The sequence below is a fragment of the Cyprinodon tularosa genome, unplaced genomic scaffold (genome assembly GCF_016077235.1).
Source record: "Cyprinodon tularosa strain WSP-4 unplaced genomic scaffold, ASM1607723v1 ctg455, whole genome shotgun sequence".
In the NCBI taxonomy this organism is placed as follows: Eukaryota; Metazoa; Chordata; class Actinopteri; order Cyprinodontiformes; family Cyprinodontidae; genus Cyprinodon; species Cyprinodon tularosa.
Window position 1 is genome coordinate 726,154 of NW_024039180.1, and position 72,089 is coordinate 798,242.

At 42.4% G+C, this 72,089-nt stretch overlaps 1 protein-coding gene across 3 annotated transcripts; it reads left to right on the forward strand.

The window, feature by feature from the left end:
* Positions 1-16,073: 16,073 nt before the first annotated feature.
* On the forward strand, positions 16,074-56,126 carry pmepa1 (prostate transmembrane protein, androgen induced 1). Of its 3 annotated transcripts, none has more exons than XM_038300757.1 (5): positions 16,074-16,332; positions 48,870-49,024; positions 50,826-50,876; positions 50,944-51,266; positions 53,274-56,126. In XM_038300757.1, exons 1-5 carry the CDS (start codon positions 16,236-16,238, stop codon positions 53,563-53,565), a joined length of 918 nt encoding a protein of 305 aa, XP_038156685.1. In that variant the 5' UTR covers positions 16,074-16,235; the 3' UTR covers positions 53,566-56,126. The 3 variants fall into 3 exon arrangements, with proteins under 3 accessions (XP_038156685.1, XP_038156686.1, XP_038156688.1); XM_038300758.1 differs by having other exon boundaries at positions 50,947-51,266; positions 53,274-56,125; XM_038300760.1 differs by lacking the exon at positions 16,074-16,332 and adding an exon at positions 45,177-45,240.
* Positions 56,127-72,089: the final 15,963 nt, after the last annotated feature.

Here is a 72,089-nt window from a genome sequence, read left to right on the forward strand (position 1 = left end):
AATCCAGTCTGGATTCAAAAGTCAACAAAGGTTCTCAGAGATACTAGGCTTAGGTGCTAACCAACTGGATCAACACTGTGGCGTTGAGGCAAGGTCTGAAGACAGCTTAAATACTGTGGATCCTCTGATGATGGAATGAGCCTCAGCTGTGCAGGAGGCTCGGCTCAGGAGGATCCACGGCGGACTCTGCTGGAAGAAGGTGGTACTTCTCCAGCTCCCAACAAAAGCCTTATTTGTTATTTTTCTGGCCTGTCAACTAGTGTTTACGATTTCATTTCCTTCCCCCTTCTGCTCTGACTGTGCATTTGGCCTTCCTGTGCTGCTGCTACTCAGCCCAATTACAACTGATTCCTCTCAACTGTTTGCCAGCCTTCTTAAGCAGAGCCTCTGACTAGTTGACAGTGCAAGACTGCCTGAAAGCCTTGGTTAGTAAGCATCAAGCATTTTTCTCTGTCTGTTTACCTGATCCTGACCTATTTCTGGCTCCTCATTTTTGAGCCTGCCTAGCCCCTGTTGGAACTTTTTTTTTGTGCCGCCTGGATCCCTGACCTGTTTCTGATTCTGTTTTGGATTCTCTGAATATCTGATCAACTGGCTCTGACCCTGGACCTCCTTTGATGACCGGGCTCCATGTCCTGTGCGGGTTGGACCCGTCCAAATGGTCCCAAGTCTGTCATGGGTTGAACACTCAATTAATTCTCTTCCCTCAAGTACCACTTGCCTCTCAGCATTCTATGTTGTTTATGGTTTCCAGCAGCCAGTGTTCTCGATCCAGGAGAGGGAAGTGATGGTCCCTTCAGCCCACGCTGCTGCCTTGAGGTGCCAACGGATCTGGAGGAGAGTTAGACAGACCTTAATCAGGAAGTTAGAGGTACAGTCCAGAACAGCTAACCGTCGTCGTGTCCTGGCCCCTGTCTATCAAGTTGGTCAAAGAGTCTAGCTGTCCAGCAAGGACCCACTCCAAATGGAATGTTGAAAGTTGCCCCCCACCCCCCTTTGTTGGCCCCTTTCCTATTTATAAGGTGGTGAACCCAGTGGCCCTCCAGTTACAGATGCCACACTCCATGAAGATCCATCCCACCTTCCATGTGTCCCAGGTCAAGCCCTATGATGGCTCCTGCTGCTCAGTCCAATTACCACAGATTCCTCTCACCTGTTTGCCAGCCTTCTTAAGCAGGCCTCTGACTAGTTGACAGTGCCAGATTGCCTGAAAGCCTTGTTTAGTAAGCATCCAGAATTTTTCTCTGTCTGTTTACCTGATTCTGCCTGTTTCTGCCTCCTCATTTTGGAGCCTGCTTAGCCCCTGTTGGATTTGTTTTTTGTGCCGCCTGGATCCCTGACCTGTTTCTGTGCCCTGGCTTTGTCCCTGGGTTCTGTTTCGGATTCTCTGAATATCTGATCAACTGGCTCTGACCCTGGACCTCCTTTGACCAAGCCTCAGTGAGAAATAACTGTCAAGGAACCAAAGTTTTCAGGAACCAAGACACCCCGCCTGGATATTAAAGAAGGTTAGTTGCTTAGCAGTTTGAACTTTTAATCATCCGTCTCAGCCACTAACCTGTTCACTCCCTTCCAGAGGCTCTGGTTCTCCTGATCCTGAATTACCTGCAGAGTTTATTCAATAAATCTTTTAAAGTTATTACCTGTTGTGTTCTGGTTGTATCTGGATCCTTAGTCTGAATCATAACAATATTGGGTTTTGGGGGCCGGTAGATGAGGAACATTTTCAAGGAGAGGGGAGGTTCAGACTTAAATGTTAGGCATTCAAATGAAGACAGTGCAGGAAGGGGGAGGGGGTCAGTACCAAGTCCTGTCGGTGTATGACAGCTAGGCCACCACCACGCCCAGTGCTCCTGGCTCTCTCCAGGTAGCTGTAACCGGGGGGGGGGGGGATGGGGGACTTCATTAAGGGCTGACTGGACCCATGACTGGAGCCATGTTTCTGTGAGACACATGAAGTCTAATCCTTTGTCCGTGATGTCATGTAGGAAGGATCCTTTTTTTATAAGGGATTCTGTATTAAAAAGTTAGATTTTAAGTGTTGATGAATCTCTTTCGAGGCAGTAGTACACTGAAATCCAACACGTTTTCCAGTCAGCTTGCTGTGGCAAGACATTGCATTGTTTCCTATGCAGCTCGGCTGAGCATGCTGAGATCTCACAATATTTCCCGTATCCTTAGCGCTGAGAGCGACACTTCTCTGATGACGCGGGAGACGTTCGACCGCCGTCCATATAGATGGAATGTTAGTTGTGGGCTGGCCAGGTTTGATGGTAAACAAACTTTCAAAGGGGACTTCTGTGGATGTAACGTGGACGGCAATGAAGTCCAAGTTCTTTGATGGCTGTAATGCACGTAGGAATGCAGCGGTTGTTGAGAGCCAGCAGCTGTGGGATAAAGTACGTGAGCATCATGCCTGTTGCCGAAAGTGTTAGCCGAGAGATAGCCTTAGCCTATCAACAATCCGTTGAGGTTGGAGGTTGATATCATTTGGTGAGTAAAGCCACCGGTTTTGTATCAAGCCGTAACTCAAAATATCAGATTGTAAAACTCTGTAAAACGGTAAAACTCAAAACAACAATGTTTAAAATAATGTTGGAGAAGCGTCTAACAATGAATGCCAGCTTCCTCTCCAAGCAGACTCCCAGATGAGAACGTGACATATCCATTTGTCTGTTGCTGTTTTTCTTTTCTTTTTTAAGCTCAATAGAGAAATCTGAAGAATCATGAAAATGAAAGAAATGGTAAAAAAAAATCATGTTTTTCTTGTAATTGACTGTAATTTGCCAAGTGCTATTTTTAAGTGGCAGTGACTAATTATCATAATTGTCATGTAGATTTTTAAGCAGAAAAACTAAGAAGAAATGTTACAGTTTAGTTAATATAGCTACCTTATAAGTAATTGCTTCAAAATATGTTTTTTTCTCCAAAATATGTTCTTGCCAATTCCTGTATGTTTGCATTTCTGTTAAATTTTAGATAGCCGCATTTGCATTTTATCTTTATACAATGAAGATTGGTAAAATTAACTCTGTTTCAGTTATTCTTTCGCTTTTGGCCACAGCAACCGTGTGTCACAAAGCATTAAACTTGCATTTAACCCATAGAAACCACAGCTAGGACCTGTAACTCATAGGTAGGCTGACGGGGAGCCAGGACCAGCTTCTCATCCTGGAGCAGAGTTCTGGCTGATAGGGAGAAGCTGAGACTTGCAGGAACAGCGATTGAAGAGCAGTCAGGAAACGACAAATGGGACATCAGACTTTACCAGGAGAATCTACACATTGTTCAGGGAAGCGGAGAACCAGGACCACTTGGAGAGTGTTAGCCATCTGCCGTCTGCCTCAGGGAAGCTGCTCCTTCTTGACGCCTGCAGTTGTCTCAGTTAACAAGCACCAATGGGTCGAGGATTAGGAGCACTGGAGCCACACAAATCTACAGAACCTAACACTTCTTTACTGAGTTTGAATTTGGTGGCTGCGTCCTCCAGATGCAAGATTCTTTGGCTGATTATGTCATGGCGCAGCTCTGAGGCCCCTAAAGATACCTCTAACGATCCTAGTGTACTGCTTCTCCTGTGTTTCTTATCAATCAGCAAAGTGAAAAATTTAATAATAACTACTGCATTGTTTTGTCACCCGATAAGTCCAAATAAAGGACCCATTACCAAGCCCTGGATCCTGGATTGTTTTTCTCCCAAACACTGTGGCTCCTGCTTCCTTTCTTAAACTTTAATCATATTCCGGCATCAGAACAGGCTGCAATAAATAGTCGCTTCGCCCCTGGGAGAGCAAGTACTCAACCCAATGATTCAGCTACTCCCGTCTTCAAAGAGAGGGTGTGATAAAGCAAAGGATGCACCAAGGATGACCACACCTGGCTGACACCTGGTGACTCAGCCCTCTGAATTGACTCACATCCAGCTCAATCATCCTTCTCAGCTTGCTGCAGAGGCCCAGGCCTTCGACCTACAACACAGAGGAAGAGCTCTGCCATTGGACATGGAGCACCTCCTTCCTGATGTTCAAACTGCTTTTAATATCAGAAGAAAATAAAACCAGAGTAAATACAGTTCAAAATAATTAGTCAATCAACTAACTGTTTGATTTTTTTGAGGAAAATACCTAAAAAAAAAAAAAAAAAAATGCCACTGGGTTTGTTCAGACAACCAGAAGTGAAATTCCCATGCAGGCCATCATTGATCTAAATGTTTTTACTATTTACAATAAGCACTACCCTTAACATAGGCAACCAAAACATTTGGATGAGTCGTTAAGTGGTCTGCCAGGTTCCCGCACTGTTCTATAAACAAATTATACTTCTGTTTCTCACTTTACTTGTTCTGAAAATGAATACCATTTTCTTAAAATAAGTGTATTTACATTAAATTGAATAGGAAAATAAGATGATCTGCCAATGCAATTAACATTTTTACCATTTAAAAAAGATACTTAGATACCATGCATTTGAAGTTGAAGCAAAAAGTTACACTTACCTTCTCAATTTAAGAAAAAGTTTACTTATTAAAAAAAAAAAAACTAGATTAACATTTTTTGCAGTGTAAGATCTCTTTCTTCAAAAGTCTGTTAGTTAATGACTTGATTTGTGATAATCCCATTGATTTAGGTTGCCTTACAGAAACTTGGCTGCAGCAATAGGATTGCTGTATGTGAATATAAATGAGCCCCCCCCCAAAGTTATTAAAATTTTCATATACCTAGATATTTTGGGGGAGGAGGAGGAGTAGCAACAATCTTTCAGTCTGACTTACTGGTTACTCCAAAGGCAGATAATACTTACAGCTCTTTTGAAAATGTAACCCTTAGTTTCCTCTACCAAAATTGCAATACAACAAAAATCTCCTTTTTGTAACTTTGTATTGCCCACTAGGTCCTTACTCTGATTTTTTAGATGAGTTTTCAGAGTTCCTTTCTTATTTGGTATTAAATACTGACAGGGTAATCATAGTGGGAGATTTTAACATCCATGCTGACATTGAAAGTTATAGCTTAAGAGCAGCCTTCAATGCTATCTTAGATGCTATTGGCTTTGTTCAAAATGTGAATAGTCCCACACATTCTCATGCTCATGCTTTCGACCTTGTGCTGAAATATGGCATAGAATGTGAAGAAAAAATTGTATTTCCTCACAGCCCTGTCCTCTGACCATTTTTAATAACCTTTAAAATTACTTTAACAGAGATGTCCTCCACAGAAAGAAGGCTTCACTTTAGCAGATCATTATCAGATAGTGCAGTTATATATTTTAAAAAGGCTTTGCTTTAGAGAACTGTACAATTTGAAGCAACAAGGAAATTGGAGGGAAAATGGCGTTCTACATGCCTACAGGAATCCTACCTAGTCTGGAAAAATGTATAAATGTATAAAATGACCATTTGTAAAGCAAGAGCAGCAGGGGAATAACAATAATCGTAGGTTTATTTTTAATATAGTTGCCAAACTCCCCAGAGCCATAGCTCTGTTGAACCGTCCATCCCCCCTGCTCTTAGCAGTAATGATTTTATGGGATGCTTTTTACAAAAGATTGATTTTATAAAAAATAAGATCATTGGCGCCTCTTTAAATATGATTGATTTATCTCTTAAAGGTGAGGCAGCATATGAGGTAACTATAGAATCTGAACCAGGTTTGAACTGTTTTAATCAACTTGAGCTTTCAGAGTCAGCAAAACTATTGTCTTCATCTAAGCCTTCAACTTGTATGTTAAGGAAGCATTACCTCTGATTTCCACCTCTATTTTACATATGATGAATCTATCCCTATTACAGGGATTTGTACCTCAGGCTTTTAAGGTAGCTGTGATTAAAGCTTTACTTAGGAAAACAATCTCTTGTTCCAGATTACTTGGTCAATTATAGAGATAAATGTATCTTTCTGATCTAAAATTCTTGAGAAAGTAGTTGCCAAACAAGTGTGTGATCACTTACACCATAGAGAACAATAGAGGGGTTTAAATCTGAGTCATGGCCTCAGATAATGGAGTTGTATCTGTAATTGTCCTGTTGGATCTCAGTGCTGCATTTGATCCAGTTGATCATAAAATTCTTTTAGAAAGATTTGAATATTTTGTTGGAATTAAAGGAACAGCACTAGACTGGTTTAAATCGTTAATGATAAATCTCCATCATGTCCAGGGTTACCTGTGGAGTACCACAGGGATCAGTGCTAGGACCAATTATCTTTACAATATATATATATTATCCCAATTGGTAGAATTATTAGACAACATGGGATTAATTTACACTCTAATACCAATGATACTCATCATATCTTCCCATGAATCCAGATGGAACTAACCCATTACATAGACTGCAGGCATGTCTTGAAGACATAAAAACCTGGGTGATTCTTAACTTTCTGCTTCTGCGTGCAAACAAAACAGAATTTACAGTCTTTGGACCAGAGTCTCTGAAAAATAAGCTTATTATTCAATCACCTAATCTGGATGGGATTGAATTGATCTCAGATAATGAAGTAAAAAATCTTGGTGTTATATGTTGGAGATTGACCTGTTTTTCAGTGTAGTCCTGTTTCTCTGACCGTGACTGGCTGGATGTGCTCTCTTCATCCTCTGACATGGGAGCTGGCTTTTAGCTCGTCTGCTTGTCTGTGGGTTTCCTGGACGGGGCCGCCTGTGGAGCTGGTTGACAGTTGCCTTTTGTATCTTACATTAGGCAATACTGCGCAGTTGCCTAGGGCCCCAAGTTCCTGGTGGCCCATACAACTCTCAACTATTCCTGATTTGTGCAGATTAATTATGTTGATGATAACAATACCTTCACTAAAATGGCAGTGTCCACCATATTGGATCAGCCAATTTGCTGAGCATGTTCAGAAAGGTCCAAACAGACAGCAGTAAACCATTTCAGAACAAACGATACGAACCAAGTTAGTGCTTTTGTGGCTAAATTTAGCGACTTTTCAGACCCCTCTAGCACTTTTATTTTTAAAAAAAGGGCCTAGTGCCAAATCTAACAACTTTTTCCTGCTAGTGGAGACTTTTTGGACAACATCTAAAGGCAGGGAACTCTGCTCTCCAGAGCAAGTAGATTGGTAACCCCGCCTCCTGCTCTCCTCTATCTTGTCTGCTGTCATGATTCATGCAGCTATTATTTCATCCAAATGAAAAATGGAGAACAGAGAAGCAGATCATGGCTTGTCTGCAGTGAAAAGAAGGACTGGGTTATTTACTTTTGCCGTCGCCTTTTTAGAAACAAAGGAAGGAGCAATCAGCTAAGTGAGCTTAGTGCTTGAAAAAAATCTTTCATTCCTTTAGAGACAGCATGAAAAGTCAGCTGAGTACAAAACATAGAGAGGAAAACAACAAGAAAAGGGACAAGAAGAGAGGGACACAATGTAGAATAAACAATTAACAAATGTATGTGTATAATAAATATACATATATACTAAATGTATGTGTATTCTATTAAAATTTCTGTGTCTGTATAATGGGTCTGTTTTATGTGTTGTCTTCTTAATTCAGAGGGCCCCCTGCCTGTCTTTGCCTAGGGCCCCAAATGTCTTAAATCCGCCCCTGTTCCCAACATGTTACCTGAATATGTAGCGATCTGCATCATTTTCCCTAAAAGCTTCTCATAGTTTTTAATTGGAAAACAATAAGAGGTGAGCTGGAGCAGGCTGATCATTCTGCATTCTGAAAATGAGTATTGTTGAGAACTTGTTGCGTCATCATCCATCTCCACCCTGCTTAACCTAGCTCAGAGAGGCTTTATTTCTTAAACAGGTTTTTAAAAGCTCTACTGCAGATCAATAGTGAACAAGAAAAGTCATGAAGGTGGTTTAGATGTTCTTCACTTGGCAATTAGAAATGACCAAATCAGAGGCTGTGGTATTCATAGATGTTTGAGGGAAACTCCTGCCCACATATAAGTCCCAAGTTATCTTGTCTTAAAGTCAAAACTCTGACAAAATGATGTCCGTCAATTATGCTGATGTCCAGCAGAGGGCGGCAGAGGCCCCCTTTGCTGCCAGGTTGATTGGTTGACCTGCCTTCAATGTTGAGTTTATTTAGTTTTATATATGTGCAATTATTTCATTTTAATGTGGAAGTCAGGCTGACCGGCTATATCTCCTCAGTGCAAAGACAAACCTGTATTTATTATTTTTTAGTTTTCAATAATCTTGGTGAATAATCATCAATCAGACAGATGTTTCTTTTATCAGTGATATTACTTCAGAACTGCTACAGTCTGTTACATGGTGTAATATCTAGTTGCATGAGTCACTTCCCTGATAGTATTTTCAACCAACTGTAACACTGAAAAAACTTTTTAAAAAATCAAACATGAAACAGGACAGTGAACTTATGACTGAATAAAAACTACAAAGAATCATGAGTGTGTTTCTTAGTCTGCCTTTTAGAGCTTAGTTTACGGAGGAAAAATTTTTTTCCAGACGATCCCATGATGTCTCTGAGCCGTTATTTCTCCTTCCTCAGCTTCATGTGATCATGCAGGAGTCAGAAGCCAGTGGACACGTGTTGCTGCCCGTGGACCTGAGTCTGCTGCAGAAACTCTTAGTTCCTGTGTTAGTCGTCTTCTTAATGAAGCCGAATTTTTTTATTCTCTCTATGCAGAATTTTTGTGTGGTTTCCACCCTCCTCTGTCTGATCATGGAGCCTAATATGTTGTTTTTCCTAAGGTATAGATTATGTGGTTGACTTTTAGGAGAAAGAAGAGGAAATGCCAGACTAAAGCATTTATCACAAACCCATCAAACAAGAATGCATTTCCAAACATAGATCCTGCAGGACCTTCAGACTGATAAACAGGTTATGGCTAACCAGCGATCAACCAAACAGAAAAGAGGGCGGTACTGATAGACACGCCGACCATTAGTGATAAGTATATAAACACAAGGATCATGAGTAGAAAAACACCCAAATAAATAGAGCTTCTGGAGGAAGTCGAGGTCTAAGTGTTGCCATGGGTCATAAAAGCATGGAGAGTAACTTCAGCAGATTCCAAGGGAAAACCCTTCAGAAAGCTCACTAACCAGTAGATGTTAGGGGTAAAGGGGCGAACCCCCCCTCCGCCTTCATTCTGTACAACAGAGATTCAGCGAAGTGTTGGAAGCATTGCTGAAGGTTTATAGGCTGAACGTACGGCAGGTTCTATCTGATGGCTGACCAGGCCATCGCAGCACTAGGTGGCTGCAGAGGATGTCCTGCCATCAGATGTGCTGCAACATGCAAGTCAGTGGTACCCAAAACAAGGCTGGACAACCGCAGGATTCTATCCGTCTAAATGCCACTTCAAAAACATTTCTAGAATTTCTTTCTTTCATCTGAGGAATATTGCAAAAATGAGAAATCTCCTGTCCAGGGGTGATGCTGAGAAACTAGTCCATGCATTTGTTAATTCAAGGCTGGACTATTGTAATTCTTTACTATCAGGAAGTCCACAAACTGTAGTTAAGAGCCTTCAGCTGATCCAAAATGCTGCAGCCAGAGTTCTGATGAAAATGAAAAAGAGAGATCATATCTCTCCTATCCTGGCTTCTCTTCATTGGCTTCCTGTTAAATCCAGAATAGAATTTAAAATCCTCCTTCTCACATATAAAGCCTTAAATGGCCAAGCTCCATCTGATATCAGAGATCTGATTGTTCCTTATGTTCCTAACAGAGCACTTCGCTCTCAATCTGCAGGTTTACTAGTGGTTCCTAGAATTTCTAAAAGTAGAATGGGAGGCAGATCTTTTAGTTCTCAGGCTCCTCTCCTGTGGAACCAACTACCAGTTTTAGTCTGAGAGGCAGACACCCTGTCTACTTTTAAGGCTAGGCTTAAAACTTTCCTTTTTGATAACGCTTAAAGTTAAAAACAGTGATGTGTGCTTAGTCGCTGGGTAAGTAGAGAGGTAGGTGGAGGTAGAGTATTAACAGCCTGATCAGGTGTTTCTCCTTGGCTCTACCTTTGCCACTTTTCGGCGCTACCTTTCTTATACCTCATCTAAAATACTTAGGTTATGCTGAGCTATTATCTGCATTTGTGCTGCTATAGGCTTAGATTGATGGAGGACATAATGACCCCTTAATCATCATTTCATCTCTATTTTTGCATTCTGCAATATTTTTTACTTCAATCTCTAATCTACTGTTGGCTGTGACTCCATCCTGGAGAGAACTATTAGCTGTGCTGCTGCCATCAACACCTTTGTTTCTAGATGTTGGAGCTTGGCCTGTTTTTCCGTGTAGTCCTGTTTCTCTGACTGTGACTAACTGGACGTTCAAAATTTCCTCCTCTGACAAGGGAGCTGACTCTGAACTCGTCATCCTGGCTGTGTGTTTCCTGGACAGGGCTGTAGCGCTGATTGACAGTTACATTTTGTATCTGTTTTTTTGTCCGCTTCTGTCTCCTTGAACCCCAGTCAGCTCACACTGAGCCTGGCTCTGGATCTGAGTGAGTTTTTTTTCCTGTTCAAAGGGATTTTTCCTCTCCGCTGTCGCTACAAGCATGCTTGGTGTGAAGAATTTTTTTTGTGTGTCTATGAGTTGATGCAATCAGCTGGTTTTTCTTACATAGAACCAATGAACCAATCTGACTGGATGATGTGGTTAAATTGTTGTTAACCAATTAGTTGTTCTAAAATCAGTGGTTTGGTTGGTTTCTGACCAATATCTGGTTGATCAAAGGTGTTTTAACAAACTAAAAGTGTGGGGGGGGGGGACCCAATCACAGGGAACCAATGAGGTGTTGGAGAAAGTCAGGCCCGGATTCAAACCCTGGACATTGTTGCTCTCTAAGCTAACAGGTCCTACTCTGTGGTGCCACTTAGACAAATCTCATAATTAAGATAATATTGAGATGTGCTTATTTTGATAAAGAGCTGATTGCTTGTTTTTTTTGTTTGTTTTTTTTTTTTTTACACATGGCTAAAAGAGAGGCTTACCTTTAGCTGCACCTTGCAACACTGGGCTGGGAGATTATGAGCAGGGGCGGGTCTAGACAGGGGCCCTGTACTGAAAACAAACACTGCAAAAATTGGAATAAAAGTCAATTTTTCTTGAAATGAGAGTATTTTCCATTGATCTGAGCAGGTAAGGAAGACCATTGACTGATGGAATTAAATGATCTGTGTTTAAAGGAATAGTACACCCAAAACATGATTAGCCTTCATTTTCTACTCACCCCCATGCTGAACAACACTCTGGAGTACTTTTTTGATATCTCAAATGCATCTGGAGATCTGGGAGGCTTCTTGCTGTCTGCTGACATTCAAATAATGGAGGTCTATGGCGCCCGAGGCAGAAAGGTCCATAAAAGTCCACAAAAAACGTGTCAATATTCCTCCATACTGCTCGTCCAATGTATTCCAAGTGTCCTGAGTGGGTAGCGTCCAGAATTTACTCGAAACAAAGTCATTTAGAATGTTTTTAGAGCATAAACAGTAGTGTATAGGATTTCCTGAAAGCGCGCACCTGCGTGTTCACGACGCTACGGAAGCTGGCAGACCAAACCAGATGAAAGTGCGCATTCAGCGTCTGCTCTGCCGATAATGCAAGCGTAGAAGAAGAAATGTGCTGTTTACCTGTGCAAAGAAAGAAACAACGAAAGAAAAATGTCTGAGGACTTCAGTGTTGAGGAAGAGCATGAGTTCTTTGCCGAGCTGAATGCGCACTTTCATCTGGTTTGGTCTGCCGGTTTCCGTAGACTCGTGAACGCGCTTTCAGGAAATCCTATACACTACTGTTTATGCTCTAAAAACATTCTAAATGACTTCGTTTCGAGTAAATTCTGGACGCTACCCACTCAGGACACTTGGAATACATTGGACGAGCAGTATGGAGGAATATTGACACGTTTTTTTGTGGACTTTTATGGACCTTTCTGCCTCGGGCGCCATAGACCTCCATTATTTGAATGTCAGCAGACAGCAAGAAGCCTCCCAGATCTCCAGATGCATTTGAGATATCAAAAAAGTACTCCAGAGTGTTGCTCAGCATGGGGGTGAGTAGAAAATGAAGGCTAATCATGTTTTGGGTGTACTATTCCTTTAAGACAAGGGGGAAAAAAAACAAGCTCCAAGCACATCATCAAGTGAATTATCTTATAGTTAGGGGAAAATCCTAATCTCATTAGCAGGTTATCTACTTGCTCCAATTAAGAAAAACAAACAGTGGTTTGAAAGCCTTTTTTAGACTTTTAGATGATTTTTGCAGCATATTTCTAGAAGGCCGTAACTCATCCCGTGGTCCAATTTCCTGTTATGCATTTATAATTTACTTTAACAAGATTTCACAAATTACTGTCAGCTTTAGGCTTCATCTGTATTAGAAGCTAGAATCACAGTTTTCATCAAAGATGGAGGGCCAATAGGGGGCGCTGATACCAGAGGGGGAAATCTGTCCTAGATTTCTTACATATTGAGTTATATAGATATCAGTTTAACTTACTAACGCTTGCCTCTACGCGACATGACATATATATCAGCTGCATTTAGAGTCGGCTGGTATTTGTTCAGCAGTGAATTCCTGCAGACAGACTCCTAGGGGCGCTGCACAGATCACTGCAGCAGTGCAGCTCAGTAGATTTTCAATGCATTTAAAGCCAAACCATTCTGCAGAACGTCACGGCCTACCGCATCAGAAATCATCCCTTGTAGAGAAAAAAGCAACTAAAAAAGATTTGTGTGATTAATCAGAGGGATGACGGTGGACTTAAATAAATCTACCGCTCAGAAGGAGGACGGAGCACAAGGAAATCCTGGAAAGTAGTTTGAATTTTATATAAGCTTTTATTCACACAGCAAAATCATAAGAGACTCAGAAAGACCTGAAACAAACATTAACAGGAGGAACATCAAAACAATAATAACCAAAAAACAATAAGACTTGTGAAATAAAAAAGTTAAAACAGTCACTACTAAAACACATGGAACTGATTATCCGGCCTTGAAGGAGGATTTCTCCTGTCATTAATAGAGTAGAATTATTTATAAAATGTAGATCCAACGAAAAGGCTTAAATCCAGAGTTGGGTATAAACATCTGTCCTGGTGTGGATTACCATGAAGAAGCTGACGGACGTTCAACTGCCTCCTGCTTTGCTGCTTCGTCTCAACCGCTTTCAAAACATTGTAGGTTTTATTTACTTATTTATTTATTTATTTATTTATTTATTTATTTTAACCAAAGTTCCCCTATACCATGGGAGAGTTTTTCATTTCATTCTTGTTCCCAGATTAATTTTTATTATTTCTGTTATGGCTGCTGATCAAAGGATAACTATAATAATATAATCACAACATAAAGCTAAACCTTTTGAAATGATTTAGGCCCCGTCCACACGAAGTCAAACCCTGGCCTAAACGCACAAATTTTTCACCAAACCAGCCTCTCATCCACACGAAGTCGGCGTTTCGGGGGTCTGTAAACGATCTTTTTTTTAATTCAGCCTTCAGAGTGGGAAGATTTTGAAACGCCGTTTTCGCGTTTCCATCTTTAAGCTTTAACCGCATTTTTTTTTTTACACGCATGCGTCATAGCGTCGCCTCTAAACACGCATGTGCGACACAGTATCACAACAACAATGGCGCCGTACTGTGTTGAATGGTTGCTGCTCATGCTACTCACCCTGCTGTCGGGCTTCCAACAGAATCTTCTTCTTCTGGAATATCTCCAGGAAGAACAGAGCAATATCGACCACATAGTTCAGCACCTGAACTTGACTGAACCACGAAAATGGACCCGCAGGGCAACCATGTATAAATATTAGTGCGCATGCCCAACATTTCGTCGCCTATTTTTGCTTTGGCACCACAGCGCCACTTACAGGCCTGGCATACATTTTGCAGCGTTTTCATGCATTCGTGTGGACGATCACATTTATTTTACGTCTCCGTCTTTACGACAAACGTTCTGGAAAATATTAGCGTTTCGTGTTCGTTTTGACTTCGTGTGGACGGGGCCTTAGTATATTTTTTGGTATGTGACATCTCCAGAGGAGCTGTACTTCAGGTAGACTGGTCCCCACAACCCAACCAGAAGTTCCCAGTTTAGGAGCTGGTTTTTCATCATGTTGGAACCTCAGAAACATAAACAGAGCCGCTCTTCCTTCGCTAAGAGCAGGAGGGGATTTACCATTAGGCAATACTAGGCAGTTCCCTAGGGCCCCAAGTTCCTGGGACCCCATAAAGCTCTGTTTACGTGTATAGTTAATACAACTATTCCTTATTTGTGCACATTAATTATGTTTTTGATAAAAATCCTTTCGCTAAAAGAACATCAGAACACGTATAATATTAAGTGTCTTAAGTGTTTTTTTTTTCAAAAAAGTGCCTATTGCTGACTTTTTCTGCTACTTGAGACTTTGGCGACAATATATGAAAAATGAAGAACAGATAAGCAGATCATGGCTTGTCTACAGTGAAAAGAAGGACTGGGTTATTTACTTTGGCCTTTTTGGAAACACAGGAAGGAGCAATCAGCTAAGTGAGCTTAGTGCTTGGAAAGAAACTTTCATTCCTTTAGAGACAGCATGAAAAGTCAGCTGAGTACAAAACATAGAGAGGAAAACAAGAAGAAAAGGGACAAGAAGAGAGGGACACAACCTAGAACAGATAATGGATGTCTATTCTATTAACATTTCTCTATCTGAATAATGGGGCTGTCTTCTCAATTCAGAGGGCCCCCTGTCTGTGTTTGCCTATGGCCCGGAATGTCCTAAATCCACCCCTGGATGTTTGATGATAATGGAGACCATTGATCAGATCTTTTATTTGAAAATTAGCCCCAGCAGGAATATTTTCCCCTGGTTTAATGGTTCTATCAGGAGGCCACCTTTGCTTTGTGACTTTCTAAGCAAACTAACCAATGCACTGTTAACCTGTTTATGTGCTGGAACTGGATGTCTCTGCTCCCCCTGATAGGCTGGGTGTGCTGCAGCACCCCCTAGTGGCGACAGGGAGATTTTTAAAAAATTTATTAAAAATACTTCGCACAATTTATATATTTGAGCTAAATACTTTGACTTTTTTATTTTACTATAACATGTATTTGTATTTTCATTTATTCATTTTGAGGCCTAATCATCAAAAGTTCAACCTAGTGATATTGTGTTCTTTGTGTAATGGATGTGGAGAACTGTCCAATGATGTTTTAATAGTATAATAATATAACTATTTCCTTGTGGTTTGCGTAAAAGGATTTTGGAGCTAATAGAGTCACATGTGACATAAAGACACAGTGACTCAGGTTCATGCCAGCTGACCAAATCTATGTTGTTATAAATTATGTTATTGTGAAGTTTGATTAATAGCGCATTCATTCACTTGAGAACTGATGACGTCTGTGTGTTACAGGCACTGGTTGCGTGCACTGAAGTATACATGACAATAAGAAAGCAAAAAGAAGCAGATATCAATTTATTATTTATTCTTATTAACTTTATTTTAAATTAACCCCAGTGGGCCTCAGCAGATGGCCACTCACACTGAGCCTGGTTCTGCTGGAGGTTTCTTCCTGTTCAAAGGGAGTTTTTCCTCTCCACTGTCGCTGCAAGCATGCTTAGTGTGAGGGATTGCTGAAGAGTCAATCAGCTGGTTTTCCTTTGATAGAAAACTTTGAATCAGTCTGACTGGATGATCTGGTGAACTGGAAAGTGCTTTGAGATGACGTGTTGTGAATTGGCGCTATAGAAATAAACTCAACTAAATTGAATTATGTACGCCTAAAGGCTCATAGGTCTTTTTTCCAGAAAAAATTATATATATATATATATATATATATATATATATATATATATATATATATATATATATATATATATATATATATATATTAAGACAACCTTAATACTTTCAATCAGGTTTTGTTGTTGCTGTTTTTGTTTTTAACTATTTCTCCTCTTGTTTTGTTTTTTATTCATCAGTGGATGGTTTGCTCAGAAGATCAGTTTTCTGTTTTTGGGAACATTTGACTTTTCCTTCTTTTATTTTCTGATGCACCAAGAATAAGAGTGAGAGGCAGACAGTAGGAGGAGGAAGAGGAGGAGGAAGAGGAGGAGGAGGGACAGAGATCCCAATGGGGAGGGGGTCGGTACTTCAGTCGCTCACAGGAGCAAACGGAGGCGGACAGAAGAAGTAAAGTCAGGTAGAGGAGAACACCTGCCGGGACAGAGAAGCACAGAGGAAGAGGAGGAAGGAGAGGCTGACTGAGGCTGTCCTCTCCTTCTTCATGTCTGCTGCTGGAAGCTCTTAGATGTTGAACTTGATGGGTGTTTCTAACGCCTCCAACCCCAATGTCTCCTGCAGCTGCAACTGCCAGCCCTACCCGTCCATCCAGAACATGGAGATCAGTGAGTAAAGCTAACCCATTCATTCCCACAGGGGCTCCGCTCACTTTATCAGCCACTTCCTGACAACTTTCAGCTGTTCTCAGCAGGAAGCAGCTGGTCCACAAGAACCGGACCGAGAACAGAACCGTTCATGTCATTTTCTCTTTTGGTTTTTCTGCTTTCAAACTGGACATGTCGCTTCGAGGAGACTGGAAGGCAGAAGGAGAGGAGGGCTTTTCCCTTGGGGGGGGGGGGGGGGGGGGGGGGGGGGGGGGGGGGGGGGGGGGGGGGGGGGGGGGCGGGGGAGGCTTCGTCATTCCGCTGAAGCCAGACTGCTGTCTAGCCGTCTGGCTGCGCGTGCGCGCTGGTAACACGCGTTTGGCTGTCCGGGAAATCCGCGCGCGCGCGCGTGTTTTTTGTGTGTTTCTAACATTATGGGGACCAGCGCCTTCCAGTGGTCTCCATGGCTACAAGTCCTGGGATAGGGTTTGGGATGGGGTCCATGCTGTTTTGAGCCTCCTCTGCTGGCTCTGGGTCCGGCTCTGGGTTCGGATCTGGTTCGTCTGGGTCTGTTGTGATGAACCGGTCTGACTGAGGTCACCAACAGTTCATTTCATTTCAGACACATTTCAGATGTTTCTCTGAATAATGATGTCATCATCTATTTGGGCCGGAATGAAAAACATAATTTTTTCTCTTTAAGTATTTTTTGTTTGTTTGTTTGTTTGTAAATACAGATGATGGATCTCAAAAAAAAAAAAAAAAAAATCATTTAATTGTTTTCTGCAGCTTCCAAAGCTCAAAACACAGACTTTAACAATAGAAAGTCCCAAAAAGTGATGATGAGGAGCTTTGCAGGGGCGGAGCTAGATGGGGGGCCAGGCCACCCAGCCGATCATTGGCCACCCCTGTGGCCACTCCTACCATTTTTTCCTCCTCTAATGGAGATGGTGGCCGCAATAATACTCTCAAGTGGAATGTTCTTACTTATTTGATATTTAAAGTTTTCATATATTAAGTAGAGATGTCCCGATCCAGGTTTTTGAACTTCCGATCCGATACCGATATTGTTTTTGGACTTCCGATACGATACCGATACTGGCCGATACCATCCTATCCGAGCATTTATTTAAGTTTCAGTTAAAGTATTTAGCCTTAGTTGTAAGACTCATGTTGAAAAGGGTTTTAGTACTCTTGATAACATCTAGCCAGCTGAATTAGGTGAAATTGAATAAAACACAATGATTGGTAACAACAAACTTACCTGTTTTTTAGAGATAAACACAAACTGGACAAAATTATGAATAGCAATCTGAAATTGCACAGAGAACAGTAAAACCGTAAACAGTTAAAGGTGCAAGTATTACTGTAAGTTTTAATAAAAATGCAAAACAGACAAGAGTGGAACATAGTCTATTAACTTAGAATCAGGACTCTACTGTTGAAAAAAGACACTGCTTAAAAAAAATCAGTGCAAATAATAGTGACCTATTACACAAAAATGCCTTATACTCCCCAATCTCCTCCACTAATAATCCCACACGGCTGACATTTTCCCCGCTATCTTCCAATTCACCTGTTTTAATGGTTAGGCCGGGAGACAGACCCAAAAAGACCTGTGGGTGCGTTGAAGGTGTTCTGGACCGGATTCGGGGAACACTGGCGCAAAATAGTGGAATGGATCGTTTCAATCGGCGAAACTGGAAAATACGGACCGTTTTTTTTTTTTTTAAACTGGATCGGCAGTCTGGATCGGCATTTTTACATGCCTTGCCGATACGCATTTTTTTGCCAATATCGGCTTCCGATCCGATACGTGGATCGGATCGGGACAAGCCTAATATTAAGAGTTACTTGACAACAAAACAATGTGGTTATTTATGCACATCAATATGTTGACATAAAAAGATACAGAATTCTTCAGAGCAACAGAACTATGACGTGGATGACTGAGAACCTTCACCAGCAACTGAAGGACTTGGGCTACGTTCAAACTGCAGGCCTTTATACTCAGTTCCGATTTTTTTGTGAAATCCATTTCTTTTGGTTGTTCACATTTGTGAATATACGCGACTTGTATGTGATCTCCTGCGTGAACATGTTCATACAACTCACATGCGCATTGACATCACAGGCAAGCGTGCTCGGTGTTTTTGGAAGAAAACATGGATCGCATCTTGCGATGTTTCCCAACCTCAGACAGTGCATTAGTTCAATTCAATTCACTTTATTTCTATAGCGCCAATTCACAACACGTCATCTCATGGCACTTTCCAGTTCACCAGATCATCCAGTCAGATTGATTCAAAGTTTTCTATCTAAGGGAAACCAGTTGATTGCATCGACTCATTGACTCTTCAGCAATCCCTCATTAACGACACATTAACGACACAATCTTTCCAAGATGGTGGAAAATAAAGGCTGCTCTCTGCATCATCGTCCATCACAGTGGTTGTTTTTCTTGCCACATCTGCGTAGCAAGACCCAGAATAGTTACCTTTGTTCAGTATTAATGGCGTACAGGTCAAATGAATGCAGCCTGGCCGTTCAGACACAGGTTGCATTTGAAAAGACCAAATACGTATCGGACTGTATAGCCAAGCGGCATGGGTCGCTTTGGAAAAAAAAATCAGATCTGTGTTTTTCAGACAGTCATAAAAAGATCAGATTCGGGTTGAAGATGTACGTGAAAAGCTAGATTCACTTCATGCCGCTGTGTGAACGTTAACCTGACAACAGCCAGATGCATGTCTCACTCCGCCTAGCTCCACTCACATACATCTGGGAACCCGCCATAGGAATTGCCTTTACTGAAGGCTGGGCCTCATCAAAACTCCTTGCATATGATTGGATAAGCCACTTGTCTGTCATCTTTATCGACGTGCTATTTCAACCACTCACACCGAAGCTAACCCGTGACGCTGTGAGAGGAGGAGCCATTGGGTAGATCAAGCTCTTGCCAAATCCGGTCGGGAGAAGGGCGAAAACCTCGTTTCCACCAACAAAAGCCTTCAAAGCCGTTCTCTGATGTTCTTTTAATGAAACAATATCAGATAGATTGGACAACACAGAAGAAATAGCAGCATCAATGCTAACGCTTGCTTCCTCGATGCGAGCCGCCATTGTTGTTGGAATCTCACGCTCGCTTCTCCACTCCAGGACACACCCGCCCTGCGTCCTGATTGGCCAGACCATAAAGTTGGTTGGGGAAATCACTTTCAATGAGCGGGTTCCCAGATGTATGTGAGTGGAGCTGGGCGGAGCGAGACATGCATCTGGCTGTTGTCAGGTTATGTGAACGTAGCGTCCCAGTCAAAAGCCAGCCGAATGGCAGCCAACTTCCAGCCACTGGAGCCACCAGCTAAGGACACATCAAGAAAAGTGTGGACATTTTGAATGGCTTCTACTGTAGATGTTTGCGAATGCTAACCAAGACGAGAGTGCAGCTCAACAAGCAGCTCCTTATCTTTAAAGGAATAGTACACCCAAAACATGATTAGCCTTCATTTTCTACTCACCCCCATGCTGAACAACACTCTGGAGTACTTTTTTGATATCTCAAATGCATCTGGAGATCTGCGACGCTTCTTGCTTTCTGCTGACATTCAAATAATGGAGGTCTATGGCGCCCGAGGCAGAAAGGTCCATAAAAGTCCACAAGAAACGTGTCAATATTCCTCCATACTGCTCGTCCAATGTATTCCAAGTGTCCTGAGTGGGTAGCGTCCAGAATTTACTCGAAACGAAGTCATTTAGAATGTTTTTAGAGCCTAAACAGTAGTGTATAGGATTTCCTAAAAGCGCGTTCACGAGTCTACGGAAACCGCGGCAGACCAAACCAGATGAAAGTGCGCATTCAGCTCAGCAAAGAACTCATGCTCTTCCTCAACACTGAAGTCCTCAGACATTTTTCTTTCGTTGTTTCTTTCTTTGCACAGGTAAACAGCACATTTCTTCTTCTACGCTTGCATTATCAGCAGAGCAGACGCTGAATGCGCACTTTCATCTGGTTTGGTCTGCCGGCTTCCGTAGCGTCGTGAACGCGCATGTGCGCGCTTTTAGGAAATCCTATACACTACTGTTTAGGCTCTAAAAACATTCTAAATGACTTCGTTGAGATGACATGATGTGAATTGGAGCTATAGAAATAAACTGAATTGAATTGATGTTGATGCAGGAGCTGCTTCCGCTGCTGCTGCTTTCATTCCTGAACTCTGGAGGTGTCTGCTTTAAGCTGTAGATGATCATGCTTTCAGATTTGGATGTCATTTGAATTGTTTTTAAGGACACATTGGGTTTCATGTTCATCCCAGATGTCGAACCGACTCACGTCAAACCTTCTAGGTTTCCACCTCTTGTAAAACGGCATCGTTTTCAATCTGCTCTCACTGCCTGGACATGTAGCAGCAGGGCGAGATAAGAATGCAGATAGAGACAAACACACAATTCCTCTGTCTGAAAAAAGACGTGATGTTTAGTCTGGAGGACAGAAGGAGGGAAGAGATAAAGCAGAGCAGGCTGAGAGAAGCATGAGGGAGGAACAGACAGAACCAACATTCTGCTGAGCTGAACATGGTGTAGGAGTCGGCAGACCTTTATTTTAAAACCAGATTAGTTTTAATCCGCTGCCGATTAAATTCCTGTCACACTCCAGTGGAGTGTGACAGGAAAGATGAAACAGACTAATCCACATTTTACTCCTGAGAGGTGATGATCAAAGCAGAAACATGATAGAAGCTGGCGGAGTTTTCTGAACATCTAAAATCTCCCATCTGAGAACAGACATGTGATCCGATTCCAAGCCTCACTTCCTCCGGCCTACCAAAGGGAAACGTCTGGGAGCTGACTGAGCAGCCATTTTTCAGGGCCACTGTGGTTCTACTGGTTCTACAAACAGTCTTAAGCCGGGCTTACACTGTGCAATTTCTTAACCTGACTCCGCCAGATGGATTTGCTCTGCATATCCATCTGGAAACCTTCCGTTGAAGTAATTTTGGGAAGGGGCGAAGATACTGGTTAGCTGATTGGCCTATGTTGGTGATAGACGGGCCAAATAAACCAATCAGATCAACGAAGCATATGACGTACTAACAGAGCGACGACGAAAACACAACCACAAGCCAGGCTACTCTTGCCGAAACCAGTCGGGAGCAGAGCAAAAACATATTTTCCTCTGAGAAAAGCCTCCAGAGCAGTGTTTTGCTCTTCTTTCAGTGAAGAAATACTCTGTAATTCAGATAAAACTTGCTCGATAGCCACGCTAACGCTAGTTTCATCGGCTGAAGCCGCCATGTTCTTTAGACTGAACTGTCGCGCTTCTCGTTGCGTCACACCTCAACCCGCCTCAAAGCCAACGCTGATTGGACGTTCGTTTGGTGAACGGCTCCAAATTTTCTTTAACGGAGAGTCTCCAGACTGATCTGCGATTGAAACCTTGAAAGCTCGCGAGATCAGGATGGTCTCACCAGGCTAGAGATTTCTTGCCCTTTTCAAGCCGATTCTCCAGTCGTGTGAGAATTTTACGATCGGGCCGAGTTTCAGCCTCATTGTGCGTCCTGTAGTATGCAGGGGGTATCGAGGGGTGATTTGCGTCTCAGGCAGTGGCGGCCGGCCCATAGGGGGCGCTGGGGCACCGCCCTCCCTGATAAGAAGAGAGAAACGTAAAATATATTTTTAGAAATTAACTCATAAATGTCAGTTTTTCTCTCTAGACTGTGTACCTATAAGCAAAACAAATTATATAAACTACATTTCCCTATCTACTGTCATTAATTTGTGGATTTCCACAGACAGACTCCTACCGTCTCTGTTCTTGGGGCGCTGATCAGACTGACCCACATTTGCAGAGAATCTGTCAATCATGTACTATTGCTAGGTGAATTTAATGGCCAATCAGCGTCTCGGAACTTTATGGTATTGGGGCGCTGAAAATACTGCGCTTTAACAGGCTTCTGAACCCAAGCGCAGGTGCAGACAGTTAGAGGGGAGATGGCGAATGTAACGACCGAGATGCAGCTTCCACCAAATTCGGTGAGATCCTTATTTATCTACCCGTTTGCCAGAAGAACATCCCTGTTGTAGGATATGAACATTTCATGTCATGGTTATTGTGACTGTGACGAATCCACCTCGTCGCTTAAAACAACCTCTCTAACTTTGCGCGCCACACACACATTCCTGTTATACTGTGTTTGTGAGGACCAATACACTCGCGCTGAGCCCAGTAGCTCCATGAACTTAAAACACACAAGCTGTTCCTGGTTACCTGCTGGCATATTGAGGGTGCACACTTAATATTTCAGTGGGGTTAGCCGTGTGTGTGTGTGTGTGGGGGGTGTGGGGGGTGCGGGTGTGTACGTGTTTATGCTACGGGGACTTGTCATCTTCAGTCTGGCTGCGTCTTTGCTGGGTTCAAACCCAGTTTGGTGTAATTGAATAAGTCAATGAATCTGTGTAAAAGAATTAAGTTGTAAAAATTATTTGTTTTTGTACATCAATTGTTTGTGGAGGTAATATATGGACAAAACTGATCAATGAGAAGAAATCAGAAATAAGAGAGCCTGAGGTGAGGGGCTTAAACTATTTAATGAGGGCTGTGGGAAGAAAAGCAGCAGCTTTTGTTTTCTGTTTCTTTGTTACATTGCTGGTAACTGGAGGGAGGCTGAGGCCCAGAGTATCTTGTACATGTTTAGTTTCTTTTGCACCCTGTTTTGAGTTTTTGAGCACAATAAATCACCAACACCGGTAACCCGACTGAGACTGGATTCTTGGAGGCCAAAGAACCCCGTCACAGTGACCCAAATCATCACTGTTACTGTTATTATATAGTAAATTAAATCATTACTGTTAAATTGTATGTATTGTCCAATTGTTTATTTGAATTCTTATTCCGGATTAGTTGGAGACATACACTAGGCTATATCAGCCCCACCAAAAATATTTTTCACCAGCCGCCACTGGTCTCAGGAATTATAAAGTCTGGAGAATATCAAACAGTTCAGTCGGCCATGGTAAGGTGTTTGTGGGCAAATTGTTCTGTTGAAGCAGAGCTAAGACCGATTCACCAGAAACTCGCGCACTGCACATGTGAAGACAAGGGAGTTCTTCTTTTTCACCTGGTTGACGAGTCCGACCGGCGCCATCTCTCGGCACTGAGTCTGATGTGTGGTTTCAGGATGTACTGTGAGAGCAGGTAGATCGCATCAGAGCGTCGGGCCGCACAGTGTGACATCATACATGGTGAGCTGTGAACTTTTAAACCCTGCGGTTTTGACGTACAGTTTGAGCTGTAGCTGCGTGCAACAATTTAAAAATATCGCACAGTGTACGCCCGGCTTTAACGTAACCAGAACAAGAGCCATGAACTTTATGAATTTCAAAATAAAAGCACATTCTATAGGAGATGATGTGGATCTATGTTTTCATTTTGCATCAGTGTAGCTAGATTGTTAATCTATAATTGAGGTAAAATTGATACATCGATGCATATGGAATATTTCTGATATTTCTGCATTAATGTGCGTATCGGCCGACGTTGGTCATTTTAAAGCAGTGGAAATCTGCTGATATGTGAATCTATTGTATCTATTGTTTTTGTTTGGAGAGGTCGTTGGTCATGTGACAGTGATGCTGCAAAGGATTGTGGGTGTTAAACTGAAGCAGAGAACACTATCAGCACTAAGGAAATCAGTAGATCTCAGTTATCTGTTTCTACCCATTAAAATATGGATCGTTCTTCAGGAGACGCTCTCTGGGATTAAAGTATCACAAAGGGAACAGCTGAGCAGGTTGCATGTTTTTTTTTTATTGAGAAGAATAACTTTATTATTTAAAGGAAAAAGTCCATCAAAGTCAGCAAGGAACAATCAATGGATCAGAATCTGTACCTCAATCTAATACGTTTGTTGCGATCTAAGGAATTAAGGGTTATTTTCGACGCCATTTTTGGGAGCGGCCATTTTTGCCCAAATATAGTAGCCCCTCCCTCCTGCCATCTTCCAGCAGTGATGTCACGGTACGGTAAGCCTAGCGCCATTCTCCCCGCTTTACAAGCTAAATCAATGGGAACTACTAGACACATCTGCAATCAACAACAATTATTGAAGATTTCCAGAGGACTTCACCATTGAAATTCACCAGAGCTATAGTGAAACTGACAATGCCCACGTGCATGGCAGCTGGATGCTGGAATACATTGGGTAAAAGTGGAAAAAAAAAAACAAGAGGGAGGATTTGCCATCGAACTTCTGGCCAGAGAAAAAAAAATGTAATATGTATCCAACATTTGGAAGAAGAATGTTTTCAAGATGACTTGGATAATAGCGATTAATTGTGACAAACACCAGATACAGCAGCTGTACCCAACCGTTTTTGCGCCACGGACCGGTTATATGTCAGATAATATTTTCACGGACCGCCCTTTAAATTGTGTGGGGGTAAATACGATCAAATGACATGATACGACTGGCATAAAATCAAAAACAAACAGCATATAAATAAAACTCACCATTATGTTGAATTAGTGGAAGCCCTGAGCTTGTTTCTCTGAAACAAGCCGGTCCCATCGAGGCGTAATCGGAGAAAATGACACACGAAGTGTGCTCCTGATGTCCAGTCTGCTCCGTAGCTTTGTTTTGGTCGCTTTAACCGCAGAACATCCCGCTTCACAAAGATAGGATGTTATGAGTCTTGACCTGAATTAACCTGTGTCAAGAGGCACAGATGCACCGACTGATGCAATTGGGAGAGAATACCCTAATGTTTTGTATTTTTCAAAATAAAACACCACTCAGACTCTGATCGTCGATAAATTTTATATATATATATATATATTATATACAGTATATAATATATATATTTTTTTTTTCTGTGCGGCCCAGTAAAAAAAGATCGACGGACCGGTACCGGTCTGCGGCCCGGTGGTTGGGGACCGCTGAGATACACTCAGGAATGACGGCAGCATTCCCAGAGTCCTCCTCATTCAGCCTCCTTCACTCACACAACAGCCGGCTGGAGATGAATGTGAGCCAATGAGAAACCAGATCCTGGAATTCAAAACCGATGCCACCAGTTTGATCGTTTTAATGGAAGTTACCGCAGACATATTTCAGTTATTATTATTATTGAAGGTGGAGCCTATGTTTCTGTGATTTATGGTCAGATGTCAGCCATAGTTATTTCTGTTTTGAGCATTTTCTGGACATAACGAATCCGGAGTGCTGTGGATCCAGGCCGCTCTGCAAGAAAAACACCAGGTGTTTTTTTTAAAAGTTGGACGGCAGATGAAGCGGTTTTATCGCACCTTGATTTCACAGCCCCGTAAACCTCCAGGCTGTCATTAGTCGTCTAACTCCCTCCTTCGCTCAGAACCACTCGGCTGTGAGACATCTGTTTCAGGCGGCACACATGGTGAGTCAAAGCACATGACCTCAGCATTACTCAGAGGCAAGCCATGTGTCTGAGCAGTGAAGTCATCGATGCTATCAGCTCTGAGGAATCATTTCCTACAAGGAGTTCTGTCTCCCTGTGCTTTTGTTTCTACATGTCTGAGGGTTCATCTGCAGGATTTAAAAAATTCAGACTGATTCTCCGTCCTTTAGCTAATGATAAATTGAACTTTATTGGTTAGCTCTCTGCATTTAAGCAATTCCCTTGGGAAGCTGTGGGCAGGTACTGTGGGGCGCATTCGGGGGTTAAGTGTCTTGCTCAGAGACCCACAGTGGCAGTCTGTGAGAGTGGGTTTCGAACTCACAACCTCAGGATTCCAAGTCCTATGCCCTAATCTCTAGACCGTTAATGAATTCAGAACCCAGGACCCAAACTGTGACGTGCTGGAGGCTCCTCACTGCAAGAAACTTTACAAAAAACTTCAGGCATCTAAAAATGTGTCTGTTTTTACTGACAAAAAGTGTTTTTAATGGATATATGATTATTTCTCTGAGAGCTGAACAATATCACGCTGATATGAAAAACATTCAATTCAATTCAGTTTATTTCTATAGCTCCAATTCACAACACATGCAATCTCAAGGCACTTCACAGTTAACCAGATCCTTGATCTGTCAAGTTGATTCAACCTTTTCTTTCTAAGGAAAACCAGCTGATTGCATCGACTCATTGACTCTTCAGCAATCCCTCACACTAAGCATGCTTGTAGTGACAGTGGAGAGGAAAGCCTTGCATGAAAAATACTGGCCAAAATCAGTGCAATGAGTGCAATTCAATACCTCGGCTCCAGACGTCCCGCCCCCTCCACAGACGCTCCGCTGCTCCTCTCCCTAATTGTAGCTGACCGCAGACAGGAGGCCGGCTTGTTTTGTTTTTATGACCGAAATTGCGGAAAACATCTTGTGAAGTTTGACCCGTTAGAAGAGCGAGGTGCGCGAGAACGCTCCTCCGTCGTCGGACTAAACTCGCCCCCACTTCCTCGCCGCCGCGGCCGTATCTAGACCCACAGCGTGTAGCTCAGACCACGCTTCCATACTGAGCATAAATCAAAAATGTCTACATCAATCTCACTGCAACACACTGCTGTAAGAGTATAACCAGGAAGTGAGGTAGGAGGGCAAAATGCGTTTAGCGCCACCGCAGCACGGGAGGGAGAATTACACCCAGGAGCAAATGTATAAAAATAGAGCGGAGGGAAAAAAAAACAAGAATCGATACTCTTGTGGACGTATCGATGCATCGGATCGTCGGCTGTTGGATCGATGCATCGATACAAAACGATTATTATTTACAACCCTAATTCTAACTTAGCTTAATGCTCCTTCCTGTGTTTCCAAAAAGGCCAAAGTAAATAACCCAGTCCTTCTTTTCGCTGCAGACAAGCCATGATCTGCTTATCTGTTCTCCATTTTTCATTTGGATGAAATAATAGCTGCATGAATCATGACAGCAGACAAGATAGAGGAGAGCAGGAGGCGGGGTTACCAATCTACTTGCTCTGGAGAGCAGAGTTCGCTGCTTTTAGATGTTGTCTCCAAAGTCTCCAGTAGCAGAAAAAAGTCTCTAGATTTGGCGCTAGGAGCTTTTTAGAAATCAAAGTTCTAGAGGGGTCTGAAAAGTGGCTAAATATAGCGACTAAAGCGCTAAGTTGGCAACACTGCTCTTAGCATCGTTTGTTTTCAAATGGTTTGCTGCTGTCTGTTTGGACCTTTCTAAACATGTGCAGCAAATGGACTGATTTGCAAACAACGTAATTTTAGGTTCAGCCTTTTTTGTCAGAAATGATACATCACACAGAACCTCCCCACCAGGTTTCTGAACATCTTGGTTTTATTTATGTGATACGTTTACGTTTCACTTGGCTTTAGTAAACAGGAAGTAGAGTGCGATCCTGATGTTGAGCAGCTGATCTGGAAGATTTTTTCCATTTAAAAAAAATAAATAATTCTATGCAATGAATATTAAAAAAAAGCCCAGTTGTTTCTCTCCCTTCATTGAAGGACGATGCATGAACTGAACACTTCCTGGATTCTCTGAGATGCAGGTTGTGGTGCATTGATTCCTTCATTTACTTTCTGCATTTTTCAGTTGTTCAGATTCATTCAGTTACTGTTTGGTGGACAGATTGATTGTGAAGGTCAGTGCAGCTTTCAGTCGTCGTAGAGCCTCAGTGTTTACTGTGTTTGTCATGACGGCCCCTCCCTCCACATCCTGTTGGAGCTGTAGTTCCAGATGACGGAGGCCATGCTTTGTAACGGCTATGCTGGCGATGTTGATTCAACTGGTGTGTAACTCCAGACCGACACAAAGCCAAACCTCCATGTTTCATTTCCTGGAAGTCAAAGGTATCGGTTTCTAGGATGACGTGTCGAGGGTTTTGTCGCCTTCTTAGTTTTTTTTGAAGTGCTTCGTTTTTGAAATCGTTGGGTTTGTTTGGATTTTATTGGAAAGCTTGTTTGTTTTTTTTTACTTACATCTTTGTCATTTCTGCTTTTGGAGCAGAAAGAGCTGCTGAACATCTGAGCTCGTAGATGATCAGGGAGGCTGAATCGCGTCCTCACCTGCTCAAGGCTCAGGGCCTTGTTCAGAGGCATGTCAGCAGCGGTGCTCTTCCTCGCTGGCCTCTACAGGGATGAAGGTCCCTGTAGGGCCTTCAGGAGGTTACTCATCGCTCCACGATCTTCCTCTCTTCCTCTCAGCTGTTCTTTGTTCCTCTATCTAGACACTCTCATGCATATATGTAGATGCATGCAGAGTGTGAATGGGGGGGGGTCAAGTTCATTGGCACTGGATGCCCCCCCATCTGATCTGCATATCAGACGGCTCTCAGCTGAGGCCGAGCCCACGGTGTCCCATTAATTAGTCTGAAATGAGAACAAGGCCTAAATGTCTGCGCCGCAGCGTAAATAAAGGCCGTCTGAGCAGCCAGCGGCTGGCTCTATAAATATGGCCGTCATGTGGCAACCTGGAAAAGATCAGCTCTTGTTTCAACTTGATTAGTCTGAGAAGAGCAGGAAAAAAAAGTGTCTGCTCCTCTAAATGTTGGTGGAATTACAGAGTCCCCGCTAATTAAGCTGGAACTCGCCGTAAGATCATCTGCTGCACAAATTGCTCTGGGTAATGTCTGATTATTTCTGTAGACCAAATGACAGCTTTTGTTATTTAGTCTGGGGAGGTGTTGTTTGCTGCTGAGTTTCCTCAGAGCAGGAGGTTCAGACAGCCTTGTAGGAAGTCATGCAGGGGCCGCCTGCTACTGTGGTGCGTTCACACATAGGTCAGCAGGTCGCCTCATCCTAAACCTTAGCTGTTGGGAGCTGAACCCATGTTTTAGACTGAAAAGTGTCTGATTGTTCAGTCAGAACGAGTCCTTCTCTGTGTTCTAGTCTCAATAGCTACGTTTACATGCGCAAAATTTCCCCGATCCGATCCAAACCTTGGTTGATCAGAAATTCAAAATCTCCGTTTACATGGACACTAAATGAAATGATCCGATCATGACGTGTGTATACATGTACCAAGCGTTGGATCAGATTAAATCTTTTAAGCATGCGCAGAACTTCCTGCCAAACTTGGCAGTTCTGTCTGCGTCTGGTTTTGGGAGGCCTGACAAACGATGCGCTCGGAGCGAGCGGAAAGAAAAACGGAGAGAGGAGGAAAAAAGCGCTTGGCAGCGAAATGTCAGAGAGAAAATGTAGAGAATGAGCGATTGAACCGGCGTGGGAGAGCGAGTGGGCTGTGGAGAGAGAAAAGAGGAAGAGAAGGAGGATAAATTCCTGCTTCCTGCAGCTTTAAATGAACTTGAGTGTATAAGTCGGCGTTCCTAGACTCCTCCCGCCATGTTGTTCACAGCGAGAGCGAGAGCGACCGGTGGTTTCCTGTTGTTGACAAGGCGGAAAAACGTCACGCTGACGTCGCACACATGCGCAGTGAAGATTATTTTACTCTTAAGATCCGAATGGGTGTTTACATGGACGCCAATCGGAATGGCGATCGACAAAAACCACCTCTCTCTTTCGGAATTAAATTTATTTCCGATCGGACCGAATCGGATTAGAATCTTCAGTCTGACATGTTTACATGAAACATTTTTGATCTGATCAGGCCTTCAATCCGATTAGTTGTGTCCATGTAAACGTAGCTATTGACTCCGTCAGAAACACATACAGTAGTAGCCTTTTAAAATTTCCCCACTTCCTTGATGGGTCCTTGGCTGGCCCCCGGCTGGCCCCCCGGCTGGCCCCCCGGCTCATCCTCGGCCCGTCCTCGGCTAACATCTAAATGATGTTTGTTTTCCAGCTGCTAAACTGTTTTCCTTGTGCTCTGACCTCCAGCATGGAGATGTTTCATGGTTTCATCACATTAAATTCCCACATTTTCCCAGAATTTCTCTTCTGCATGGATCTGCTGCTACCTGCAGCTCTCTATTAGCACCCCCTAAAGGGCTGGAGGGAGAAGGTTGGCATCTGACTGGTTAGTGTGATGTGAGCAAAAAGTGCTCACATTAATAACATGACAGAGACAATACAGATATGTTAGAAAACCAATTCAGATATCACTCATTGACTCTTCAGTAATCCCTCACCCAAAGCATGCTTGTAGTGACAGTGGAGAGGAAAAACTCCTTATTAACATGATGTAACCTCGAGCAGAGCCAGGCTCAGTCATCTGCTGATGCCGACTTGGGTTCAAGGAAAAACATAGAAAAAGAAGCAGAGATACAAAAAACTCATCAACCAGCTCCACAGGCGGCCCCGTCCAGGAAACGCACAGCCAGGCAGACGAGCTCAGATCCAGCTAGCATACCAGAGGATGAAGAGAGCACATCCAGTTAGTCACGGTCAGAGAAACAGGACTACACTGCAAAACAGGCCGATCTCCAACATCTATAAACAAAGGTGTTGATGGCAGCAGCACAGCTGATATTTCTCTCCAGGATGGAGTCACAGCCAAACAGGAACAGACCAGATGAAGCTACTATGAGAAAAAGCAGAGAGAGCAGAACGTTAGAGATTGAACTAACAGATTCTGCAGAGTGGGAGAATAGAGATAGAATGAAGCAGAATGATGAAAAAGGGGTCCCTATGTCCTCCAGCAGTCTAAGCCTATAGCAGCATAACTATAGAGATAGAATGAAGCAGAATGATGAAAAAGGGGTCCCTATGTCCTCCATCAGTCTAAGCCTATAGCAGCATAACTATAGAGATAGAATGAAGCAGAATGATGAAAAAGGGGGTCCCTATGTCCTCCAGCAGTCTAAGCCTATAGCAGCAGAACTATAGAGATAGAATGAAGCAGAATGATGAAAAAGGGGTCCCTATGTCCTCCATCAGTCTAAGCCTATAGCAGCATAACTATAGAGATAGAATGAAGCAGAATGATGAAAAAGGGGTCCCTATGTCCTCCATCAGTCTAAGCCTATAGCAGCATAACTATAGAGATAGAATGAAGCAGAATGATGAAAAAGGGGTCCCTATGTCCTCCAGCAGTCTAAGCCTATAGCAGCAGAACTATAGAGATAGAATGAAGCAGAATGATGAAAAAGGGGTCCCTATGTCCTCCATCAGTCTAAGCCTATAGCAGCAGCACTATAGAGATAGAATGTAGCAGAATGATGAAAAAGGGGTCCCTATGTCTTCCAGCAGTCTAAGCCTATAGCAGCAGAACTATAGAGATAGAATGAAGCAGAATGATGAAAAAGGGGTCCCTATGTCCTCCAGCAGTCTAAGCCTATAGCAGCATAACTAACATAACTACAGTAACTATAAGCTTTATCAAAAAAAATAAAAAAAAACATTTTTAGGCTAGCCTTTGTGGTTGATTAATATTCCAGTTCTATTTTCATCAGTGGATAAATCAACAAGCTGCCTTTACTTTTAAGAAAGAAATGTTTTGAAAGTGACTCCGATGCTGCAGATGTCATGTAGAGAAGGATGAAGGCAGACTGCTCTCATTGACATAATTCCCATTAGAAATTCAGATGAACACATGCAAATGCTTATTGTTTGGTGGAGGGTGCTGCTGCTGCTGCTGCTCTGCATATGCTGAAGTGAGACAGTCTGGGTGTCTGACAGGGCAAAGGTCGGAGGTCAGGTCAGCAGAAGGATGGGAGGAGGGGTGCCTGCAGCCTTTTATCACATTACTGGCTGTTAGATACCAACTGGATACAAATCACAGATAATAAAGGATTTCTGAGTTCAATCTACTGCAGAAAAGTTATCAGTGAGTCGGCTCAATGTTGAATCCCCTTCAGGGATTGATCCGTTCTGTTTTCCAATTGCTTAAATATTCCCCACTGTCTCCATGGCGATATTAGCTGCTGTGTATGTGAGGCCAGTCAGCTGGTTCTGACTGTGAGACCCCGTCTAGACAATGATCACTTCAGTCTGGGAAACACTCACGTCACAGACGCCCCTGACCGTGGGCTCGACCCCTGCTCACACACAGAGGTCTCTGTCTGCACCCCCCCACCCCCACCAGGAAACAGCTGGGACCACATCTCCTCCCTCCTCCTTTAAATTGCTGCTAATTATTGCTGCATATTCAAATATTCTCAACCTCAGACACAATGTCCAACCAGCAAACCAGGCTCCCTCCACCCCCTTCCCCACGGTGTGTCTAGACGGAGCGGGGGGGTGGGGGGACTCAGAAAGCACAAAGACAGAGACTGTGCTCTGCTCCAGAACATCCTCCATACAGGACCACCTAAAGGCCTCTGCTGGGAAATAAGACCGGAAGAGCTTTAGGGGTTGGAAGTCCTACAGAACATTGCTTGAACTTAAATTCCTCTGTTCTCCTCGGTTCATCAAAGAAGATGTTGGTTTATCAAGATTTCATTCTTCTCCTGCTCAGAAAGGCTTCAAACATCACAAAGCCCAGCAACATACTTCTATTCAGTTTATTTCTATAGCACCAATCTAAATCCTGTCATCTCAGGTCACTTTATAGAGCCAGATAAACCAGATCATCCAGTCAGATTTAAGGTTGAAAGTTCCTACAGTAGCAGCCATTCAAGGTGGCCCTTCCCAGTCAAAAGCCAGCCTAATGGCAGCAAAATCCCAGGAGAAGGTGCTTCTCTTTAGATCCTAATGTCCACAAATCATGACAGAATATTTTAGATTTTTAAAAAGGATTTGTAGGGGACCAGCCAAGGACCCATCAAGGAAAGTGGGGAAATATTGAATGGCTACTACTGTATGTAAGGGAAACCAGCTGGGTGCATCCAGGCATTGATGAGCAGGTAGAGGCTGCAGACGGTCTTCTGAATTGGACATTCATGGACTGCTGGGAAATTTGAACTTCAGCCTCATGATTTTTTCTTCCTCTCCATGGATCTGCTGTGACCTGCAGCTCTACTGTATGTTCCCACTGTATGCCGGCAGGCCCAGTACAAGCGTATTAGCGGCCCTTTCAATGGAAAAGTCCAGTTAGCTTAGCATAATCACTGGATCATTATTTATACCTAAAACTAATATGTTTGCGGTGATTTAATGAATTTCGCCTTTATCAGTAAAAAAAATAAAAATAATAATTTTAGTAATTTTTGCCCAAATATAGTAGCCCCTCCCTCCTGCCATCTTCCAGCAGTGACGTCACGGTGCGGTAAGCCTAGCGCCATTCTCCCCGCTTTCCAAGCTAAATCAATGGGAACTACTAGACACATCTGCAATCAACAACAATTATTGAAGATTTCCAGAGGACTTCACCATTGAAATTCACCAGAGCTATAGTGAAACTGACAATGCCCACGTGCATGGCAGCAGGATGCTGGAATACATCGGGTAAAAGTGAAAAAAAAGAGTTATTCCACCTTTCTGATTCCTGATCCTCCACGGACGGGTTGGTCGTTGGATCGCCAACTTGAAGAGGGAGGATTTGCCATCGAACTTCTGGCCAAAGAAAAAACCCGTAATATGTAGCCAACATTTGGAAGAAGAATGCTTTCAAGATGACTTGGATAATAGCGCGTTGTGACAAACACCAGATACAGCACTGGGACTTGATCAACAGCTGATACCGCACCGTGACGTCACAAACCAGTAGGTGGCAGTAGTGTTCTTTGACAAACATGGATGCCTCCAGTAAAGCACATTCACATGAAAATTACTCTTTAATTAAAAACACTGATCATTTATTAAACAGTATAGAATAACGTCATATTTAAAGTACTTCAGAAGTTTGAAATCTGAATATGAGCGAACTTCTATAAATTCCAGGGAGTCTGTTGTGAGCAAAACAAAGCGCCTGAAAGGAATTGAAACTCCAGACCTAATAGAAAGTCACTTCCTTTAATGAATGTTTGCTATTTTTGAATCAGAGGCCTCGCCTTCATCATTTGCTTCATTTATCACTCATATAACAGAATATATGATACTAACGCAGCAAACAGCTGTTATAGTGTTGATCAGATGCTGATGTGATCAGAAGCATTCAAACAAACCGTCTTCCTGTTCCCGCCTGTCGTTTCCTTGGTTATTGTCTTTCTTTATTTCAGGTCATTCCAGTGTCTTTGTTCCAGACATGTTTGGCTTTCCGCAGATATTTGTTTTGTCTGAGCGGGAGTTTATCTTTGCTTCTCTCACACAAAGCAAAGGCGAGTTGAATCATGCAGAGGACGGACGAAAGATCAGAGTCTTTCCCAGAGAAAGATGCGTTTGAAGCTTTCATTTCTGCTGCACGGCAGCGTCTGAGTGAGAAGAAGCTCCTTCTCCGGATGTTTCGATCCACAGGGAGCAGCTTAGCGGAGCTCTTCCTGAATTCTAGGTTTTAACGACAGCTGGGTATCGATTTGGACTACGAGAATCGATCTAATATGATTTCTGGTCATTAAAACATTGTTTTAACTTTCCTCTGAAGTCATGCAGCATATTGATACTAGTTTTACAGCAACTTTCAACGATGAATAAATGAAATGGTCAATCAGGATGGACAGAGCAAACGTTTCAAGTGTGGAACCACCACCAGGAGATGTTCAAACATCAGTTGACGAACGTTTGCTCGATAAGGACCCTGGCTGAAGACAGGACTCCTGTTGATGAAACTAACCTGTATGCCTGAAGCAGCAGACGGCCCAACAGGCCTGCTGTTCAACACTTTCTGATGATGACTCAGTTTTTCTCCTCTGCTTAAAGCCAGGCGTACACTGTATAATTATATTTGGCCTTTTCGGCCATTTATCCAGGCTGAAACTCGTGTCGAGTTTAGTATTCGTGTAGTATTCAGGTTGCAAGAAGTTTCTCCCCACCTCCCGATCAGGAATTGGGAGGTGGGGAGAAAGTCAAACATGTTTGAAATTCAGTCGGCCGTCTTAAAGGAATAGTACACCCAAAACATGATTAGCCTTCATTTTCTACTCACCCCCATGCTGAACAACACTCTGGAGTACTTTTTTGATATCTCAAATGCATCTGGAGATCTGGGAGGCTTCTTGCTTTCTGCTGACATTCAAATAATGGAGGTCTATGGCGCCCGAGGCAGAAAGGTCCATAAAAGTCCACAAAAAACGTTTCAATATCCCTCCATACTGCTCGTCCAATGTATTCCAAGTGTCCTGAGTGGGTAGCGTCCAGAATTTACTCGAAACAAAGTCATTTAGAATGTTTTTAGAGCATAAACAGTAGTGTATAGGATTTCCTGAAAGCGCGTTCACGGCGCTACGGAAACCGCGGCAGACCAAACCAGATGAAAGTGCGCATTCAGCTCGGCAAAGAACTCATGCTCTTCCTCAACACTGAAGTCCTCAGACATTTTTCTTTCGTTGTTTCTTTCTTTGCACAGGTAAACAGCACATTTCTTCTTCTACGCTTGCATTATCGGCAGAGCAGACGCTGAATGCGCACTTTCATCTGGTTTGGTCTGCCGGCTTCCGTAGCGTCGTGAACGCACAGGTGCGCGCTTTCAGGAAATCCTATACACTACTGTTTATGCTCTAAAAACATTCTAAATGACTTCGTTTCGAGTAAATTATGGACGCTACTCACTCAGGACACTTGGAATACATTGGACGAGCAGTATGGAGGAATATTGACACGTTTTTTGTGGACTTTTATGGACCTTTCTGTCTCGGGCGCCATAGACCTCCATTATTTGAATGTCAGCAGACAGCAAGAAGCCTCCCAGATCTCCAGATGCATTTGAGATATCAAAAAAGTACTCCAGGGTGTTGTTCAGCATGGGGGTGAGTAGAAAATGAAGGCTATTCATGTTTTGGGTGTACTATTCCTTTAAGGTGTTCATGGACAAAGCCTGCTGTTGAGGCAGAGCTACGAGGCGATTTGAGCACTGCGCGTGTGCAAACAAGGGAGTTCTTTTCCTTCTAGATTGGCGAGTCCGACCAGCGCCATCTCTCAGCACTGAGTGGTTTTTTAGACGTGCAGTGTGAGCAGGTAGATAGCATCAGAGCGTTGGGGTGAAAAGTGCAAGAACATACATTGTTAGCTGTGAACTTTAAAACACTGCAATCACGTCGTCCAGTTTGAGCTGTAGATGCGTGCAACGATTGAAAATATTGCACGGGGTATGCCCTCCTGAAACTTGTGAAAAAGCCACAGACGGTTTCCTCTTTCTTTCTTCTTTATTGGTCTACTTTACTTTGTCAGTCAATGCAAAGTCACCCTTGACCTTTTATTCCTATAAGAGCAAGTTTCACTTCCCCTTCAGGAAGCTTTCTCAATTCAAAGCAATTCATTTGAATTGAGAAAGCTTCCTGGAGAGGAAGTGAAACATCTATAAATCTTGGAAACCAAGTCCAGTGGATTGTTTTTTTTAAACTTTTACGGAATGACTACGACCTGGATGACTGAGAATCTTCATCAACATATAAGAACATGTGTTGCACCGATACCAGTATCGAGCGTGGCCCCGATACTGAAATAAATGGTCTAGGGATGCACGATATTGGGATTTTGGCCGATATCCGATATGCCGATATTATAAAACTCATGTAGCCGATAACCGATATCGATACCGATGTTAAAGCTGGACAAAAATAAGTAGTCATTGAAAATAGCAGTTTTGTTATCCATTTCTGACACTTTGAAAAATAATATACTCAAATATATTTTCATATGCTGATATCAAATTGATTTTTTAAAAACGCGGTATCGATCTATTTTACTTTCAAAATCTCGTGAAATTTCATCGTTCTGTTACAAACTCGTGATATTTTGCAAATTCTTGTGAGATTTTGTTAGTAAATTAGATCGATACCGCGTCAATATATCAACATATAAAAATATGGCAACATTTGGTGAATTTTCGGGGGATTTGGTAGCATAACGATGACATATAGCAACATTTCATTAGTAAAAGAGATTGATATGGTGTTTTTAAATGGCAATATATCAGCATATGAAGATATTGTGATATTTTAATCTATCAATATTTTTTCCCTCGTCTTTAGAAGTTTTTAAGTCTGTAAAAATAAGTTTTTGAGGAAGAAGAAGTAGTATTTTTATTTATTTTTTTTTTAGACTTTAGAAACTCAGAAGCTGATCAAATATCGGGTTAAATATCGGTGGGGTGGCCGATGTCCGATATTCAGTTTTAAGGCCGATACAGGCCGATACCGATAGGGGGCCGATTATATCGTGCATCCCTAAAATGGTCGTATCGGTATCTGCAAGTACCAACAAATAGGGCACTGATACCATTTTGAGAGACAAAAGTTTATCATCACCCATTCCAGGTAGGTAATAAAAAGTTCTCCTGGATTCACTTTGTATTCGTCTTTTTCCTGCTTCACAAAGATAGGCAGCAGCTCGACAAAGCCATGATGGCAATTATTTCACATCCAAGTAGTATGCAGTTCTTCATATACACACACACATCAATTTCAAACAGAAGGTATAGGGTATTGTTATCAGGGCCAAAAAATGGCATTGGCGCAACATTAATAAGAACGGTTCTTGATGTCATACGTTCCTTGTATGAAAGCATATCTTTAATGACCAGAAATGTAAACATGGTGGCTTCCTGTTGATTTGATAAAGTTTCCTGAAAAATGAAATAATGTAAAACCAATCAGAGTCCTTCACTCTCTGGGAGGCAGGTTTTCTGACCCCCTCAGGTGGAATCATGATCCTCATCATCCTCCTTTCTGAAGCTAGCAGCCATCCGAGTCCAGCGGGTCTCCATAGCAGCTTCCAGAGACGTTTTTAACTGGTTTTTGGACAGCAGGCCTCCGCCGCTGCTCAGGCTGCAGTCCACCTGCTTCCACTTCGTCATCCTTCTCTGTTTATGTGGGATTATTTTTTCTTCCCAGAAACCTAAACATAAACACAGAGTCAGACGTTGTTGTGTCTAGCCAGGTGTGTGTGTTTGAGGCTAAAGACCGGCTGAGCTGGTTTCAATGTTTGGAGAGAAACAGCGGTCTGACCCCCCCCATACCCGGATGTTTGATACTTCGGGGGAGTTTTCCTTCCCAAGCATATAAACATGAACCATCGCTGTCACCAAAATCCACCCTCTGCTGCTGGATGTAATCCAGAATAAACCAGCGCTGGCAGATATTCTACATGTAGAATATGGCGGCATGTTGGAGACCAGATTTCTTGTTTATCATTTATTTTCCTGCTCTCTCCTTTCAGCCATATTTATTTGGGTTTTAGATGAAAGTTATAGATTTTCTGTAGAAAAGGTTTCAGATCCATTGAGATGTTTGACTGGAGGCCAAACAGAGACATGAGCTGATGGGGTCATGTCCCTGTGAAGGTGTTATGTGTGGCGTCAGAGTGGAACAGAACCTCCACAGACCAACTCAGATGCTCATTCTAATTAGCTGTGTGTCTGTTCTGCTCATTTTAGTTCTAACCCCAGACGGCTCCTGTCGTTCCACACCCCCACACTAACACACCCACACGTACACACCAGGAGATGATAATTAGGTTTGATTTTCATACGTTTCACACAGAGCACTCTGCAGGTCAGCTAGCATTGCATGTGTGTGTGTTCTTGTTTTGGATACATAAAGCGGGACATTTTCTGGAGAGAATGGCTCCCTGTGGGGACCAACTCAACCCTGTGAAGACTGACTGATCCCTTTGAAGACTGACTGCTCCCTGTGAAGACTGACTGCTCCCTGTGAGGACTGACTGCTCCCTGTGAGGACTGACTGCTCCCTGTGAAGACTGACTGCTCCCTTTGGGGACCGATGCTCCCTGTGAGGACTGACTGCTCCCTTTGGGGACCGATGCTCCCTGCGAGGACTGACTGCTCCCTGTGAGGACTGACTGCTCCCTTTGGGGACCAACTGCACCCTGTGAAGACTGACTGCTCCCTTTGGGGACCGATGCTCCCTGTGAGGACTGACTGCTCCCTGTGAGGACTGACTGCTCCCTGTGAAGACTGACTGCTCCCTTTGGGGACCGATGCTCCCTGCGAGGACTGACTGCTCCCTGTGAGGACTGACTGCTCCCTTTGGGGACCAACTGCACCCTGTGAAGACTGACTGCTCCCTTTGGGGACCGATGCTCCCTGTGAGGACTGACTGCTCCCTGTGAGGACTGACTGCTCCCTGTGAAGACTGACTGCTCCCTTTGGGGACCGATGCTCCCTGTGAGGACTGACTGCTCCCTGTGAGGACTGACTGCTCCCTGTGAGGACTGACTGCTCCCTGTGAAGACTGACTGCTCCCTTTGGGGACCGATGCTCCCTGTGAGGACTGACTGCTCCCTGTGAAGACTGACTGCTCCCTTTGGGGACCGATGCTCCCTGTGAGGACTGACTGCTCCCTTTGGGGACCGATGCTCCCTGTGAGGACTGACTGCTCCCTGTGAAGACTGACTGCTCCCTTTGGGGACCGATGCTCCCTGTGAGGACTGACTGCTCCCTGTGAGGACTGACTGCTCCCTGTGAAGACTGACTGCTCCCTTTGGGGACCGATGCTCCCTGTGAGGACTGACTGCTCCCTGTGAGGACTGACTGCTCCCTTTGGGGACCAACTGCACCCTGTGAAGACTGACTGCTCCCTTTGGGGACCGATGCTCCCTGTGAGGACTGACTGCTCCCTGTGAGGACTGACTGCTCCCTTTGGGGACCAACTGCACCCTGTGAAGACTGACTGCTCCCTTTGGGGACCGATGCTCCCTGTGAGGACTGACTGCTCCCTGTGAGGACTGACTGCTCCCTTTGGGGACCAACTGCAACCTGTGAAGACTGACTGCTTCCTTTGGGGACCGATGCTCCCTGTGAAGACTGACTGCTCCCTGTGAGGACTGACTGCTCCCTGTGAGGACTGACTGCTCCCTTTGGGGACCAACTGCAACCTGTGAAGACTGACTGCTCCCTTTGGGGACCGATGCTCCCTGTGAAGACTGACTGCTCCCTGTGAGGACTGACTGCTCCCTTTGGGGACCAACTGCAACCTGTGAAGACTGACTGCTCCCTTTGGGGACAGATGCTCCCTGTGAAGACTGACTGCTCCCTGTGAAGACTGACTGCTTCCTTTGGGGACCGATGCTCCCTGTGAAGACTGACTGCTCCCTGTGAAGACTGACTGCTCCCTGTGAGGACTGACTGCTCCCTTTGGGGACCAACTGCAACCTGTGAAGACTGACTGCTCTCTTTGGGGACAGATGCTCCCTGTGAAGACTGACTGCTCCCTGTGAGGACTGACTGCTCCCTGTGAGGACTGACTGCACCCTGTGAAGACTGACTGCTCCCTTTGGGGACCGATGCTCCCTGTGAAGACTGACTGCTCCCTTTGGGGACCGACTGCTCCCTGTGAAGACTGACTGCTTCCTTTGGGGACCGATGCTCCCTGTGAAGACTGACTGCTCCCTGTGAGGACTGACTGCTCCTTTTGGGGACCGATGCTCCCTGTGAAGACTGACTGCTCCCTGTGAGGACTGACTGCTCCTTTTGGGGACCGATGCTCCCTGTGAAGACTGACTGCTCCCTGTGAGGACTGACTGCTCCTTTTGGGGACCAATGCTCCCTGTGAAGACTGACTGCTCCCTGTGAGGACTGACTGCTCCCTTTGGGGACCGATGCTCCCTGTGAAGACTGACTGCTCCCTTTGGGGACCGATGCTCCCTGTGAAGACTGACTGCTCCCTTTGGGGACCGATGCTCCCTGTGAAGACTGACTGCTCCCTTTGGGGACCGATGCTCCCTGTGAAGACTGACTGCTTCCTGTGAGGACTGACTGCTCCCTTTGGGGACCGGTGCTCCCTGTGAAGACTGACTGCTCCCTGTGAGGACTGACTGCTCCTTTTGGGGACCAATGCTCCCTGTGAAGACTGACTGCTCCCTTTGGGGACCGACTGCTCCCTGTGAAGACTGACTGCTCCCTTTGGGGACCGATGCTCCCTGTGAAGACTGACTTCTCCCTTTGGGGACCGATGCTCCCTGTGAAGACTGACTGCTTCCTGTGAGGACTGACTGCTCCCTTTGGGGACCGATGCTCCCTGTGAAGACTGACTGCTCCCTGTGAGGACTGACTGGTCCCTTTGGGGACCTACTGCTCCCTTTTAAGACTGACTTCTCCCTTCAGGGACTGACTGTTCCCTATAAGGACTTACTGTTCCCTGTGAAGACTGACTACTCCCTTCGGGGACCAACTGTTCCCTATGAAGACTTACTGCTCCCTGTGGGGACCGATGCCTGGACCCAACGGCTGTAATCCCTGTTGTTACAGGAGGTCTGTCCAAAAACAGATGTTCTTGTTGGTTTTCAGTGGAACCACAATCTCACTTGCTTTTCCATCACATTTTTTCAGTGCTATGGAGTTTTTTAGAGGCTCCATTACAAATCTGGGGGGGTGGAGGAGGGGATGAGTAAGGCGGTCCATTCCGGGTTTCTGTCTCTCTGGACGTTTCTAGGTTATTATAGATTCTTCATCTTCGGCTCATGTTAGGAGACTTAGTGTTTGTCTGAAGTCAGATTATTAGAGATGCTGCTCGATGTCGATCCCTCTGGAAGGAGAGTTTGATTAATTTGATGTTTAGACCGGTTCCACCAAGTGATGTCGCTGTTCTCCTTTATCATTAGCCGCACATCCGAGGGGGCCTTGAAGTTCAAAGGTTAAGAGGTCAGAGGTCAGTAGACAAGTGGGGATTTAGCTAACTCTGAGCCAGTGACCTACTCTGGCTCAGCTCCACGTCCAGATGGGAGTTCCTCGGATTAGCAGGCTAGAATTAGCCCGCTCTGTCCCTGCTCTGGCCTATTTGCTCCTTTTCCTCACTGTCTCTTCTGTCAGGTGCTCTCCTTTAGGTCACTGTTCTATTTTTTCCTCTTTACAAGCATTGATGGTTTAGTGAAAATCAACATAAACTCAGCTGCTTGTTTTGCTCCCAGCTGAAGCAGCTGAGTTCTTCCTCAGTTCTTCGCTTCATGGCAGCCATGTTGGCCTAAGGGTCACTTCAGCAGCTTGGTCTCGCTAACGGAACCAAGGTTCTGGTCTGGAAGAACAGCTCCAACATTCTCAACTATAAAACCCAAAGGTGATGATGATGAAGGTGATGATGAATGTGATCAGTGGAATTAAAGTCCTGTAGACTCAGATATCTCTTTCTCTCTCACCAACTGAAGAAGACCCCCCTTGCTTCATTTGTTCCACTTATCCTTCTTTTTATCGGCTTCTTATTTAACACCTTTGTTCAGTTTTTCTTTGCTCTTTCTTCCACTTCTTCTCCTTCGTGCTCTCAGTCTTTACCTCCGCCACCTTTCTTTGAATCTCGCTGCCTCCATCTTTTCTCCGGCTGCATCTCTTTCCTTCCTCCTCCTCCTCCTCTCTGCCTGAGCCATCTGACTCTGCCGCCTGTGACCTTTTTCTGACTGCGAGAATAGGAGGAGGAGGAGATGGAGGCCCTATCGGCCTCCATCTCCTCCTCCGCTGAGGGCAGGCAGCGGATGACAAATGAGCTAATTGCTTTAGATGAAGCATGCAGCGGCTGCCTGCCTGCCAGGCTTCCAGCCTCCTCCTGTCTAGACACCACGGCTGAGGGAGGCCGTCTCATGGAACATGACAAGAAGGGAAAATCTGCTCCCAACTTTCAGGTTGTTTTTCTCTCCTGACTGAAGAAATCAGCGTTAACTGATCCAAACTGCAGCGCCTAGAAACCTCTCCTCTACGTGAACTTCCTGGCTTTCCTCCCAGACCGTATTCACAAACCCTTCCTGTTCTAGACAACAAACTAAAAAGAGTTTTTATTCCTCTTTTTGTAAAATCATAATCAGCAGTCCTTTGAAATGCAGAGTTCCCACTGCAAACTTGACTGTGAATCTGCAGCCTGTCTATCGCAGGGCGACACAGAGACACACAACCATGCACAGACATGCACACACCAAGGACAATTTACAGAAGCCACTTAACCTAAGAGGGAGGAAGCTAGAGTACCTGGAGAGAACCCACGCATGCACAGGGAGACATGCAAAATCCATGCAAAAAGACCCCAGGCTAGAAATCAAACCCAAAACCTTCTTGCTTTAAGTCAGCTGTGCTACCCACTGCAGCACCATGCAGACCTAAAGACAAATCTGATGGAAAAATGTTTTGTAAGCCTGACATTTCATCCTGGTTTCATTTCCTGTCTTTAAATGATGCAGAAAGTCCTTTTTCAAACAGCTGAGGAAGGGAAACCATTTCTTGATGAAATGAGTTTTGTTCCCGTGCAGCGCAGCGTCAACAGGAGGACGAACGTCTCACAGCATGTTTCTCAGCAGCAGCGGCGTCCCGAATATGAAGAACAGTGCTTTTGTCTTTGAAACATGTTTTAAGGGTTTTTTTTTCTACTGTAAAACAGCCCGATAAGTGCCCTAAAACTACATCTTCCTCTGTGCCTGAAAGAGAAGCTGATGTGATGGAAGGAAAGAACTAAAGCGAACCATAAACACAGAGAAATGGATAAATCAGAATAAATCAATCAGATAATGAAATAAAATCTCAGACAGTAAATCTGTTTCCTATAAAAAAAAACAAAAAAAAAAACACACCTTTTCACTAATAACAGGTTATTGTGAAACGAGACCCAGAGCTGTTAGTCTGATGATGAGGATTAGCACCAGTGGGAAGAGAAAGCTGTGATTATGACATTCCTGTGCTGCAATCAGACGTTGGAGCTTTGATTTCAGTTTCAGCTGTTTTTCTATTTTATTCCTACAAATGATTAAACATTTGGCAGGATTGTGTAAATAAAGGAGAAGGTTAAATCTCCTTAAACTTCTTGGAGGATGTTTTTTGTCTTAATATCTTTAGCTTTTAATCCGACTTTGATGTAAATATTCTTCCCGTTAAAAAGTATGAGGAGGAAATCAGGCTGTGATGACATCCCAAATGATATCATTGATGATTTTAGTTTATTTCATGTTTTTTCTTCCTCCCCATTTTCACAGTCGTTCAGTTAAAATACTTTTTAACAAAACCCAAAATGGAAGGTGAGGAAGGAACCAAACGATCTAATTCAGATTTCTGATATCAGATCGTTGTATTTTAACATGATTTGGCATTATGCTGCATTTGTCTTTTGTTTATTTCAGTCCACTTCTCCTCTCTCTGCTGTAGTCGCTTGGTTTTTCCTCTGTTTCCTTCATTTGGCCGACAAAACAACACTGATTGGATTAAAAGGAAGGGAAACGAAGAAGAAGCGAAGCAGTGAGTGAGGGGAGAAGAGGGCGAACGACAACAAGCATAAAGAGATTGAAACCTTCATTTGTCAACGGCAACGCTGCCTGATAGCAGGAATGTTGTTATGGTTGGAGGCAACGAGGAACGGAGCGACACTAAACAGACACCAGAGCCAAAGTCTCCATCTGTGAGAGAGAGAGAGAGAGACTGTCTGAACACAGCTCGTTCTGTCAGCAGCTGATAAACTCCCCACCCCCGGTGTGTTCGTTGTGTTCGTTCTTGTCGTTTTTCCAGCTCCATCCCGTCTCTGGACTTTCCACCTTCTGTCTGTGGATGCTGTGGTTCTTTCTGGCTCTTCCTGTGGGAGCGTAACCAACGTCTCACACCTTTACCTCGTTAAGCTGCCCTTTTCATCGCTTTTTGCTTCAGATTTTCTTCATTCAGTCACTAAATAATAAAAAAAAAGCTTTAATGAGGAAGGATGAAGGGTTAGTCTCTGCTGCTCCTGATCACATGATCATTTCATCAATAACTGAACAGCAAAAATCAAGAGAAAAAAAATCAGCTTCGGTGTAATAACCCCCCCCCATCATTATTCTGTCCCTCTGACCCATCTATCTCTAGCAGACACTCCCCCCTCCACGTTGCATTGACCCCTTTGTTCTCATCTATTGAGAGGGCCTGGGTGGGGGTGCAGGAAGGCTCCAGTCAGCTGTTTCCTCCATTAGTGTGAGAAAAAGTTTGGGAGTGAGCGGAGCAGAGACCCGGAGCTCCGTTTGCAGAACATGCAGCTTTGCTTCAGCAACTTTTCTCTTAGTTTCCTTGGTTTTTTTGCTTTGCCGATCAGTGGATGGATGCATGAGGAGATTATGCAGCCATCGTTAAGGAGTCACAGCCATGAAAAGTGTGTCCAGCGCTGTGGTGAGTCTGCCATCAGGAACTGGAACCTAACTGGGATCCCTCTCAGCTAGAACAGCAGCTCCTAAAGATTCTGGATTCAACACTGAATGTCTGAGAAAGCGGCTCAACGTTCTTTTAATTGATGGAGTTAATCAGGACTTAAATGGTGAAATCGCTAAATGGAGCATCTACTGAAAGAGGAGCAGCAAGTAGCAAAAAAAATTGGAAAATAAGTTTATCAATAAGTTTTAGCTTCACCTGCTTTAATTAGGTTGATTATTAATAATCAGCAGATGAATCAATTAGCAGAGTAATTGTTATTTGCAGCCCTAATCTAAATGTTGCCATACTGCTTTAAACATATCATGGTTTGTAGTATTGTTAGACTTTTGTTATTTAACAGCTGAAATGAACAGGAGTTTCTGAGGCTGTTCTTCTGCAGGTCTTTTCTCAGGCCGTGCACAGATATTTTGGGGGGCAGGCGCTCAAGCAAAACCAAAAGAGGGGCACTTTGTGTGGTGCATAGCGCTCACTGTCCTAGCAGTTTTTATTACGGGCACGGCTTAAACATCATATATGTAGCCTGTTTCAGGTTAATATGCATATTCTGTCGCATAAATATCTTTAATAATATATCTACAGGTTGGTTTCACCATAAAATTGGTAAAAACTGAACACAGTATAATGAAACATTAGTGTCTATAAAATAATTAACATTTTAAACCGTTCAAAGTTGTTTTTTTGGGGGTGTAATGATGGTTAGTGAACCATCATTAGGACCCTTTTTGGTTCAGTGTGAAAAGGGCAGGTGCTCTAGCACCACCTAGTGTCTATCTGTGCAATCCCTGTTCCCTGACTTCACTAAATAGGTGAACAAGAGGCATTTTATGCTGGTGAGCTGCAGCAGAGACATGTCTAAAAGGTGCAGGACAGTTGGCCGGAGGGCAGAGTTTGAAAAAGGGTCCTGAAGCTACTAGATAGCTCTCTCTATCAGGATTAAAGAAGAACTATAAAAAAATGTCTGCAAGGTTTAAATAAGGCCAAGATCGTACACCGTGCAGAAAACAATCAGGACTTTTAACCAGGGCCTGAGGTGAATGTTATTGGCCACAGTGGGAAATGGACTATGATAATCAGCTGGATAATAAAATCAGATGGATTTTTAAATCGGTTGATGGTCTCATTTCCTTAGTTAAAACCCAGCTGGCAATCTGATTGGCTGTAGAACTGATTCGTTGTCACTGTTTGCATTCTGGTTCAATACTCTTTTTTTTTTTTTTTGATTTTTACATTATATTGATATCAAAATGGTGGGAGGAAGAAACATCTCTGCTTCCTCTGTTTCTTGGGTTTTCCATAAGGTCTGATCTCTCTTTCTTTGAGCCAAACATGAACACAGCAATCCTGACAGGTTTCTCCTGTCGAGTTGCTTCAGCCAGTCGCCAACCTGGCCTCACCACTTCAGTCCAGCTACACGTTCCCACATTTTCTTTCAAAGAACCCAAGTCAGGAGGCTTGCGTAGCAGAACAGTTGGCTCTGTGATTGGTCAACAACTGCTTATTGATTGGCTACCCACTAACATGGCAGGTAGATTGACAGTTTCACCCCTAATCACAAAAGTTACCCTCATTTATTAAGTGGGTATGTTGGGTTCCTCTCTCAGGGTCAATTTTTCAGTTGCTCCAAGGAACCGCCTCCATTCATTAAGGAGACTGATTTTATTTATTTTTTGACTACACTAAAAATAATAATGCTACGTTTGCCAAAAATGGCATTTACTCAATCATATTTAGTTATTTTAACACAATTGTTTCCTGTTAGCAGGGTAGGACATAAAACACTTGTGTTAAAGTAACTAAATATGATAAAGTAAATGACAAAAGCGTTTCCTTTTTTTCAGTGGAGAAGATATGTGGTGGTCCTATTGTTTAGCTGGTCCAGATGTTTAGACGGTCCAGATGTTTAGATGGTCCAGATGTTTAGCTGGTCCAGATGTTTAGCTGGTCCAGATGTTTAGACGGTCCAAATGTTTAGACGGTCCAGATGTTTAGCTGGTCCAGATGTTTAGACAGTCCAGATGTTTAGCTGGTCCAGATGTTTAGCTGGTCCAGATGTTTAGACGGTCCAGATGTTTAGACGGTCCAGATGTTTAGCTGGTCCAGATGTTTAGCTGGTCCAGATGTTTAGACGGTCCAGATGTTTAGCTGGTCCAGATGTTTAGCTGGTCCAGATGTTTAGACGGTCCAGATGTTTAGCTGGTCCAGATGTTTAGCTGGTCCATATGTGTAGATGGTCCAGATGTTTAGACGGTCTAGATGTGTAGACGGTCCATATGTGTAGATGGTCCAGATGTTTAGACGGTCTAGATGTGTAGACGGTCCATATGTGTAGATGGTCCAGATGTTTAGACGGTCTAGATGTGTAGACGGTCCATATGTGTAGATGGTCCAGATGTTTAGACGGTCTAGATGTGTAGACGGTCCATATGTGTAGATGGTCCAGATGTTTAGACGGTCTAGATGTGTAGACGGTCCATATGTGTAGATGGTCCAGATGTTTAGCTTATTCCAGAGCTCAGCATCATCCTGTCTGCATCTTTTCAATACAAACACCAAACCATTGACTTCCATTCATTTTCACAGTTACTGTCCATTCCTCACCTTCATCCTGAACCTGAGTCAACCAATGTGTGTGTGTTTTTGTGTGTGCGTGGGTGTGGGTGTGGCCATGTCTTTAATACCTGGTGGGGACAATTTCCTAGGAATATGCTACATTTTGGGGACTCATAGGTACTTGTGGGGACCAACAACTGGTCCCCATAAGGAAAGTTTCTCTTCTTGGGGTGGGGGTTAGGTTTAGGACTAAGGTGTGAATTGAGTTTAGGTTAGGTTTAGGGATAGGTATGTGTCGGTAATGGTTAGGGTTAGGGCAAGGGTCACGGTTAGGCCATATAAATTAGTGGGAAATGAATGGAAGTCAATGGAAGGTCCCCACAAGGATATTGTGACACAACATGGGTGTGTGTGTGTGTGTGTGTGTGTGTGTGTGTGTGTGTGTGTGTGTGTGTGTGTGTGTGTGTGTGTGTGTGTGTGTGTGTGTGTGTGTGTGTGTGTGTGTGTGTGTGTGTGTGTGTTCTGCAGTAGGGTTTAAGCAGACTGTCTCTGCTGTCTCTCCTTCACTTTTAGGAATTTAAACCCTAAAACATAAACATTAAAATCGTTTTCCTGTGTGAAAAGAGGACATGTTTTTGGTTGATCATTAATGTGTTTATTGTTTTGCTTTTCATGAGAGCTTGTCCTTTAATTCTCTTCATTCATTCAAAAAATTTGTTCCTGGTTTTCCTGTTTTTAGAACGTAGAAATACAATATAAAGATATTAACCAGTTTCAGTTTTACTATCTGAACAAAACTTTAAAGGAAATAGGAAGCGATGTAGATCTGTTGGGTTTCTGTTCATTGGGGCCAACATGATGCTTCCTCCCACGCCTCAACTTCAGGAAGAATTTACAAAAATATTTTATGCTGTAAATCCTCTAATGGAGTAAACTAGAACAATGCAAACCAGAGTAACTGGACAAGGTCTGAGCCATGTTGTAGAAGCATCTAGAAACGGTTGACTGACTTGACCTCTGTGTTTGTGCCGTTGCAGCCCAGCTGGAGTTCATCCAGATCTTGGTGATCGTGGTGTTCATGATGGTCATGGTGGTGGTCATCACCTGTCTTCTTAACCACTACCGCCTGTCAGCACGCTCCCTGCTGTCCAGACACTCCCCTACCCGCAGGAGGCACCTGCCACTGGCCAGCGTAAGTCCAAACCTCTACCTGTCTCATCCACCCAAACCTTCACCTGTAGGATTTCACTAACAGGACTTTTAATTCAATTCAGTTTATTTCTATGGAATTCAAAACACACGTCATATCAAGGCAAGTTCAAGAGATTATACAGTCAATTGAATCAAAGTTTTCTATCTAAGGAAAACCAGTTGATTTCATCACCTCAAATACAATCCCTCACACTGGGCATGCTTGTAGTGACAGTGGAGAGGAAAAACTCCCCTTTAACAGGAAGAAACCTCCAGCAGAACCAGGCTCAGTGTGAGCGGCCATCTGCTGAGGCCGACTGGCCGACAAACAGAAAGAAGTAGAGATACAAAAGGCAACTTTTAGTCTGTGGGAATCTTCCCTGATGGACATCTGTACCAGCGGCCGCCCGTCTCTGGTTCTAGAAGTGTATCGGCTACATCCAGGTTTCAGTTTCTGCTCTATTATCTAAAGCAAAGATAGTATAAAATGGTATCCTTCTGTAAAATTGCTGTAACTTCCTGTTGTAAACGTGTGGATTAATGATGAGAGACGGATTCTAAAGAAAGATAGAATGAATGGAACATGTTAGGGATGCTGACAGACGCTGCAGGGTAAGAGCTAGCAGCCTGACTCTTTTCTTCGTCATCATGGTCCTGCAGAGTTTATTCTGAGTGACTTCCACCTGAGGCCTCCTCAAACACATGAAACACATGACGCCAGGCTACCTGAGTCAGAAGTGAGATAGAGAGGGAGTAGCTCAGTGTTGGTTTAGCAGTCAGAGACGCTGACACGTCCCAGCAGACAAGCAAAGAGACACGGTCCAAAAGAAAGAAAGACAAGTTTAGGAGCAGCTGAGACTCCTGCAAAAAAACTCTTCCTGCTTCTTAGTTTAATTAGTCCATTAAAAACAGAGGCGGGATCCTGAGTAAAAACAGGGAAGAGGATGAAGATGTTTCAAAAACCGGTTTAAAAAGAGCAGAATGAGAAAGAAGCTCCGTTTGAACCTCAACAGTGCCCCCTATTGGAGAAACGTTTCAACAGATAAAACCTAAAAATAATGGGGGAAAAAAGTTCAGAAGCTAAAACTTTCAACATGCCAATGGCAACAAATCCTTCATTTAATCATCTGCTTTCAACATGTTTGCATTTTAACCTTTGACCTTTTCTTCAGTTGTTTATGATCCTGGAATATTTTGCAGCAGGGAGCACACCGACAATAAGAGATAAAAATCATAATTACTATTATTATTTATTAATTAATAAAATAATATACTTGAAATCCTCTAAAATAGGATTAAAATGTTAATGAATAAAGGAACAGTTGCATTTGTTTTGCATAAATGAATAAATCCATACCTGAAAGAAGTAATTTTGATGACATCATTCTTCTAAATTTTGGTTTAATATAATGTTCGGTTCATCTTTAATGTTTTTATGCATTTCGTTCTATTAAACTTTGATTTATTTTTCTTTCATTTTCTCTTTATCCCGCCCTTGAAGCTTGAAAGATTGATTGATTAGGGGATTGGGGGATTGTATTTGAGTCAATGAGTCAGTGCAATCAACTGGTTTTCCTTGGATAGAAAACTTTGTATCAATTTGATCTGGTTGAACTGTAAAGTGCCTTGAGATGACGTGTGTTGTGAATTTGGCGCTATATAAATAAACTGAATTGAATTGAATTATTGGGAGGTTCTCTCTATAAACTGCAGACGCGGTTTTAACTCCTGTATTTAGTTGCTACCTTCTGTCTTCCTGCTGCTGGTAGATGATGGGTGTAACGTGCAGGTCTCTGTTGCAGGAGGGCCTGTGGTCTGCCGACGGCTCGGGGAGCAGCAGTGGTCTGAATGAGGTGAGGTCTTTTTGGAGGAAGCTCCTCTAAAGGCTCCGCCTGCTCTAACTGAGCGTCTGTCTTTCAGCAGCAGGTATTCAACCCGCCTCCCGCAGACAGAGGAGTCATGTCCTACCTGCAGCGAGAGCCGCAGCGCTTCCAGCTGCCGTACGGGCCCAGCCGCTTCCAGCCCACGTATCCCTACCTGCCCCAGAGCCTCATCGACCTCCCCCCCACCATATCCCTGTCAGACGGAGAGGAGCCGCCGCCTTACCAGGGTTTGTGTGCTCTGCAGCTAAGAGACCCAGAGCAGCAGATGGAGCTAAACCGCGAGTCGGTTCGACCTCCACCCAACAGAACCGTGTTCGATTCCCACGCCCTGGACCCATCCAATGCCCACCTGCAGACCAGGTAACAGCAGCGTCATGTGTAATCTGAACCACTTCAGATTTATTCTGTTTGCGATCCATTTTCATAAAAGGGTTAAACTGCAGGAATGGATTCATCAGAGCAGCTTTGATCACACACAGATCCTCCGTTCTGACAGTTGATGTCTTATTTATTTTACCTTCTGACCAGCTGAGGTTCCTCCAGGAGTAGGGATAGGGATCGAAACCCGGTTCCATCAAGGACCCGGTTCCACTTTTTTCAAAACCCGAAAATCAACAACGTTTGGGCTTATCGATACCACTATCGAGTCTGGTCGTTTTTTTTTTTCTCCCGGAGGTCCTGTAACATACTTGTGTGTCCCTCGAGTCGCGTCACAGCATTTAAATCTAATCAATCCAATCACTGCAGCATGTCCACCAATGTTTTGGAATGAAATTGTAAGCAAACAGATATTAAAAGTAAAACAAGTGAAGTCTGGCACTTAATTTTGCTCGCGACTCGAGGATGACTGAACGGAAAAGACTCCTCCTCCTCCTGCTGCTGCCGCCGCACCACAGCCGGGCCCGTCTTAATCATCCACTCAGAGTACCACTGGTAAGCGCACACAGACTTTGTAGCTTGTCCGGTCAGTTAAAAATATTAATTGTGAAATCTGTCTTGTAATCGGAAGCATACAAGCTGGTTAGCTTGAAAAGTAAATAAAGTTTGAGACGTGCTGCGTAATGATGTGTTCAGATTGGCTCAGTAAAACGACAATTAGGTTATCATGATGCGTTCAAGTGTAACGTAAAGAAAAGGGAAATTGAGTTTTTGGCGAGAAACATGAGTACTACAGTTGTATATTGCTCTAATTATTTTAGAATATATAATTAAACTACTCATGCCAACATTTATTAAAAATTACATTTAATTTAAAATACAATTATTTATTTGTTAAATATTTTCCTAATCACTAAAAACATGATGAAAAGTGACAGTAGACAATACATTAACCAACAATTGTGAAAATATATTCTAGTTAGTTTTATGTCATTTCGAAGTGGCCTATTACATTAGCCATGTTTATTGAAGGCTGGAAACGTTTTTGTTATGCTCACTTGTTAAGCAATAAAAGCAATACCAGTTCTGTTAAAAAAATTTTGTTGCATCATCTTTCCACCAAATAACAGAAAAGTATCGATAGTGGTATCGATAAAGACTCGGATCGATAAGGAGTATCGATAAAGGTATCGATATCAATAAATATTAACGATCCCCATCCCTATCCAGGAGAGGGTGTCACCATTAGAGCTTTCTGGGTCTAGTTCTCCACCTCTGGATCTTTACCGGCCAATGGGTGCAATTTCACCGCACCTTCATGTTCTTCAGACTCCATAGACATTCATCCATAATGACGTGTTCAATTAAATTAAATTCAGTTTATTTCCAAAGCGCCAATTCACAACTCATGTCATCTCAAGGCACTTTCCAATTCACCAGATCATACAATCAGATTGATTCAAAGTTTTCTATCTTAAACCAATTGATTGCATCGACTCATTGACTCAAAGACAATCCCTCACACCAAGCATGCTTGTAGTGACAGTGGAGAGAAAAAACTCACTTTTAACAGGGAGAAACCTCCAGCAGAACCAGGCTCAGTGTGAGCGGCCATCTGCCGAGGCCCACTGCGGTTCAAGGAGACAGAAGCAGAGATAGAAAAAGAAGCATAGGGACAAAAGGCAAGAAGAGAATAAAGATAGAATGATGAAATGGGGGTCCCTATGTCCTCCAGCAGTCTAAGCCTATAGCAGCAGAACTATAGAGATAGCTCAGGATAACCTGAGCCACTCTAACTAGAAGCTTTATCAAAAAGGAAAGTTTTTAGCCTAGCCTTAAAAGTAGACAGGGTGTCTGCCTCACGGACGTTTATGTTCTGGTTCCTTATGGGCGAATCTTTGTCTCCCTCTAATAGTCTGGAGCTCTATTGCTGACTTTGTTTCTTCTTCTGTATCTGCTGGTTCTCAGTTTTCCATCCTCTGTTCCCAGGCTGCAGGCCCCTCCCCCGAGCGCTTATTCTGGTATCAGTGTCCTGGAGGCCCAGGAGGCCTTGACCCGGCAGCAGAAACAGAACCCTGGAGTGGAAGGAACTCCCCCGACCTACAGTGAGGCTATCGGGCATTTTTTCCACCCAGCGATGGTGAACTCCATCCAGAGCCGTGGGGCCGTGCCGCCGCTGCAGGGGGCGCCGTCCTCCATCATCCACGGCCTGCTCAGGCCGCAGGGGAGGGTGGAGAACAGGAACAGCAAGGAAAAATCCCACAAACCTCAGCAGGTGTGACTGGACCTTCTCCATCAGCTCAGCCAACGCTGATGTTTGGTCAGACTGTAAACGCTGAAGCTTCACTGCTCCTGTGTTTCTCTTTGGGGAGAACATCTGGAAACCTCCGAGCTTCCCCTCATCTCCTGCTTCAGGTATGATGAGCACTTCAGATGAACAAGGAGAAGATGAAGGTGGATGAAAGCCTCCTCCTCACGTTCCACATCCTTCCTCCATCGTCTTTGTTCTCAGTGTTTAGCTGTTCTGTTTGTTTCTGGAGAACGGATAATTTCCAATCCTGCAAAACGCTTCAATCGTCTTTGCTTCTGCAGGATTTTTTCATTTCCTTTTGATAATCCTCTGTTGCTGCTCCTACAACGGTTTTGCTCCTGCTCCGAGCTTGGCCTCGCCAGCGGGGCGTGAAAGCACATATTCCCAGTGTAGATTTAGCCGATGTGGTTGTAACGTAGCTCAGCAGGTGTAGCACCGTGCTAAACGTCCTCAGGCCTGAAGCTCCGCCTTACAAAGACCAACTCCTGCAGGAGATTCACGCATCCTGGTTTCAATTTGATGTCTTCTGAAGACGTTTGCACAAAGTCCAACTGTCATCTGCAGAGGAAAACGATCTGCAGCTGAGAATGGAGGGATCTCTTTGAAAACTTGATGCATTCATTTATTTAAAAAAAGAGTCGTGAGAAACACGCCAGGGTGCCAACATGGAGACGAACACATTTCTTCATGACTTATGGGGTATATATACACACGTATGCAAAACGAGAGCAGAAAAGCACGAAGTTAAGAGTTATTTATATATTTGCTGAAAAGAATTGCACTATTTTGTTTAGAATGATGGGTCATTAGAGAGGGACTCTTATTGGGAAGGAGCTCTCTGTTTGGGTTAAAGAGGAGAAGCGGCGGCGTTTTAGGAGCAGCTCTGTGCACAGCAGCAAACATCAGTCGATGGGAAGATCTGACTTTGGTCCAAAGGACTCAGACGACGTTTCTGCACCATAGAAAAAAAAGAATCTCCAGTTTATGCAAACGTCTGAGTCCAGCGGGCCGATCAGAGGTCAGCAACCCTGTGGGTCCAATCAGAAACTCTGGATCTCTCTCCGTCTCTCATCCCTGTCGGCCGAATCATTAGCAATCCAAAGCTGCTACTACCTCGACCAGTCGATGAAGCACACACGTTCCTCCAGCCGAATCACTCTGCAGCGTCTAACGGGCGTCTGAGCCAATCCAGATCATGTGGAACGTAGAAGTAGAGTAGAATTAGGTGTTTTCTATCTTTTATTTGTTCATTAGCAGAGAGACGGCGAATTGTCCTCGTTGTGGAGCGTAACTCAGGAAGAAAGCCTGTTACCCAGCAGGTCCCTGATCGTCCGATGGTTGGCTGTGCACAGGGCAGACCTAGCGCCGCTAGAAACCCAAACTTCTCCTCTTTCAGTGGGCATCTCTGAGCACTTTACTGCAGCAGAACCGAGTCCACAATCCTGAGTGGGCCAAACAATCCTGAGTGGGCCAGTGGCAGCCAAGCAGAGACCTTAGAGCTGCTTTCCTCCTGCTTCAGTGTTTCATGACGTTTCTAAATCAGTGGTGTTCTGCCTAAACCAGGTTCTGATGTTTAGCAGAACCGACCACAAGTATTTCCTGATATGCTTTAGTTTCTGCTTTGTCTTTGTTTTTTTAACTCAAGATGGGCTGTTGAAACTAGACACACCTGAGTGTTAAAAATGGACACGAGTGTTAACAGCAGCCTGTCCCGTCAAAATAAAAGCAGAAGACGATGATCTGACCTGAAGCCGGAGATGAGATATGGGTATACCGGTCAGACCGGTATACCCAGAGTCAGTACCCTTTAGTTTTGTACTAAAAATAAACTAAACTACCTCAACATCATGTCATGTACAAAAAAAAACAATGTAATTACATACTTTTTTGAAGCGTATGGCGATTTCACCTTAAATTGTTGCTTTTTATGTACATGACCAAAGGGATCCACGCCAGTTGAGGTAGTGTAAAGTCTATTTTTCATACAAAACTAAAGAGATAAACGCAATTCTGACATCACACCAGATCGGGATCGTTCAGATGTATGCTAGCGTCCTGAAGAGTCCGTATTTCATCTCCACTTTGGTTCCTCCTGGAGGTCAGAGAGAGATGTGGACACATCTGGAAACAGCTGGGTTCTAGAAGCTCTGGTTCAGAAGCTTCAGTTCTTTAATCACTAAAGTAAAAGTTGTTCAGGAGAAACACCTTTTTAGAAGGCTTTCTTTTATGTTCAGATGGAGAAAATACACTTTTTGGTGGATGGTGAAACCTACTGAAGGTTCTTAACTCTTCATCATCATTTAAAAGCTGGGATCCATCCTTTAACCCTTTATAGGGCACTCCGTGAAATACTTTGAAAATATAAATTTTAGGACCTTATTACCTTTGTAACATTAAAAAAAAAATATGGATATTTTGATGGCAAAAATTAACGGCAATGGAATAACAAGAAATGCCAACTTGCACGATTATATCAAGAAAAATAACAAAAGTGTTTCTATAAGAAATTCATGAAAAATACTTTGAGAGTGAAAGAAACACTTTTTGGTACAACATAACCTACGAAGCATTAATGCTGAGACTGGCACTTACATTTTTTAGTTTATAAACCTAAATTGTTAACTAGGCTTATTAACTGTTTCTTTATTTAGCTTTGTACCATTTTTTTATCTTATTAACTTTTTTTTCAACTTAATTTCCAGTAGGTAATCTATCATTCAAGGCTTCATCTAATTGGTCAAATGCCAAAATAAGATGTGCAGCCATACAGCAGTATGTTTGCTGATTGGCTGGATATAGATCTTGTGCTTCTAGACCTCACTGAGGGACTCCATTTGTAAGTGATCAAACACGGTAACTTGTCCTATAAAGGGTTAAGCCAAAGATGATTCTTCATCTAGAAACAAACCATAAGCTAATCTCAGCAAAGCGTCCAAAGACAACAAATCCTGATCAGAATCAATCCGCCTCCTGTTTTTAAAGCTGAATGAAACAGGAAACCCCAAAGCAAAGAAACCAAAGTCATATTTAGATGGTTTAAAGTAAAGCTCTTAAAGAGGAACAAAGTAATCAGGATAGAATATGATCCAAAGCGTTCCCCAAGAAGTTACTGGAGAACATCTGGATCATAGATCTATTAATCAGTTTGAAAAGCCGCGGGAGTGACCCCCCTCTTGCATATTTCTTTACTCTGACTCCACCCTTTCACTGAATTACAGAGTCTGACCAGGAGATGGCGCTTCTCTTTAGATCTTAATGTCCGAAAATCATGACAGAAAGAAAATTTTAGTACAAATATTGAAGTTTAAAAAGGAATTGAAGGTACTAGCCAAGGACCTTTAAGGAAAGTGGAGAAATTTTGAATGGCTGCTACTGTAAATGCATTTTCCTCGTTTTCGGCAGGTAAATAAGACGATGAATCAAAAAGATAATTCATGTTTAAGAGGTGTATGATGTTCTTAAAGGGACAGTATTCTCCTGCTGATTTACCTGCTCGGATTAAAGGCAAAGAGAAAAGGCTGCTGGGAACCATGAAAACATGGATGATAAGATGATTCACAGAATAAAGGTTTAGAAAAAAGCTGCACTGGCCCAGAAAACAGACGAGGAGGAGGAGGAGGAAGAGTAGACGTCAATTCATTTTCATTTTCTACAGACATTCTGGGGGGGGTTTAGCCAGGGAAAAATCCCGGGGGACCAGCTGTCTGGTTTGGGCCCAGACAGCTGGTCCCCCAGGATCCCACTACAGAGTGGCCTTCCTCCTCCTCCTCCTCATGTCTCAATGAGCTCTTCCTGTTCCCATGATGCCCTCTGTCCAATCACAGAGCTCCTTTCCAAGGAGTCCCTGTCTGCTAATGGCCGACCCAGTGGGGTCCGTTTGTTTTGTCCGTGTGCCTGCCTGAGCTGAGCGGCTGTCAATCATCCCGCCTCAGACGATGATGATGATGATGTTTAGAAAACGCTGATCAATGATGAAGATTGATGCTTTCTGTAGTGATGCCACAGAAGATCGTTGCAATACAACTTCTTTTTTTGCCTTTTGGATATTAGTGATCGTATTTTACCATAGTGTCAGAGTTTTGTTTTTAACTTTTATTGTTTTTATTGTTATCACTTTAGAAAGATTTCACTTTATTTGGCTGTTCACTCAGAAGATGTTGCACTTGCGAAGGTTGAGAGTAAAACCTCCCTACAGCTGAAGGAGGAACGCCATCAGACATGCTTCTGTCTAAGTGTCCTTTTCCCTTCAGCTCAAAGCTGCACTTTCTGTAGCTGAACAGCTCATTTGTACATTTTTATGTGTATTTCCTTGTTTTTTATGCAGTGTAAAGACTGTTTTTTATTCCTCAAATGTCCAGACTCTGTGCCTTCTGGTGTGAAAACAGACGTTAGCTTAGCACCACCATTTCTGCTGCCTTTCTCCGTGACCCGACTCATCACTGAAGGATCACGGCTGTGGAGGAAACTGCTTCAGATGTTGGAAGAAAAAACAATATTTTTGTAACAAAGCAGCAAAATCAGAAGCTGCTTTCTAAAGGATTTCATCCGTTTCTCCTCGATTGATTATTTAAGATGTTAACCCCGAAAAAGAAAAAAAAACGTTTCTTGAAGCACTTATGTGTCATTACCACTGATCTCTATTTATTCACTGGATTGCTGATTGTCCGTTGGTAGCACAGGGTTGAATTGAAGCCACCGGCGGCCATATTGGTACTCCCTAGTTAGACCGGTCTTGATGTAAACAATATGTGCGCTACAGCATCGAATAACCATGATGATCTCATTTTCAAGGGAAATCAAGACTTTTAAAATAAAGATAAATGCTGTTTCATAACATCAGTAGATTAACTTTAACTTATAATAAAAAAAGGCACATCATATTGCATAGTTATTATGAAGTCTATAAATCCTGTTATAACATATTATAAAAATCCATCACAACAAATTGAATGTCTTAATTAAGCATAATTATACAGATGTAATATACATGTATTGATTACATTATTGTCGTTATAACGTATTACATATTTCAAAATTTTACATCGTGATTGAATTATAAGTACATGTCTGTTAATGCTAAAGTATTTTACTATTTGCAAAGTGTGCATGATTAATGCAATATACTTTTATGCTGTGTCTGTGCATTAGCCTTTAAAAATGTGAGTAGCTTTTTTTTCGTCAATATAACATGCAATATATTTCAGCACATGGCTTTCTCAAATGAGAAATACAACAAATGCTACGAAAACTGCATCCACTTAACAAAGAATTACTACATTTAGATTTCACAGTGAATGACTTTCTATTTACCCTACTTATTATTTTCTAATGTCGTATATATGGATTTAATTAATTAGTTAATCAACTGACTCTTAATTACCTGTGAAATATCTTCCAACATCCAGCACACTCTTTGTTTTTGCAGTCAAATCCTACAGAGGTAGGCCTTTTTACTGCCCATCTCCGTGGGAGTGGGGAGTACCAATATGGCGGACGGTGGCTTCACTTTTTTCGGGCAATCCAGAGAATGAATAGAGATCAGCGGTCATTACACACCAGGCCACAGTTTTCCAACTTGTGTTTCTTCTCCTCTGTCTTGGCACTTCTTCTGACAATGTTGTAGAAATGAGACACAGCGCCCCCTTTCTGTTGCAGTATGTCATGTGTTGAAGTCTTGGTCATGCTCGGCTTTCCTGCTCCACAAAGATGGGAAAAGTCCCACTGAACCACGGTCAGCTTCTCAGCCACCGTCAGGATCTTAAAGCCCGTCCAGGACAGAGCGGGCGTGGATCCGGGTGTAAGAAAGGTTTGGGGTTAAACCTCAGTTTGGGTCGCGCCTCACAGGCTCTGTGATAACTGCTTGTTAAAAACAGCTCGTCCTTTTTGTCAACACTGACCAGGTTTATGTTTCCTTTAACATCTTACTGTTGTTGCTCCAGAAGTTGGTGTAAAATTGAAAACATTTCACTCAGCCCTGGATTAACAAAGGGACAAATAAAAAAGTTATAAATCACCCGCCCTGTCTCCATTCTGTCATTGTGGGGATTATAAAGTGTTTTAACTTTACAAGACAAAGCAGTAAAACCAAAAGCCACTCATCTATCCAGGCCTCCAGGTTTACAAGGAAAACACACTTAGGGGCAGATTTAGGAAATTTGGGGCCCTGGGCAAAGACAGGCAGGGGGTCCTCTAAATTGAGAAGACAACACATAAAACAGACCCATTATACAAATACAGAATTGTTAATAGAATAGACATAAATTATTTATTCTACCTTTTGTCCCTCTGTTCTGTTTTTTTTTTTCATATAGGAAATGCACTTAGCTTACTTTTCATGCTGTCTCAAAAGGAATCAAAGATTTTACAGTCCCTAAGCCCATTCTAACTTAGCTGATTGCTCCTTCCTGTGTTTCCAAAAAGGCCAAAGTAAATAACCCAGTCCTTCTTTTCACTGTAGACAAGCCATGATCTCCTTATCTGTTCTCCATTTTTCATTTGGATGAAATAATAGCTGCATGAATCATGACAGCAGACAAGATAGAGGAGAGCAGGAGGCGGGGTTACCAATCTACTTGCTCTGGAGAGCAGAGTTCGCTGCTTTTAGATGTAAAAAAGTAGCTAGATTTGGCACTAAAGCCGGGCGTACACTGTGCGAGTTTTTTCAATCGTTGCACACAGCTACAGCTCAAACTTTACGACGAAACCACAGGGTTTAAAAGTTCACAGCTCACGATGCATTTTCTCACACTGTGTGGCCCAATGCTCTGATGCGATCTACCTGCTCACCAGAGGCGTGCACAGACATTTTGGGGGCCAGGTGCTCAGGAGGGGGGGGGGGGGGTGCTCAGGAGGGGGGGGGGGGCACTTTTTAGCGCACGTGTAACACTTAATTATAAAAAAAAATAAACGCATGTTGAATGAAATTTGACTTTTATTTGTAACATTCTCTAAACGTGAGTTTTCAATGGAAAAAAGTCACATCACCAACAGAACAGACTAAAGCGTACTACTTTCATCTGGCTCATCTCCCTGTTTTCCCTCACCCTGCTGTTCTCCCTCATCCTGGTCTTTTTCTGTCTCTGTGTCTTCCCTGAACTCTTCCTCATCTCCTGTCCTGTTATATGTTGATGGTATAGAGCTTCCCTGCTGTGACTGGCTACAATATATTAATAATAACCATCATGACAATAATAATGATAATAATGATAATAATAATAATAATAGCTTTAACAAATATGCCACATTAGTTTAAATAATGGGCTATTAGGGCAACATGACTGGAAGTCTTGTCACGTGGATATGACTTATGGTAGCCTACAAAATAATAGCTATTTTAATACCTGCTGCACAAACCACTTAAAAATAAAATGTGAACAGCTTTTAAGATTTTTCAATATGATTAACCCTCCTTTCTTGGCATTGTGCTGCAATTACTAAATCAATATACAATTAAGACAATAAAGAGACCAAAATATGTTAATTTATGTTGCCTAACAAAACCTATACAACAGAAAACGTTTGTCTTAACAGATAGATTTGTACAGAAGAGGGTTAGGGCCACTGAAAAAAAAAAAAGTTAACTGATTTTTAAATTTTATTTCAGTTTAACATGGGAAAAAAGTCAGAATTCTGACTTTTTTATTGTCAGAATTCTGAGATTAAAGTCAGAATACTGAGCAAAAAGTCAGAATTCTCAGCAAAAAGTCAGAATTATGAGAAAAAAGTTAGAATTATGAGATTAAAGTCAGCATTCTGACTTTTTTCCCATACTAAACTGAAATAAAATTTAAAAATCAGTTAACTTATTTTTTTTTTCAGTGGCCCTAATCCTCTTCCGTAGATTTGCAATTGCAAACTCTACCGAAATTATTTGTAGCCTATGTGGTCGTCCTCACGTTATCTGTCATTGACTTGGGCTACAGTGTAAAACTTTCAGAATCAGAATCAGGTTTATTGCAATTGTTAGTGAAGGAGTTCACAAACTAGGAATTTTTTGTGGTACAATCGTGCAACATGAAACATATAATATGGAATAGGTAAATAAAATTATAAAAATATCTAAAAACTGTGGGTATACGGCATGCAATAAAATAGAATAATATATACACTTCAGATAAAAAATATGGATACAAAATATAAAAAGTAAAATAGCATCTTACAAGAAGACAACTAGTTTATCTGGTGACCAGTCGGCAAAAATGCATGTTTGGTGCTGCTGAATGAGACATTTTAATGCACAACAGAATGATTCTGCTTGATCTGTATATTACCTGGCTAATGGGGCACGGGAGAAGCAGCCTGTCAGCGACCGTTCCTGCTATCTGAAAACTGCTATGATGCTGCACATCTGGCATGCCCTGCGGGCGACCGAGCGAGGTCACGTGACAAAGGAAGAGAGAGAGGGTCGTTTGTGCGCAAGTAGGTCGGTCATTTCGGGGCATTGTTTCAGTCGTTTTTAATGGCTCAGGTTTTCAAAAGATCATTTCAAAACCGACCTCAGTAAAATCTTAATAATATTAATAATAATAAAAAAAAAATACGAGTTTCAAAAGGGCATTTTCTTTGATAGAGGGCAAACTTCCTAGTGCTTTAGCACCACCTAGTGTCTATGTATGCACGCCCCTGCTGCTCACAGGTACGTCTAAAAACCACGGATCTGAGCTCCGCAGTGAGATGGCACTACTTGGACTTGTCTATCAGGAAGCCAAATGAGTAGAAGAGGAATATGAAGCTCACTAGAGTGAAACGCACTGCCTTGGTAATTTGTACTGATTTGTGCTGAAAGCCCTAAAAAGAAAAGGCAGCAACGTATTTGGACAAAGACATGGCTGAGTAAACGTGGCTACTACGGTCTGTAGATTTTATAGAAAGAACTCAATTTTACTCACACCCCCGCCATGCTTTTCTGTTTTCATCTGAGAGGAAGAAGAAGTGTCCTTGTTTGCGCACTGAGCCCATGACCTCCTTACGACGGCTGACTTAATTTCAAACATGTTTGATTTTCTCCAGACATTACTATTCCTGATCAGGAGGTGGTCAAGGACCCTAATCGCCCCTCGTTACCCCCTGAAAGTCAGCCCGATCTAAACATTTTTGCATGACTGGAAAGGCGGCCCGAAAAAGTGCAAAAAACGTCTGAAAAGTTGTTAAATATTGCGACAAAAGTTGGCAACACTGCCCTTCGCACCTTTTGTTTTCAAATGGTTTGATACCGACTGTTTGGACCTTTCTGAACATGTGCAGCAAAAGCACTGATCCAATGTGGTGGACAGCATTGTGATGGCATTTTAAAGAAAGGATTTGTGCTTATTGTACTTAATTGTAATTATTTGTGCACAAATAAGTAATAGCTGTATTAAAGGAATAGTACACCCAAAACATGATTAGCCTTCATTTTCTACTCACCCCCATGCTGAAAAACACTCTGGAGTACTTTTTTGATATCTCAAATGCATCTGGAGATCTGGGAGGCTTCTTACTGTCTGCTGACATTCAAATAATGGAGGTCTATGGCGCCCGAGGCAGAAAGGTCCATAAAAGTCCACAAAAAACGTGTAAATATTCCTCCATACTGCTCGTCCAATGTATTCCAAGTGTCCTGAGTGGGTAGCGTCCATAATTTACTCGAAACGAAGTCATTTAGAATGTTTTTAGAGCATAAACAGTAGTGTATAGGATTTCCTGAAAGCGCGCGCCTGCGCGTTCACGACGCTACGGAAGCTGGCAGACCAAAGAAGATGAAAGTGCGCATTCAGCGTCTGCTCTGCCGATAATGCAAGCGTAGAAGAAGAAATGTGCTGTTTACCTGTGCAAAGAAAGAAACAACGAAAGAAAAATGTCTGAGGTCTTCAGTGTTGAGGAAGAGCATGAGTTCTTTGCCGAGCTGAATGCGCACTTTCATCTGGTTTGGTCTGCCGCGGTTTCCGTAGACTCGTAAACGAGCTTTTAGGAAATCCTATACACTACTGTTTATGCTCTAAAAACATTCTAAATGACTTTGTTTCGAGTAAATTCTGGGCGCTACCCACTCAGGACACTTGGAATACATTGGACGAGCAGTATGGAGGAATATTGACACGTTTTTTGTGGACTTTTATGGACCTTTCTGCCTCGGGCGCCATAGACCTCCATTATTTGAATGTCAGCAGACAGCAAGAAGCCTCCCAGATCTCTAGATGCATTTGAGATATCAAAAAAGTACTCCAGAGTGTTGTTCAGCATGGGGGTGAGTAGATAATGAAGGCTAATCATGTTTTGGGTGTACTATTCCTTTAACCATACATGTAAACAGGCCCCCAGGAACTTGGGGCCCTAGGCAACTGCCTAGTTTTGCCTAATGGTAAATCTGCCTCTGGTCACACTATCCTTCTTTGGACTTTCCATTGACCTCTATACATTTCCCACTTACTCCTATGACCTAACCCTAAACTCAATGTTTCCTCATGGGGACCAGTTGGTCCACACAGTTACCTATAAAATGTAGCATATTCCCGGGAAACAGTCCCCATAAGGTAACAGAGAAATGGCCACTAAAAAAAAAGTTACTAAAAAGCAGTTAAAAAGCAATAAAATTCAAGAGCGGTTGATTAAGCAGGTGAGTTTTAGTTGGTCTGGTCTCCGGTATGGCCTATTCAAAGTTTAGCTCCGTCCCACATGCCGGCAGCAGATGCAGGCCTCCTAGTTGTGGGTGGGAAACATCTCGGCACTGAGACCACAGAAACCCAAACAGGTGTTTTTTCCTAGCCCTCCAGAGAAGCTGAATGTTTGGATCCAACAGTTGTTGCTGCCGGTGACAACATGTGCAACAGGATCCATCAGCAGAAGCAGGTGTGTTAATGCTGCAGCTCTTTTTCAATAAAATTGGTCTAAAATCCAGGGGCAGATTTAGGAAAAGTGGGGCCCTAGGCAAAGACAGGCAGGGTACTCTCTGAATTGAGAAGACAACACATAAAACAGAGCCATTACACAAACATATAAATTTATATGGAACAGACAAAAACATTTACTAAATTTTGACTGCCCTTATTGTTTTTTATTTTTAAATTATGTCTAGGGAAAATAACAATTCATGATATCTTTAATCACATTTTGGAGAGTCAAAATGCATTTTGACATATCTCAAATGACGTCATCTGATTTGTCATTCAAAGTGTCACACATCCGGAATTATAATCAAGATATTTCAGTTAATCTGGACTAGTCAAAACTATATATTTTTTTATATCCCAATTAAGGAATATGCTGTCACTGAAATTTCCTTACAATTACCTGCAGAATTTTGCCAAAATTTGACAAAATTTGACATAGGTTGTTTTAAAATGCCACAATAAAGAAAGAACTCACCATTATGGGGTGTGCGGAGAACAAGAACTTTGTGAACTCAAAGACTTTGTCAAAAAATTGCAATTTTGAGAAATAAAAATAAATACAGTAAATCCCTTGTCTCATGACCATCAGAAACAAAGGGTAAGTCTTGCTACTTGATTTCATAAATGAGGCACACCCATTTCAAATTAATTAAAAGTTTTTTCATATTTTTAAACACTTTTTTTTGTCAAAATGTAGAATTTTTCTTCAATAGCTTCTCTTCTCTGCTCCTCTCATCCCTTCATCAGTGTTGTTAACTCCCCAGCAAGAAAGGCCGCTATTGGCTGTCCTTAAAGGCCCTATAAGGCGCTAGATAATGCCTGTCGTCCAATCAGTGGTAAATAAGATAATATAGAATAATTTTAACTCATTCATTGCCAGCATGTAGTCTAGCTTACTTTAAATTAGCCAATAGAAGCAATACTGATTTTCTGATAAACAGTCTGTTTTATAAAATAAATACTCTAAATGAATATTTGAAAGGTGAGTCAAATTATAATATTTTATACAGTCTTATTTTTTTTTTCATTCTTCTAATTCTAATGTATTTGAATTTGTAAGCAGTTTTTTCAGAGTTTGAAAATTATTTCAGCTGTTTGAATTGAATTTAAATTTAAAAAAATGCTTGACTTGAAAGGATTCAAATATTCACTTGTAATTTTTGTGAGGTTTTGTTCCAAATCTTAAAGGATTCATTGCCAAAAGATTTTCCAAAGTAAAATCAAAGAACGCCGTTCGCCGTCGTTGGAGAGGCCGAGCAGAGGTTTTATGGGTCACCGGAGCTGCAGTACACCCTTGAGTTTGTGCAAAAAGTCCTGATAGAGCTTGGTGGGAAAAAGATGTCCCCAAAAATTCATAGGCTGAATACCCGGCTTTACAGCCAAGAGCTGAGTTCCACTGTCTGGCCTGATTTTAATGGCATTTCTACAACTAAAACGTTGTACCTTTTTATCTGAGGTTGTTGTTTGGTCACTGTTTAAATGTTAAGTGAGAAAAAAAATATGCCTAAATGCTGTTTTAATGGTTGAGATGTTGAAAAAAATCTTACTTCAGCAATAACATTTTGTATTGAAAAGCAACGGCTTCTGAGTGTAAATAAAAAAAAATCAGGTCTATAAATATTACATTATGACCTTAAATTTTTATTGGAGACAACTTAAAAAAAATAGTTCCCATATTCAAAAGTTGTTTAAATGAATTTAAAATATTCAGGTTGAACCAAGTATATTAGTTACATTCAGTAATAAAACCAATGTATTTATGTTGATATAGTAAAATCTGATTGCTTTGGTTCAACCTTCAGGAATTAGTTTACATGAAGTTAAATATTTCAGGTCAAATCAAATGGATTATTTATATTGCATGAAACTACAATATTTGTTGTGATCGATTACCTCAATTTTTTTAAACTGAGCCAATGTTTCATTTTTTTCAGTGTAATAATAGTTTTCGATGCAAAGACTAAGAAGACTAAATCTAAGATGGCTGTCAAAAACAACACTGTTGGAATGTTTTTGCCCATTAGCTGTTTTGCATAATTTAATATTGTTTATTGAAATAAAAATGTAAGTGTACTTTAAAGCAGCAGCAATGGTCGTCATTTGCTTCTGTCAGTAAGCCAGAGTGATTTTCCTCCGGTTCTACAGCTCAGTCCTGCTGCTGAGATGCGAGGCTCAGATGGTTACTCTGTATATCATCATACAGATGAATCAACGTATGTATAGTGCTTTCCTCAACTTATTTTTATCACCCATATTAATATGAGTTAACAGGTAATGCTGAACAAGTTTTTGTGTAAAAAATGCTTTAAACACAAATCCAGCCGGTTGTCAGTCAGCAGCTGCTTCTCCAAAATTATGTTTTTATATTTCCACTAAGTTATTTTTATCCTCTGTCTGATCATGTTCACATTCCTCATGTTGCAGTAAACGCGCTGGCAGACTTTTAGTTGGTCAGGAGACAAAATTCAGGTCGTTAGCGGGTCTGCATCCAAGATCCCCTGTTACATCTCCTAAACCAACCATCTGTATTATCTACAGGAGAACTGGGGAGTCTGCCTTCTCTGTTAGAGCCCCCAGCACCTGTCCATGCTGGGTATTGCTTAGTTAGGGGGGCATTGCAGGCCAGCGGTTCATGAGGGTGCTGCCGTCCATGCACCACATAGATTCTGTTGGCATCCTTTGCTGGCTGACCCAGCTGGGATGTTCAATTTAATTCAGTTTATTTCTATAGCGCCAATTCACAACACATGTCATCTCAAGGCACTTTACAGTTCAACCAGATCATCCAGTCAGACTGATTCAAAGTTTTCTATCTAAGGAAAACAAGTTAATTGCATCGACTCATTGAATCTTCAGCAATCCCTCACACTAAGCATGCTTGTAGCAACAGTGGAGAGGAAAAACTCAATTTTAACAGGAAGAAACCTCCAGCAGAACTAGGCTCAGTGTGAGCGGCCATCTACTGAGGCCGACTGGGGTTCAAGGAGACGGAAGCAGACATACAAAAAGCAACTGCAAAAGGCGGCCCCGTCCAGGAAAAACAAAGCCAGGCAGACCAGTTCTGAGCCAGCTCCCATGTCAGAGGATGAAGAGAGCACATCCAGTTAGTCACAGTCAGAGAAACAGGACTACACTGGAAAACAGGCCAAACTCCAGCATCTATAAACAAAGGTGTTGATGGCAGCAGCACAGCTGATATTTCTCTCCAGGATGGAGTCACAGCCAAACAGGAACAGACCAGATGAAACTACTGTGAGAAAAAGCAGAGAGAGCAGAACGTTAGAGATTTAAGTGCAATTACAGGGAGATGAGGTATAAAAAAATAGCTTGTTTAATGACTGAATTTGGTGTAAAGCGCCTTGGTCGTCTCATGACTTGAAAAAAGCGCTATAGGCCATTTACAATAGTTGGTAAAACTGATAACTGAAAACAATGAATGGAAAAATAAAACTAGAGCAAATACAACAGAATGCTGAATAGGAGGTGACTCAAAAACGATCAAAAAGGAATAGTTAAACTAAGTGATTCCACAATGATATCAATCTTAACAGCAAACGCAGAACAGCATAAATCATAGCCTAACTGAAAACCCAAAGTGAAAACAAACCAGAGCAGCAGGTCGTGACATTTCTCTCCATTAAACCTTTCAAACCTAAACCCCAAACAAAAAGCACAAAATAAAACCTGCTTCTTTAAAGACAAACAAGTTAATGGAAGCATGCCCTCCTCACACAGTCGTCCTTATCTAAGAATGGTTGTTAAATGTAATTTAATGAGTGACAGCCGCAGAGGTTTGCTGATATTTTACTTTCTCTAGTTTACACCTAAGCAGTTCACACCAAAGAAGAGATAAGATAATCAACCATAAAAGGTGAACTAAAGTTTCTATTCTGTTTGTAGATTATTAAATTCAATTCATTTCAGTTTATCTATAAGGCACTAATTCACAACATATTGGCTTGATTATCTTGACGACATCAAGCTTAATCCTGACAGCTGGAGTGGAAAACTTTTAAATTAAGTGTGAGGACAGCTCTCTGAGTTAATTTTAAATCAGTTTGGCTTAAGATCTGAAATGTTTGAGACTTTAACTCGGGAGTTACGCCTCTGGTGGCTTTTATCTATCAGCAGCTTGGCAGCAAGAGGGCAGCTATTGGCCCAGGTAAGCAGTTGGCCCAGTTTGAACTTCCATCAGGTCCAACACACCAACACCGAGACAAGGGGCCGGATCTATCAAAGGTTTGTGTGTATAAAAACGTGAGCTATTTCACTGCACACGCTAAAAAATGTACAAACTGATCTATCAACAGCGTGCTAAAAGGATTTGGTCTTTAAAACGTGCTAAATAGCGCCTCTTATCCATTTAGTACTTTTTCTGCAATGAATATGCAATATGGGGCGTCTACACGCAAAAGTGCGTCTTGTGGGAGGAGAACATGTAAATATATTAATTTAGCACTCGCAAAGTGATTTATCAAACCTGAAAGCAATTTTGCTAACGGTATCTGACTCTATATTTAACACGTTTCAAAAGAAGGTGCAAATGGTCTGTATGCGTAATTGCGCACACATGGCAGCGGTTATTGTCGCAAGAAGGAGACATGGAAATGAAGCAAGGAGACGCAGAGAACGCATTTTTTCACTCCGTGTGAATATTTTTGCAATGAAGGAGGAAACGATCATCAAAACATATCGTTTATCCAGCATTGCCATTTTGGAGCTGTTGGGGGAACTCAGAATGGATTTGGAGCCAGCCACAAGGAAGACCCACGCAATACCAGATATCACAAAACTCCTTACAACATTGCACTTTTTTGCATCTGGGATCTCCCAATCTCGTTTTTCAGAAGTGCTGTCCGACGTTCTAAATGCCATGTCGCCCTGACGCCCTACCGGAGAACCCCGACCTCTGCGCCTGTGGAGCAACATGCCAATGCTGCGGGGATGCGTACGCGCAGTAATCTCATCCACAGTCACATTGTGAGCCATTTGGTATGTGCATTTTTCTACAGGCCAATACAAAACACCTGTTTTTTTTTTTTGCTGTATTTTTTACTGCAGTGAAGTAGAAATTTAGCCACATACCACCTTAGGGAATAAAGGTTGCCAAAGTTTATGTTTATATATATATATATATTTTTTTTTTTTTTTTTTTGGAGGGGGTGGGGGTGTCACTGTAAGATTAAAATTTCTTGATGCACTAGTTTGTACAAACTACAAACTACTTTGCCGCAAACCAAAAAACGCGCAAAAGCATCATTTAAATAGGGCGTCTCCAACAGTTTTGCACCTGCCACCAGTTACGCAATCCACCCGCAAACCATGGTTCAGCCCCTCGCCCAAAATTCCAGTTTGCGAGCGCAAATTACTGCACGCAAAATTGGATCTTGATAAATCCGGCCCAAGGAGTCATGCACTCCAACACTGGCAACTAAAAAGGGGCAATCCAAGGATAAATCCAACCTTTTCAGATTTACATTTGAAGACTTATTAGCAGGGATTTCTGTACATTTCCTCTCCACTGTTGCTGCATGCTCAGTGTGAGGGATTGCTGCAGTATCAATATCTACTGTCAGGGATTACCCGATATAGCATTTAATAGCAATATTGACCCGATACTATATGAGCACAAATCATACGTGCTTTTATTACTTATTTTGTTCTGAAGAATGTTAGAAAAGCCTTGATCAAGTATTATTAAAACAAGGAACAATAGTCAACAACAATGGGAAGCCTTTAAACAGAGGCAGAGAGTTTCCATCAGCAATATCAGAGATTGTTGTTGGATCAGGACATTCCTATATCCTGCCTCTACCTGCTAATCCAGGAGGAGAGTATCCTGTAAAGTCACTGATTCGATGCAATCAGCTGATGTTCCTTAGACAGAAACTATGAAACTTTAACCTGACTGGATGATCTGATTGATCTGGATCTATAAAGTGACCTGATGTGAATTGGAGCTGCAGAAATAAACTGAAAAGAATGGAACTTAAACAGGCTTATGTAAATGATAGGAGTAAGAAAATGAAACCTTAGATGATTGAAGATAGATCAGACTAACCACAGGAAGCATGCTGCTGCCAGTTAACATCATAAACCATCATGTCCTCCAAGGACGCAGCCTACCTGGACTGGTTAAAAATAAGGAGGACGGAAGACAGCTATAGATGTTGATCTATAAAGTCTGAGGGTTTATCCAGAGTTTCAAATGGGTTTCATGGTGTTTTTCAGTGTTTATTTTGGAGCAACTTTAGGGAGGCTTTTTTTAAATTTTTTATTTGTTAAATCACCTATAAATCAGACATGGTGACATTTAAAATAGTGGTTCAACCTGAAAGATATTCCTCAATGCCTTTCTATCATACAAACACAAGCAATTGTATTTCCAATTTATAATTGGGAGCTGTACTTGCTTTAATTCACACATATAATTTCAGGCGGAATTTGCACTTAAGACCCTCTGGGCTTTTGTTGTTATCGATTTGTATAACATGTTATATTACACGATTTATAGACGTCATAAACTTCATAATGACTATGCAATGGGATGAACCTTTCTTTTAACCATAAATGACAATAATCTACTGATGCTATGAAACAGGAAGTGTGTGTCAAAGTGATGAATTAATCTCTATTTTAAAATGATTAACCCCCACTGAAAATTAGAAAATCATTGTTGTTCGATGCTGTAGCACACATATTGTTCGCATTTTTGCTTTCGTGATATCAGATAGCGGCCATGAGGCGCAAATACAGTGCAAATACATAAACATACAACAAATAGGAAAAACTACTGAAAACAAATGAGCAAATTAACAAACACAAAACTTATACAAAATAAAAAACACATGTAAAGGAAACGCATTGCAGAAAATGCAGCAGTCAAAGAAAAAATAGACAAGCAAAGTGCAAATGTATGAAATAACACATTTAACTGCCAAGTGTCCTCTGGGTGGCCATCTTGTTTATGTCTTTCCTGAGGGTCTGTCAGGTTCTTCCATGTTAAACATAATACAGAGTCCTATGTATGGTTTGGTCCCATGTGAGTTGATGATGGTCTCCTCTTACTGGTCTGGAGATCTTCCATTATAGGGAACTAGTTCACAGCTTTTCTCAACTCGTACTATTTCATGCCACATTCACTTTTGTTCCTTTGTACGGAAGAGGATTAGGGCCACTGGAAAAAAAAAATATGTTAACTGATTTTTTTTTTTTTTTTCAGTATAGTATGGGAAAAAAGTCAGAATTCTGATTTTAATCTCAGAATTCTGACTGAATTCTGAAAATAAAAAAAGTCAGAATTCTGATTTTAATCTCAGAATTCTGACTTTTTTCTCAGAATTCTGAGATTAAAGTCAGAATTCTGACTTTAATCTCAGAATTCTGACTTTAATCTCAGAATTCTGACTGAATTCTGAAAATAAAAAAAGTCAGAATTCTGAGTTTAAAGTCAGAATTCTGAGATTAAAGTCAGAATTCTGACTTTTTTCTCAGAATTCTGACTGAATTCTGAAAATAAAAAAAGTTAGAATTCTGAGAAAAAAAGTTAGAATTCTGACTTGTGTTTTATTTCATGTTAAACTGAAATAAAATTTAAAATTCAGTTAACTTTTTTTTTTTCAGTGG

Coding starts and splice junctions, on each gene's coding strand:
- pmepa1 (XM_038300757.1), top strand. CDS start 16,236: ATGTTGAACTTGATGGGTGTTTCTAACGCCTCCAACCCCAATGTCTCC. Junction 49,025..50,825: donor GGCACCTGCCACTGGCCAGC/GTAAGTCCAAAC, acceptor TCTCTGTTGCAG/GAGGGCCTGTGGTCTGCCGA. Junction 50,877..50,943: donor GCAGCAGTGGTCTGAATGAG/GTGAGGTCTTTT, acceptor TCTGTCTTTCAG/CAGCAGGTATTCAACCCGCC.